The 71,336-nt window shown below is 38.7% G+C and overlaps 2 protein-coding genes across 3 annotated transcripts in view; one reads left to right on the top strand and one right to left on the bottom strand.

Moving 5' to 3' along the window:
- Positions 1-11,378: 11,378 nt before the first annotated feature.
- On the bottom strand, positions 11,379-55,967 carry LOC140243024 (nose resistant to fluoxetine protein 6-like). The gene is made up of 17 exons (XM_072322767.1): positions 55,914-55,967; positions 54,190-54,361; positions 52,780-52,943; positions 51,433-51,520; positions 46,287-46,435; positions 44,807-44,882; positions 44,206-44,293; positions 43,614-43,852; positions 42,382-42,549; positions 39,527-39,620; positions 37,726-38,005; positions 36,883-36,962; positions 36,202-36,315; positions 31,848-31,992; positions 20,744-20,927; positions 12,865-13,007; positions 11,379-11,399 (listed from the first exon to the last, which is right to left on the bottom strand). Exons 1-17 carry the CDS (start codon positions 55,965-55,967, stop codon positions 11,379-11,381), a joined length of 2,259 nt encoding a protein of 752 aa, XP_072178868.1.
- A 13,990-nt stretch (positions 55,968-69,957) lies between these two features.
- The window catches only part of LOC140240579 (uncharacterized), a 12,327-nt gene continuing 10,948 nt past the window's right edge, over positions 69,958-71,336 (top strand). For both annotated transcript variants that reach the window (XM_072320350.1, XM_072320343.1), the window contains exon 1: positions 69,958-70,022. The gene's annotated coding sequence lies outside the window, so the exon portion shown is untranslated. The remainder of the gene's footprint in view (positions 70,023-71,336) is intronic.

Genomic DNA, 71,336 nt, shown 5'->3' with positions numbered 1-71,336 from the left:
ATTCTTGGCAAGGACGTAGTTACAAAGAGGTAAAGAGTGCGATGAGGCATGTACGGGGACTCTTTGTGTGATAGAAATTAACAGTTCACTGAAAGGAGAGTGAGAAAAAGAAACAGTTCCACATTTCCTTTGACGTATGTAATACTATGTATAAATGTTTGTGAATGTATGTGTAAATGTGTATGTTAATATAACGCCCTTAATTAACGTCATGAAGTTCATTATTAGGGCCACGCTACAAAAACACAAAGCGATTGTTTCGTGACAGGGATCTTTGAAGAGCTGCTCATTCGGCGTTGTCATTTCAAAGTTTGATCTCAAAATACTCCCAAACAACTCATTATCCTGGCAAATCGCGTCAGCAAAATATCTTTCAAGCAAACTCCAAAATGCGAAAGATGAATTTAAGCCATTCTAAGTACTGTTATGTTTTATCTTTATGATATTAAGAGATTTTGACATCGATTCAGTGGACCCAATTTATCAGAATCAATAATCACTGAACGTACGCGCCTATCATTAACACGCTCTAACAGACGCCAGCCGATAAGTTCCAATCGATAGAGATATTCAAGTATTTCTTGGGTTTCTCTTTACAGAAATCAAAGTTCACATACTATATTATATTTCATTGGCATGAGTATTGAAGCGAATGCAGACTCCACCTTTCATTTTTCTTTCGAGCCTTCTTTGACAAATGTCTTTCCAAAAAGGATGCGGATAGTGAAGAAACAGGACAGCAATTTCTAGGGAATAGGCCTAAGGATGACTGTGGTGACAGTGGTGTGTTCATGCGTTGAAAGTTGAAAGTTGAAAGTTGAAAGTTTATTTTACTCAACAACCCATACTCGTAGTATCGGAGTCCAATGTAAAAACATATATCACATTATTCTAATGATACAGAGTTGCAAATAACTTTAAAAATACACAAAACAACTAAAACAAAGTAAATAAGAGTGAATTACGACTAATGAAAAGAAAAAATGTACAGAAATGTACAATAAAACACACGATATGTGGTGAACAAAAAGAAACAAAGGGAAGGGAAATATGACGAGAGAGATAGAGAGATGGGGAGAGAAGAGAAATAGAGTTGAAGAGGGAAGAGTGAGAAGAACACAAAAACTGGTGACAAAGTAAACAAATCAAGAATAAAAAATAAGAGTGACATTTAGTTCAGAAACCCCCCCCCCCAAAAAAAAAAAGAAACGGAAAATAAAATAACGCAAAGACGTAAGGAAATAACATCATACGATAAGTGAACAAAGAGTGAAGGAAATATGGAGACGAGAGGCAAGAAGAGGAGAAATGGAGGAGACAGTGAGAAGACAAATAAGTTACAAATTAACGGTAAAGAAGGCACAGCCTGTATAAAGGCTTACTAGTATGTTAATAGTATCTAAGAAAAGGACAAAATACATACTAGTAGGTAAATTTATACATGTGTCATTACATAACTACAAAACTTGGTTTGACAATGGTTTTTTTATTTTCTTATGTCACCCACAGTCAGGGTATTGAAGAAAATTTGAACAAACATCGTAACAGATAAAATCAATTAATACATTATGAATTATATATATATATATATATATATATATATATATATACAGAAAATTGCATGTTATTTACAAAATATACAGAATATACAGAATGGTGCAGGATCCAGGAGAGAGAAAGAGAGGGAGAGAGAGGGAGAGAGATAGAAACAAGACAAACAAAACAGTTTTAAAAAAGCAGGACAACAATAACGCAGATAAAAGCAATTTCAGTAGTATAAAGCAAACATTGTAAATACCTTTTAACATAAAAAAAACAAAAACTAATAAAAATATAGGTAGGCCCTAATAATTATTTCTTGTGGAGCTTCATTATTTCCTTTTAAAAATTTAGCTAAATAATTAACTCACTACGATTTCTGGAATTGAATAATTGGGACATCTTTAAAGTGTTTGGTCTTATTCCATAATATGACTTAATGAATTTATTTCTGGCATAAGTAAATGTATGGCACTCAAATAAATAGTGAAATTCAACTCCGAGTCTATTAGAATTACATAAATTACAAAATCGATCACTATGTTTGATACCCTTATAGTAGACCAGCCAAACATAAAAAAGGCTCTAGAAAAAGATTCGACGGCATTTTTGTTAATGCTCCGTTCTCATACTGAAAGTCCTGCAAAAATACTGAGGAATAGCGTACGGGCGGATGTCAAGCGCATTTTTGCCGAAAATTTTCATTTTTAGCGCAAAATTGAGAAGCATGTCAAAAATTGCAATTTTTATTTTTTGTTTGCATTCAGTTGATATTGGCAAGATCATGAGTTTCAATTGTCCCTTTCAATGAAATTGCAGTCTTAAATGTGTTTTCTTAGCATTTTAAAAAGTCATTTTGTACACCCATTTATGGGACTACAATGTTTGAGTGTTGTTTTCTCGAAATAATATTCACAGATTACTTACTGTTCTGCAAAGTTTGTTTTTCCATGCTAATTAGATCATCTTCCAATAGTAATTTAACGTTTTGTAAAACTACAAATGCTTCTTTAATTGAATGTGCCAATATTATTTCGAGTTTCCTTGAAAAAAATGTTATTTTTAATTAAAATTCTGAAGACGCAGAAACTCAGAAAATGCATTTTCGAGCATTTTCCAGCCACCCCGCGCTGCAGCTTGTGTGCGCGCGAATATGTGTGTGCGTGCCAAAGAGGTTCTATCAAAGAGGTTCTAGAACCTCTTTGGGTTCTATATAGAACCTCTTTGGTGCGTGCGTATAAATCTCTCGAGCTAGCTAGCTAGCTAGCTACAGTAACTGTTTCGGTCGTTGAGTTGGAAGCGTGGTGACGTGAATAAGGATAATTTCCATTATAATGTAAGTAAATCAGTGTATAAGTACATAATTCTTTATTGAACTCCATAGGGGAACTTTAAGGTCTGTTTTGATCTAACAGTTAGATATCCAACTTTGATCTGAGACTTGGTAAATGTCAAGGTTCAAGCGCTAGTAGAATCTAACGTTAGGCCGATGTCTACATGACTGTAACACTAACGTTAGATTTCGCACCGATCCCGTGCCTGACAAAGCCAAGCACCCCGCCGCCCCGACCGTGCCGGCGTTGCTGGTTAGTGGAACACCGATTACTGTATTCCGTATTAAGGCACGTCTGGACACGGTGCGAAAATAGGCCTACATTAGGTCTAACGTAGTCTTCTATTTGTTTGATCTAGGTTTCTAATTTATGGCTTCATTACATGTAGTTAGACTCGATCCTAGTCTAGGTCTAATATATAATCTAATCTATCTGACTGATAGGGGTTACGGTTAGTGTTAGATCTACGGCTACGCCTAACACGCCATAACAATCGGGCTATAACACTAACACAATAACACCTAGCACAAGAGCAGTTGTAGACAAGGCAGTAGGGCCTAACGTTAGGCTTACTCCTACTAACGTTAGAGCTAACAAATAGATCTAAGGCTAGGCCAGTGCCAGGGCAGGGGGCTGTAGTATATAGAAGGAGTAGATGCACTAACGTTTAGAATCTAATCAAATACCGGTAGACAAACTAGACCTAGACTAGAGTTTCTATAACCTATGTCTGAGACTGAGAGTGGTCCTAGACTTTATATTGTAGGCCTAAGACATTATAGGCCCGGTCTGCTACAACCGTGTCTTGATCTCTCTAATGAAATGTATTGTGAGGTTTTACTGTAGTTCAAGATTAATATCTAACGACAAACGTACTTAAGCTAACAAGGTAAAGACATTAAACTGTTAGATCTACTAGAACTTCACGGGTTAGTAAAAAAAAAAAAAAAAAAAAATCCTGTTGACTTCAGACCCTACGACGAGAGGCTAGATCATGAGTTTAGAAATAGAGTCTAGGAGTAGGATTTAGGTGTTTTAGATATAGAGTCTACCACCAAGCGGACTGACTGAATCTTGCCATTCGAATGTGCCCGAAGGAGAGGAGAGAGAGAAAGAGAGAGAGCACTCAGTCTTGACTGCCAACCTCTCCTGATCCGTAAATCCTTTACTCTTTCTAGGTTACAAGTAGATCTAAGTAAAAAAGGAACAATTTAGAAATGTCTTTACTCTTAAGTACCTACTTCTTATGTTAATTAATGTATCAAAAAATACAGTTTCATTTGAAAAAATGTAAACATTGCTTCCTTTTTTTTTTAATTGATTGTTTAGACCGATATAGTGAAACCTGGATATCTTCGGGGTTTTTTTTTTTTTTTTTACTTTTTAAAAAGGGGGAAAAATCACATCTGAATAAAAGAGATGAACTATAGTTCATTTACATGAGGAATAAAGAAAATCATGTCAATGCCAAGATGCCTTTTCAAAAGAATCAAATTTCAAATTCATTTTTTGTTCACTGTTAGGTTATAATGCTCTGCTTCATAGATTGAAAAAACGATTTATTTTAGTTCTGTTGATTTCTGTTTTCAGCTAGATGTGCCACCAAGTGGACAGACTGAGTCTTGCCTTCAAAATTCGCCAGAGAGTGACATATCCTGACTTGCCAAAGTCTAATTGTAAAGGCTGGACTCTTTCTACCTCGCAACGAAGTGCAGAACAACTAGATAGTAGAAGGTAAGGAAGTGTAAATGTCTGAAATAGATTATACATATATAGCGGCCTAATTTGAAATATCTGTTCAATGCTAAGTTACTAAGATAATAAGTGTTTGAGTATCAAATGTATCAGTTAAATGCCCAGTTGAAATAATGCCAAGTCTAAATACATGTACATTGATATTGAATATTTATATTCCACTCGAATATAATTGTAACAAGCATGTTTTCACATTGACAGCTGCATTATAACAATGTACTAGTAATTTGCAAACAAAGAGAGGAGAAGAATCTTATATCTCCATTCGTATACAAAGGGGAAAAAATCTATGATTAAATGTATATTCTTGTTTTCTTGTAAATTCATGGCATGTTTTATTGTACAGGGTCCTATGAAAGAACGGTATTCTATTTACTGAAGAGGAAATAATGTAAAAATCAAACGTAAATCAAATCAAATACGTAATGAAATATTTCTGAACCATGTACAAATGTTTTAGGTGTGCACAGATGAAAATACGTCTGTAGTCTCAAATCAATTTACTCTCCATTAAATAATATGTTGCATTATTTATGATAATCATTGTAAGTGTACTACGCTGTGATGTATTGTTCTTTATTATTTTTTATCAAGGTGCCAGCAACACATGGACATGCTGAGTTTGAGTTCACATCCAACAAGAGTGAGAGGGAGAGAGAAAGATGTCTTGACTGCTATGATCTAATCTGTAAATGCCCTTTCCAGCTCACAAGTGCCAACGCTTTGAAATTTGGAATATTACTTCATGAATACAAATTGATTTATGCCAGGGAATCATATCCTAATCCACATATACAAAGGATAGCATGATACAATCAAATATTTGTTACTGGAATTGCAGGTGTCAAGATGACTTTCATCCTATTTGATTCATTTTCAGGAAGACATGGCTATAGAGCATCAAAGATGATATTAACTAGGAATGTCGCTACAGCGACTGGTTATACCCCCGCCAAACAACATTTCATAAGCTTTGGTCAAAACAACATTTCATAAGCTTTGGTCAAAAAACTGAGGAAGTAGTTAAATCCGCAAGATCTTTCCTTGATCTTCTGCCATTAATATGCCGTTACCATGGCAACGTACTTTCGGGTACTGTCGAAAAATGCGTCTTGCACATCTACAACCAAAGGCACACATCTGTACCAAGTTTCATAGAAATTGGGCAAAAACTGAGGAAGTAGTTTGCAACACAAAATTTTCCATCATTTTGGCTCATAATATGTGAGCGTGTTACCATGGCAACATACTTTTTGTAACTGTCAAGAAATGTGTCATGCTGACCTATATCCTAAGACAAACATTCAATATGAATTCCATGAGAATTGGAAGAACACTGATGAAGCAGTTTTGCCATGAAGCATTTTGCCCTATATTTTACCAATAACATGCCGTTACCATGGCAACGCACTTTTTGCCACTGCGGAAATATGTGTCTTGCACATTAACATATTCAGATGAACATCTGTACCTAATTTCATAAAAATTGATCAAAAACTGTGGGAGGAGTTCGCGACGCAAGATTTGTACCCATTTTTGCCCATAATATGCCGTTACCATGGCAACATACTTTTGGGTACTGTCAAAAAATACGTCTTGCACATCTACAACTCAAGGCACACATCTGTGCCAAGTTTTATGGGAATCGGTTGAAAACTGAGGAAATAGTTCGCGACGCAAGATTTGTACCCATTTTTGCCCATAATATGCCGTTACCATGGCAACGTACTTTTGGGTACGGTCAAAAAATACGTCTTGCACATCTACAACCCAAGGCACACATCTGTGCCAAGTTTTATGGGAATCGGTTGAAAACTGAGGAAGTAGTTCGCGACGCAAGATTTGCAACGGACCGACCGCCCGACCGACCGACCGCCCGACCGCCCGACCGACCGCCCGACCGTCCGCTGATTCCTTTATACCCCCTTCAAACTTCGTTCGGCGGGGGGTATAATAAAGACTTGATTAATGTATTGATAAGAATTAATGTTGACAGTGACATGAAGATCTAAAATCCCGCATTGAGGGATTCATAAAATTGTGATAATTATTCTACTTCATGATGAATGTGTTCACATGAATGAAGGTTGATTATTCTTTTTTTCAGCCCTGTCAAAGATTTTTGCACGAATCATTGTGTTGTTGCAGTCATCCATTCACACTTAAATCTGCCCTATTCTCATCTTGCAATAACATAAAAATTACTCAGCAGATCATCTTCAAATTTGGTTTTATACAGGAGAGATGATTATCTGCGTTTGTAGCATTAAAATTACTGTTGTGATTTTGCTGCTTATTGTAAATTCCATGGAAGCCCTGATTTTTATTGACCGTAGAGCATTTATACCATGGTAGTAACCTTTGGATTACAAAGTTACCATAACCTTCAAGCAATGGGACTTTGATTAGTTTGAGGGTATCGAGGTGAAAGGTCATGGGGGTCACTATATGCACGAAAGTATTGAATGTATCCAGTTGCAGTATCAGGCAAGCACTACCTTGAAATTCTTCTGAATGGAATACAAAGCTAAATGGAAGGAATTGGATATTTTGATCATGAAAGTTCCCTACATTTTATATTTCATTGTGTATTCACGGTTAAATTGCTACCATTCATTATCTACAATAGATATACTATACAGGTTAAAGGAAACACTACATCTGGAGGAAATCAAGTTCTTTGTCTTTATTATTATACATTGTATTTGTCATTCTGTCTTCACTAAAGATTAAAATAACCATGTCACTTTCCTCATGAATTAAAGACAGATACATCTTTTCTTTCTTTTTCCCTCTCTCTATCCAGAAACAACCGTGCTAGGCTATCCGGTCCGCATCCATATTCCGTAAGCAGGACGTCAGTAGAACCTGACCTCACACATGGAATGCATCCATCTAAACTTCTTAAATGTTATCACAATGTGCTTTCAGGACTATCATAGAGGTTTAATATTGATAAACATGTATATATACGTATATATATATATATATAAATAAACGAAAGACGTGTATATATTAGGAATTTCTCCTAATCCATATCATTTTTTTTTTGTTCTTATCTGTTCTTTTTTTCTTTAGGGATGAAGTAAAACAAGGACTGATATCAAACACTACTTGATAAACAGATTTTACAGTAGAATTTGATATAAATCTACTTCCAATTTTGAGGGTAGCATTAAAGGGATGGTATAGTTTTGGTTTAGATGGGGCTGAGATGGAGATTTGGTAAAATAATGAGAACCCTCTTACGAAATATAAAAGAGTAAAAAATACCAAGAGGAATTCAAAATTTATTTGTTAAAAATTGGTTTTGAAATGGCTGAGATGTAAAAATACAAAGAGGTCCTAATAAAAGGTGGGACCACTTTCAATTATGATAATTTTGTATACTTTTTCTTTTCTTTTTTTACCATTTCCCGGCCGTTTCTTCATCTTAATCAAACAAACCTCAAATTACTCATATAATTGGATGTTCTTTCATATTTCAGAAGTGGTTTCCAATTTTCTTGCAAAAAGTTATAGTCTGAATCTCCATCTCAACCAAAACTATACCATGCCTTTGAGAAACCAGAGATACAAGTCGCAAAGTTCATGGAAATCAATCCTGTTATTTCCTTTGAATCCCAAGCGCCAATACTTTGATCCTGTCAGATTGGAATGTATTTTGTTTTTGTTTTTGTTGGGGGTGTCAACAAATGGGAGAGTGACCTTTGCCTTTCTTCATCAGATGGAAGAAACGAATATGACATGTTGGTCAGCAAAAAAGAAAACTGCACGTTGAGGTGCTTAGAAAATAGAAAGAGTTTGGTGAATCTGAAGGGAAATAGCACAGAGCATGCTTTTCTGGTTTTAGATATAAAAGAATAGTATGTATATTAAAGGAACGAACATATGATAAAAGTTCCAATTCAAACACCAAGTACAAGAAGTAGTAAAAAGAGAATGGACTGGTCAAGATGTATGTTTTGCCAGGTTTCTTTCACATGTGCCATAATTGTCATGATGTTGCTAATACTGTAATACGTGTATATGTTAGCTATTCAGGGCCCCAGCAATGTATTCTGGTACTTGGAATTAGGGAAAGTACTGAATATTTGAGAGACGCATCACCCACGCATTTTGGAGAGGTGAGGATTTTTTTTTTTTTTTTTCACTGAGAGACAAACACTCAGTACAGATATTTTCATCACACTGGTCTGCAGAACACAAGAATAATATCAGACTAAAAGTAGATTTTTTAAAATTTGGCAGTCACCTTAATTTAGCTGTACACTTTTGAAAAGTGACGAAAGTTCAGTGCAACAGCGTACAGTCATAATTAGCTAGGATATGTAACCTCAAACTGAAAAAGATAAAGATATTGAAATATTGCTTAAAGAGAAGTTTTTGTTTTTCTAACTGGTGTAACGTTTGTGATGGTGGACACTAAGCATATGTCACATTAAAAAAAAAAAATGAGTTTGTCAATGCGGTTAATGTAGTCAGTGCAATTTGTATTGTTGATTTTCAAAGATGTTCAAAGATGATTTTCAAGATGTATGTCACAGAGATTTGTTCATGATGAAAATTTTCACTGAGGACTAATTCTTTTAAATGCTTTTAATCATTTAAGAAGATTGCTTTCAGATGGAAATTTTCTTGTTTTTAGAAGTCCACAAATCGAGACTGATGTTCTTTACCTTTCAAAACGAAATACTGTTGAAGACAAATTTATATTTTGCAGGATTCAAGCATGTTCTTAATATGATATGTATGGTATTTTTATCAGCATTTTGGTAACCAGCAACATAGATGTCAAGTGCTGCTATTTTAGTAAATGTACGCCAATGACATTCATTGTTTTGAAAAAAAAAAAAAAACATTTCCTCAATTTATTTCATTGTGTGTTGATATAGTCCGTGAACACTATGTGAGACGGTGGTTGCGGGCGTGTGCATGTTGTGTAGTACATTTTGTTGGTTGACTGGGAATTTCAAGCGTTCGTGATAACTGAAATGATTTTTTTTCCCACAAAGATGTGATAATATAGAACAAAAAGAAATCGAAATGAAAGCAAACCATTTGTTACATGTCTGCTCCAAGGACAGAGAACTTGGCCAAGGATAAATATAATCTGCAAGACTCGATGATTTAACCGACTTAATGATAGGAAGGGGAAATGAGGCTGTTATTGCATTGTACGCATTTCACTTCTACTTCCTTTTTTTTTCTTTTCTTTTTTTGAGGTGATATTTGCTTTGCGTTTCCACACAAATCCGGGATACATGTATAGTATTCTTGTGTCATCGAATAAAGTTCATTTACGGTTTTCAAAGTCTTTACACAATCAACCATCATAAAAGAAACATTTATAAGTCTTCTGCGGGAGGATAGGTCGAAATAGAATGCAAATACCTCACCTTACAACATTACAAAAGTAGAAGTGATTTCGTGCCTACCCCTTGCAGGGCTGCGTTTAAGGGCCTGAGAATGCAAACAAGCATACTGGGGGGGGGGGGGGTGATATGCAGGATGGGAGATTTGGTATCGTAATTTTCCCCAGTAAAATGTGATTTGTTATCACGGTTTCCATGACAACCATTTCCGAACATAGTAAACAATTTATATAACTCTTAGGTTTTATTGTCAAACCTAGATTAGTACATTTTCTCACAAAACTGTTTCAATATTTCTGTACCTTTTACAATCATGAATATTTGAAAATTTCTAGGAGTGTCCCAATAATGACCAGTTGCCATGGTAACAGCACTACTTACTACCCCTCTATGTAACTTTTAGGGCAAAGAAGCACATTTCATTCATATCAAGGTGCCACAAAGGGTTTTTGCAGTCAACTCTCCAACCCGTCGATTGACTTCGCAGATTATGTAAGATAAATACCTATACGCACTTAGCATGTACAATATGAAGAGTTTGTTCGCAAAAACCGATAAGTCCATTTTTGAAGATTTTGAAGTACGTTCTCTGTCAATAAGTACAAAATAATACCTTTTAAATGATATATTGGTCACTACATATTTTTGAAGTTATGGTCAAAAGAAGCAAAAATTTTCTTATTATTCTCTTTATTTTTCTTGAACTTTAATCGCAAATATCTCCATTTGGCAAATATGGACTTATCAGTTTTTGTAAAAAAAACTCTTCATATAATTATGAGCCTACGCTATACACTCAATTTTTCATTCAAAATGCGCGTCCGGTAAAAATACATCGTCCCATCTAGGATAACATAAAACGCGTTATCTTTCACCTAATCTCATAATTTCTTTGATGCATGTGACATCAGAACATATATTATATTTCGAATAAATAAACACTTTTAAATAGATTGATTTAGGTAGTTTAAAAAAACTTTGAAATATTGGTAGATTTCACAATGTACAATTTTGAGTAAATCACGGTTTTATCACCTCCTGGTTTTATGTTTCATTGCGCCATATATGTGCGCGTAATATTCTACATTCAAATGTATATTAGTCAGGTTTTAAACTTGAAATGGAAGATAACACATTTGTAGTTTGAAAGGTACTTATCAACCATTACTTATTTCGATAAAAAGTGAAAAATCGTTATTTTTGACATTCTTTCAAATTTTGCGCTAAAAAAGGCATTTTCGGCAAAAACGCGCTTAACATCCGGCCGTACGCTAAACTTCAGTATATATGCAAGACTTTCAGCTGGAAAACTAAGCATTAACAAATTTTGCCATCCAAAGAAAAAAAAATCGTCTTGGCTGGCCTACTATTACATCTACCAGTCACAATTGGCAATCTGTGGTTGGCACAACGAAATTTGGAAAGAGTTTGGCTGAACACGCTTCGAATTTTTAACAGGTATGAATTTAAACAAATTCGTTTTGAAGATCTGTACTGTTTCTTATCTTCGACTGCCAATTCTGTACAAATGTGTCACATAGTGTAAGTCTTATCGAAGACTTAAACCACGAAGAACTTACGTTATCAAAGCTATTCCTAACAAAAGACATTCCTAACTCATTAAGTGCATCATAAACTTTCAACAACCATGGCGATGAATATAATTATGCAAAGTTGATATAATTCCACATACAATTGATGAATATTTGCTCTCTTTACCAGTGATAATCTTTACCCAATGATTAAGCATTCTTTCCTTAACAGCACAGGCTATTTCAAGCCTACCTAATTCTCCCAGAGCCATAATATTCATAGTATTTTTTTTTTATCTCAGTAAATGTTTACAGTATTGAGTATGCAGACTCTCTATAGGTTCTAAATTTTCATATCCCCGAACTTCACTTCCATAAATGAGAATGGGTACAACAAGCCGGTAAAACAAATCTAATTGGATATCTATTGGAAGCCGCAACTTTCGAGACTTAACCATTAGGCTATACATTGCTCGTTTCGCTTGATCAACTTGTTTAGCTTGGGCCTTTTTTAAAATCATTTTTATAATCAAACACAACTCCAAGGTAAGTATACTCATCTATAACCTCTAAAATATTCTCATTAAACTTAAAGGGCTTACATTTTCTAACTTTTCCTCATGAGAAAATCATTACTTTTGTTTTACTGACATTAACCACAATTTGCAGTAATCACCTACAGCATTGAGTGCAGATTGCAGTTCATTCTCACTAGTTGCTAGGATTAAAGTATCATCAGCATACATCAATGAGAAGAGTCTTAGAAATACATCTGTTCCTTTATCATGTAATACGGTCAACAAATTATCAGGCAAAAAATCAACACCATTACATAATCTTGAAAATCATTTATGTACAATGCAAATAGCAAAGGAGATAGATTCTACACTATTCTTGTCTCACTCCAATATCACAATTAAAAAAAAACTCAGAACGCTCTGAATTGTTGAGAACACATGATGACTTCAGATTTTATACATATTTCGAATTACATCGAAAACTTTTCCCTGTATATTTGACATCTAGCAACTTTATTCCATAGCAATGCTCTATCGACAGAGTCAAAAGCTTTCTTGTAATCTATAAACGCACAATAAACTCTCTTTTTTCTGTGATAAATACAAGTCAATAACTGAGTGCAACGCAAATGTGTGATCAACAGTTGAGTAAGTTTCTCTGAATCCTGCCTGTTCTTCCCCGATCGCATGATTATCATCATCATCATAAATTGTGTGTGTGTGCACGCGCGTTTAGTTCCTCGTCACATGTACATGGGCGCAAATAACCCTTTGCAATCTTAACAATAGAAAATGGAAACAGCACACTTACATATGTCAGAGGATCATAGTGTGAAAGAGTCTTCTGATAGTCGACCTGGGAGATGACGATAACAAGATGGATGAGGTAGGCACAATACGTGAGCTTGGCCAGCGGAACCCACAAGCTCATCTCGAGAAGGCTGCCTATTGGACCTGTTGGATGGAGATTATACAAAATATCCTAGAATAGCATAAAACGATAAAAGGCAGTGCTAAATTATATTGGCTATATAGTCAGTATAACAAAATACACCAGAAGAATTAAAGCATACAAGCATATATATAAGAAAATATAAGATACAAAGAGAATGTACCGAAAAGAAGCAAAGGAAAATTAAGACGTCTGGAGTCCGTTTCATGAAAGTCTTATGAGAGATTTTTCGCTCATATTAAGACACACTTATGAGAGACTTAGGCTGCGTTTATCAACTCCTTTTCTCGGCAGAAACAGGTTATCCAAACAGCTTTCAAGGAATTTTTACGAGTTGATAAACGCAAAGCTGTTTTGATAGCCCTTTAGGAAAGCCTTTTACGAAAGGGTGCGTTTATCAACTCTCCTTTCTCGGCAGAAACAGGTTATCCAAACAGCTTTCAAGGAATTTTCACGAGTTGATAAACGCAAAGCTGTTTTGATAGCCCTTTAGGAAAGCCTTTTCGAAAGCCCGAAATTTGTGACGATCCAAACAGGTTTCCTAAACAGGTTATCAGAAACCTGTTTGTAAAAGCCTTTCGAAGTTGATAAACGCAAAGCTGTTTTGAAAGCCCTTTAGGTCGCCCTACTGCGGTTACGCAACCATGCGTTTCCAGTTTCTGAAAAGGCGCGCGCCACGGCGTAAAGTGCACACGAGTACGTGTACACAGGTGTATACATACAGCTGTGTGTAATGCACGCATATGCTTGGAACAAGGAGGTGTTTCTTTCACCAACAAGGTTTGAAAAATAGAGTAACAACAGTCTCATTCCCTTTGATCCCATGTCTCATGCCGCCACTCAGAAATATTTGAAGTATGTGCTAAACTGGAGCTGCCTCACAGATAGGAAGACAATTGATTCATGTGCCATTGTATCATGACTCGTCACTCTCAAAGGAAGATATGTCTTTATGATGGTAATTGCTTTTCGCCGTCCCTTCTTAGAAAACAAGCGGCACATTAATAGTACAGGCAGTCAGGGCTTTGGAAAGGGCTCTCGAAAGGGCTATGGAAAGGGCTATCGAAAGGGCTATCGAAAGTTGATAAACGCAGCCGACGAAAACAAGTGGCACATTAATAGTACAGGGAGTGGACAGGGCTTTCGAAAGGGCTATGGAAAGTGCTTTCGAAAGGGCTATGGAAAGGGCTATCGAAAGGGCTATCGAAAGGGCTTTCGAAAGTCGTTTAAACTGGGGAATGTTGATAAACGCAGCCTTAAAGAAATGGATTCGAAAGTTTATGAGCGACTTTGGCTACTCTGAGATTTTATATAAAGAATGTATTCCATGATAATAATGAGGAATAAAAAGTAAGTTTTTAATGAATATCCCGAAAGGTTCGCTCCAATTTTCAGCTACAATATATGAGAACAAAACATGAAATGAAGAGTAATAGATGCGATGCACATGGGTGCACATCACGAGATCCACACCCACGAGTCATACAGCCCACGAGTCATAGAGCTCACGAGTAATACAGCCCATGAGTTATACAGCTCACGAGTCATACAGCCCATGAGTGCGACACTAAGCTAACAAGGCCCACAAGACCGTGTTTTATCTGTGAACTCGTGGGCTGTTTTACCTAGTGTCAAACACACGGGCTGTATGACTCGTGAGCTGTATGACTCATGGACCTCTTTTTCTATGTTGAACTCGTGGGCTGTATGACTCGTGGGTGTCGGTCTGATAAAACAATGACCAAATTAAAATTGTTTAAAATCAACAATACAGGAACGAACAACGTTTTTTCTTGACCGCCGTGTTTATTTCTTTTAAAGTAAGTTCAAATTTCAATGTATTTCAACCCATAGATATCGCGAAGTTTTCTCGTGTTTCAAGCGAAACCAAAGAGAATTGCCCGTACAACACGTACAAAGCTATTCACAACGTGTCGGTGAGCGTTGAACTATTAAGCCAGTTCGTAGTTCAACTTTGCGCATGAGCAGAAAAAAAAAGGTTATTTGTACCAATAGGCATGCAATCTGGTTGGGTTTTTTTTTTTTTTTAATTCATTGAGATAAGCATATGTGATGCAGTGATTATTCATGCTATCCTTGTAAATGTTACTTGCCAGTACATTCACATGACAGCAAGTCCGGTATTAGGACAAGATTAACAGAAACAGGATAGAAGTTCATTTGGTCATAATACATGTTTGATGAGACTTTCGCCTACTGGATTTGTAGGCTTCTTCAGACCGGCGATAGTCCCATCAAACAGGTAAATTGCAACTGATTGTGACAAGATTAACTTCTTTGCAGTTGGCATTCCTATCAGATGAATCTTTTAAGCGATTAACAGAAACAATAATCACTATCTGTTAATGCAAGCAATGCGATGTTTTCTATAAACAAGACTGTCTCAAAACTCACAAAAAAGAGTTATGAAAACGGACGTGTAAATATTCCTTTCTCACATCATTATTGTTATCATTACTATTTTCCTTTTGCAGTGTTTGTGATTCCTCCAGTTATCTCACATACCAAATTAATTCCTGAATTCTTATAAACTCTCCTATTTCTGTGTTGAGAAAGATTTTAAGAGAGAGAAAAAGTGAGAAACGGACAGAAAAACCGCAAACATGACACGACCAAACAGGGAGTCGGTGCAGGAAAGTTACTGAAATTAGTTAATTGTGTTTCAGCACGTACTGCAAGAAATTCTCGCAGCGTGGTATGACGCATGCCCCCACCGTGTCGTCAGCACGTAATATAGCTGCTATCATCATATTTATTCTTGCTGAGAGGGGTGTAAATCTGAGTGCACTGATCCATCTGGCTCAAGTGGCATAATTGCTACCACGAGAAAATTAGGATATTGGTCCTTTTTGGGTATCCACCTATACTGTGCGGACATCAAAATATATTCATTAGTATCATCGCTGTTCATGTCTATAGAACTTGCTTGAAAAACATTCATACATGTTTGAAATCCCATCGAGTTTGAGTAAAAAAAAAAACTGAACAAACAAGTAATACACATAAGTATGCAAATCGCCGAAAATTCCGTAATGGTGAACTCTTTTAAACAATGAATGGAAATCACTGAAATTTTCGGTTGGAATGGCTATATTTATAGGGATCCCACAAGGGTGAAATCTTAAGATCGAGATATCATCGACATTCATTATCGGTGACTGACATGAAGAAATCAACAAACACGCACAAGTGTGACTTTCCATTGTTTTACATTTACATTCATTACAGTTATAACAACACGTAATCATGCTGTTCGACTGGTTCACATGCACACACACACACACACATACACACATCAAAAGTTTTCAAAAATTTTCAAGATTGAAGGAGGCGCAGATTGAACAAGAAGGAGAAGCAAGAAGTCTAGACTTACTTGTTAAAAAATCACGGAGAGAATAGTTTCGTGACTCGTCCGGGGCCCATTTCATAAAACTTATCATCAGTGACAAGTTGTCATAGATGTGACAAGCTACTGAAATCTTTGCATCTGATTGGCTGAGAGCAAATTTGTCATAGAAATGTGGCAGTTGTCACTGATAACAAGTTTTATGAAACGAGCCCCTCACCTCTTCAGCTCTGACTGACTGACTGACTGGTGAGCGTTCACCCGTGATGGATGAATGGCGATGTTATTGCCTTTATTGTTTGTGCGTTGAGGAATTTTCCGGATCATCGACTTGTATCTTTGGTGAAAGCTGTGTCAGAGTCCCCTCCGCTGTTGAGGGAAGGATTTTCCGTGTTCATGTACACAGCTCCAGGGAGTCCTCATACAAACCTTCTGGTTTCCTTGTCAAGAATGACAATTATTTTCTTTGTCCTCAGAATGATGTCCCGTGTTGTTCAGATGAGTGAACACAGTTGATTCGTTCAAAGCTTGTACATGCAGATCTACGGTGCTTGAAAAGACGTTTTTGGAGAGACTGATTGATCTCACCAACGAAGACCAGTTCGTAATTCCACTTTGCGCATGAACAGAAATGGGAATTTTTTACTAAAAGCCATGTTGGTTTGTAACTTCACTCAAGCCCTGTTTTAACAAACCTTATACCCGACAACGTCAGGACAACGTCCAGAGGAGAAACTTCCTCGCCTCGGGCAATAACACCGCAGGAGATAGCGAGGGGTACCGTTTTAATATTAGGCGTTTTCAGATCAGCCCGATGAAAAAATCCGAACTCGAGATCTTTTCCGCGATCCCAAATTAGCGCACTATTTTATTTCCTATTCATATCAGCCCGAACAGAATTAGCCCGAATTTGTTCGAGCTAATTCGAAAGCTCAGCAGCGTGAGTAAAGCGCGCGCCTTCCAAAAAATAGATAAATAAATAAATAAAAATAAAAAAATACCCGCGATTTGTGTGCAGGTTGCCTCCATCGATCGGGTCACACACATTAGGCATGATATGGGATCAGGGAGGTGGGATAATAATGCAACGCGCTAGTTCGCCGATCATCTCGCTTATTTCGAAATTTCCCGAGTTTTGGTCCAGAAATTTTCTCAAGCATAACTTTTAAATTAGTGCGGTAATTTGAATTCACATTATCAAATAGCGCTCTAGTAATTCGTCAGCGGGTTATGAAAATCCAAGCTCGAGATTATGAAAATCCAAGCTCGAGATTCTGAAAATTGCGCGCTATATTTTAAAACATCTGGCTCATGTGGGAGTGTGTCCACTGATGCGAAATCCCCGCCCATCAACCAGGGCCGCCTATTGTTCTAGATTGTGCACATCTAGGTATGCGATCGTGTATATGATCCATGGTTATTAACCAAAACGTGGTTATACTGTATACGCCATTTATTTCGCGAGTCTAAATTTTCGCGAATCCGGAATCCCCGACGATTTCGCGAGTGGTTAAATTCGCGATCGTGGAGTCCTGCACTGATTGGAGAAGTGTACACGCGTACGTCACATTCACGTCGGGATCAGAGTCAATATTTTCGCGTGTCTTTAATTTCGCGAATAGCACCCGGCTCGCGAAATTCGCGAAAATAAAAACCTCGCGAAATATTCGGCGTATTTAATCACTTGAACTGCATAAGGGCGTGTCTCACCGGGCTTGAAACTAGTTCGTGACTAGTTTGCGACTCTAGACGTCGCGGAGACTAATTATATCCGCGACTGCTGAGATGTCTCAGAGACGTCTCAGAGACGTCGCTGAGACCTGCCGAAGACCAGAAAAACTGGTGAGAGGTCGCAGAGACGTCTGTGCAAAGTCTAAACGTTGACGCTGTTTGACCTACTTTAGAAACCACGTGACCATCTGCGTGCTGACATCCTGCCTAGATCAAGTCAGGTGATCCTGCAGCGGCTCCTTCATATTTGAAATTTTTTGACACCTGCCATAATTCCTCTAAGCGACGTCTCCTTCGTGAGACCGCAAGCCATTTTTATGTTGGAGACGTCTCCGCGACTGCTGCAACTGATAAGTTGGAGACGTCGCGGAGACGTCTCCGTTGGTGAGATACTAGCTTATATAAAGATCAGTGGTTACAACCCATGCACGTGATCGGCCGGCGGTGTGTCAATCCAAGGAGGTGTTACAGAGATGGAGTGGCAACTCTTCGTAATTCATGCAAACACATGTTTGGGTTCAAGGCGTTACAATGGGATGTCTAGCATTCCATTACGCTTTGAAGTCATGCTTGGCACCACTCTAGTTGCAAGACGAAGTTCGGAGACGAAGAACGCATTTCACCTTTCGTTGAATTACAAGCTTTATTTCAGCGCAAAATTTTATATGAAATGCTCGAATTGATTTAGAATAGTTTAGGAAAGAATTCAATATTATTAACATGTATTTCCAGTTTCTTCGTAATTCGCAAATCGAAAGGAAATGAAAATTAGGCCCTCCTAAAAACCTAATTTTTTTCTATAATGCGCACATTTCCGCATGTTAATTTTTTATCTTTTAATAAGGGATATTTTGATCTTTCAAATAAAGTACTCCGTTAAAGCGTGTTCCAGCGTGTTTTTAAACTATTTGCTGTTAAAATTGTGAGTTTTACACTGCATTTTGATTCGCTGCTCCAATTCAAGGTACACAAATTCATTGTTGCCATCACATTGAATGAGAGAGCGAATTGCAGTAGGATCAAATATTTCTAGGTGTGAGAGCGCTAGTCCCGATTATTGATGCTCTCTTTTGTCAAAGCACATGGGTAACACCTGTAGTTGAACGCATAACTTCTCGGCGGTGTCGCGCATGACTTCAACGGAGAGCTTTAGTTGCCTCTCCTTCTCTAGCACCTCCCTGGTCAATCATTCTCTGTCTGCAATGTTGTGCATGCGTGCTGAGTGTATCAAAGGAATGTTGTGGGGGTAATATCTGAGTAATTCCCCTAGTTCGATTTTCACCGATAGTCCTCAGCAGTATGGAAAGTATTCCTTGACGGATCCGGAAATTTCATCGACGTCTAACAAGGGCAATAACATCGCCCATTCATCAATGTGGGGTGAATGCTTGCCAGCCAGTCAGAGATAAAGAAGTAGATACCTAGATGATACCATTATGATGATTTTTCTTTTCTGATAGACGTTTTGCCACATTGAGCCATGTGGACTGGCTCACTGAGATTCAAACGCCTTCTTTAGCTAAAATACTTTCAAAATTAAAACGCGTTCTTAACCGTCGCCATGCAGTTGGCATGAATTCTATGCACTACCATGCTATAATCATTGCGTGCGCAAGTACAATAATTTAAGTTTCTTTTCTTAATTTACAATGATTCGCTTTTCCCTGCAGAACAAACCGGCGATATTTAGAGGGTTTATTATGCTCGTACAATGTTTAAACTGCTGATCAATAGTTTTGCACTGCTAGCAAAGAGTGGAAATCCCCCATCAGGGATTTCTATTCTCCAAATGCAGAGATGAGCAAGATCAGCTTGGAGGTGACCCTCACCTCCCTGACAAGATTTACTGATCTTATAGTTACTACTATACGACTTATCAGTAGTTCATCTCCTCACGAAAAAAATAAATAAATAAAAATCTTTGATCAGTGGTTTTAACTCATAACCAGGAGATATCCGTCATTTCGAAACTCATGACATTCAATATACAAATATTTCTCGAGAGCTCGTCCAAACAGCTTGTATAGTGACCCCTCCCTCTAGCCCCCCCCCCCCCCCAAAAAAAAAATAGAAAATAAAAAATAAAAAAATCTGATGTGCGTTGTGGATGCCCAGGTCGAATTTGCAAGAGTGGAAATAATACTAGTTTAAATTGCACTGAGATTCGGGATATCATTAAGTAGCTATGCCACTTCGAGAGCAGAGAGATTAATAACTACTAATATACGAGTAATGAGAAGGACGTCTGTTGTAAGCATGAGCCAGGATTAAACTCTTATTTTACCCGTTACTATAAGGTTTGCGGGTGCATTTCAGGAGTTGAAACGAGGACTGTTTAAATGTTGCTGTGTAGAATTGCTATTCTGACGAATTTCTTAAGAGAAAAAAAAAATCATTTCTTGATTTTCTGGCACAATGTGGCAGAAGATGGATATAAAATCCCAACATGCAGAAAAAGTAGTGAGTAAATACTAGGGTACTGGGTAGGCACAGGAACTGGAAAGCAGTATTATGACATAACATAGTACGAATACATCGACTGAACATCAACGTTCGTCAAGTGTATTTGAACAATAAAATGCATTCATCGACAAGGCGTTTGGTTCATTAATGAAAGACGAAATGTTTCTCTCTACTGACCTCCATAACCGAAGAGACAAGCAAAGATGATCCAACAGATGGCGAGCCCCCACGCAAAACGACTAAATGACAGGTAGATGACCGACTCCCATTGTTCAATGTAGCGGTCGTGACTGGACCAGATGCCATACACAGCCCCGAACATGGTGCCAAGGGCACACAACCACAGTGCGACCACCACGACCTGCAAGTGCATACAGTAAAACAAGTTGGTGCCCCTTGTTAGATGATACGCTAACAGCGTGTCACCTATTGTGTTCGTCAAAATCTTCCTTTATTGGTTGATTTCATCTGGTTGATTGTGCAGTCCAGATTGAATAACATTTTTTTTTTCTTTTTTTGGGAGGTAATATCATATTCGTATGGCAGGAAACACGAAGAAAATACCAACACAAATGATTAAGAGTGTGAAAATGAATAACGCGCTGTGGGATTAAGTATCATTTCTGATATAATTCACATACATATAATTTTTCTTATTATGTGCCACGCTATTACATTGGCCTACGTACTGTAATACACCGGGTAAAGAATAAATCTAATACACATTAATATGTATATTCATAATCATTTTCATTTCATTTCATTTCAATTTATTTTTCATATTTCTCACATATATCACAATAAAGTATATAAATACGAAAATTATACAAAACAAAATTTAGATGAGACTTCATCGGAATGTACAGAAGTTTGATTTGGTATAAACACGGTCTGTATGCATGCGGATTAAACTGTGGTCATGATGCGAAAAAAAATATGATGGGGCCTGCGTAAAAGCATTAGCTTGTACAGCCGCGGGTCCCGTGAGTAATCAGATTAGGGGAAGTTTAAAATACGGATTATTTTTTAAGACCAACTATAACTGGGAAAACCGATTAAAACAAACAAAACAAAAAATCCAATTAAATATATGTCAATAAATAAAAATACAGAAAGGTCACATGTTGCAGCAGTATAACCTCCTACTTAGTAAGGACATTGGTAGAACAACAACTGCAGAGATTCAATGGGTGTGTTGCAGAGTATAGAAGATGGCGTAACTGTATGACATAAATACATAAGTAGAAGGTGGAATAATGAGATTTGTCGTGAATGTAAACAATACCGAAAGCTCAGGAGTAACATTCCAGCATGGGTCCTAAAACCAAGCATTCCGTGTGACCATAGTAACCGACAGCTGTCACGCGCGAGAATTTCGATAACCGAGTGGAACAATAGGTGCATGAAGAGCGCAACAGGCAGACTGATCAAAAATAGCGTTCATGGTTAGGATCCCGCCGGACTAAGGTGGGATAAACAAGGGGTAACATAAAGAGCAGCAAGAACTATACACTATGCATGCCGTACAATGTAGCTGCTAAGAAGATATTGCTTCAGTTTTCGTTTGAATGAGGTTACAGTGGTACAACTTACAAGTTCCATAGGGAGTTCGTTCCAATATTTGGGCCCAGCGAACATAATTGTTTTTTTCGCGAAAATTGTTCGGGTACGTGGAAGGTGATATGCGTAACGTTGACGAGTTGGATAATCATGAAGTGTATAATTTCTTGTAAACATTTGGGAAAATACGTCTGGTAATTGGCCAGTTGAAAATTGAAACATAAACAGGCCAACGTTGTAATAAAATAACTCGGGAATTTTCAAAATTTTATTACTAACAAAAAGTTCGTTCGTGTGGGATAAATATCCAGTGTGGTTAACAATTCTAACAGCGCGTTTTTGTACAAGAAATAACGAATCGATAAGGTTTTTAGAAGCATTTCCCCACGCCAGAATCCCATAGTTGAGATAGGGAGATATCAAAGTTGAATATATGCTCTGTAGAATATTACATGGAAAATAATAGCTAAGTTTGTTAAGAACCCCGGTATTTCTAGCAATAATTCTGCTTACATAATTAACATGGGTTCTCCAAGATAAATCACTATCGATATGAAGACCCAAACATTTTGTACTGTTGACCTGTGACAGATCAATGTTGTTTATCTTGACAGAGAGAGGTAACACAGGTGGCGAATTACTGAATAACATATACTGAGTTTTATCAATGTTTAAGGATAATTTGTTCGCAAAAATCAAAGATTGAACAGAAACAAGTTCTTTATTTATTATGTTTATAAGCGCATCAGGATTTTGATGAGAGAAGAACAAATTTGTATCATCTGAAAAACAAACGAAGGAAAGAATCTTAGAGGAGTTCTGGATATCGTTAATATATAAAATAAAGAGAAGTGGGCCTAACAAGGAACCCTGTGGAACACCACAAGAAATCAGTTTTGGTTGGGAGTCGTGACCGTGAATACTTACAAATTGTTTTCTATTCGTTAAATAATTAGTGAACCATTCTAGCGCCCTTCCCCGAATTCCGTAATGATTTAACTTATAAAGTAAAATGTCATGGTCTATTGTATCAAACGCCTTGGAGAAGTCAAGGAAAACACCGACAGTGTGAGAAACATCATCTATAGCATGAGTTATCTTATCAATAAACTTGAGTAATGCGTGAGTTGTACTATGTTTTTTTCCGAAATCCAAATTGAGATTCAGTAAATATTTTTGCCTGAAGAAAAAAAATAAGGGTGCGTTTACACACAAGTCTTTCGAGTATCTTTGAAAAGGAAGTTAAAAGAGAAATGGGGCGATAATTATTGACAAGGTCTTTTCGCCCTTTTTTAAAAATGGGAACAACTCTGGCTACTTTCATTTTTGAGGAACTTTACCAGTAGAGAAAGATTGATTGAAAATATAAGTGAGAGGCGAAATTATTTCATGAATCACATTTTTACCATGAAGTTTGTGATTCCATCATATCCTGAACTTTTTTTTTTATTATTATTTAATTTATCAACAATCTTTATTATTTCATCTTCGACAATCGGGACCAAAAATAAAGATTCCATATTCCTACCACCCAGGAAAGAGTGGAATTCTCGCTGCGCTTCAGGAATTTTATCAGCCAGATTTGGCCCAATGTTTACAAAAAAATCATTAAAAACTTCAGCTATATCTATGGGGTCATCAATACGAACATCATCCTCTTGAATGTAACTAGGCGCGTTATTGTCAGTATTACGTTTCAACGCTCGGTTTATCACCCTCCACGTACCCTTCACATCAAATTTACATTTGTCGAATTGATTCATAAAATACATCCGTTTGGCTGACCGTAATGCAGAAGTGAGGATATTACGATACTGAGTATATCTGGACTTATTTGTAACTGTGGGTACTTTGCGATATTTATTTAGGTGATACGCTATCAGCGTATCACCTATTGTGATTGTCAAAATCTTTCTTTATTTTTTTTTATTCTTCTTTCTTTCTGGACAATTTTGTGTCGTCAATATCTCAAGAATGACATTACGAAATAACATGACATTTTCAGTCAACATGTCTCATGACAAAATCTAGCCACAATAAGGTTTTCATGACAGTTACATATCTATGACGTCATCTAGGCGCCATTTTGTGATTTTCGGACCTTGTCACATGATCGATCATAACTTCATAACTAGATGTCATTTCTGTATCATTTTCGGTGGACATGAAGTTCAGGTCACGCTCTATCTTACTTTTTAACGCTAGTTACACAGGTCATCATTACGCGCGCGTAAGCGCGCGTCAAAATTTTAAAAGGCTCAAAACGACTTCCCAATGGGAAATCTCGAAGTTTCAGACAATTTTAAGCGTTTCAAACATTTTCTCGCGTGCGCGTCCGTCCGCGCAATTTCGCGCGCAGAGCCCGTAAGCAACATGAAAATGCAATTTTTTTGACTGATTTGGATTCCTGATACTTTGAGTAATAATATCCATTGATTTCCGATCGATTACGACCTATAACAAAGGAATGCACTGGCGTCAAAGTTGAAATTCCGCGTGCGCGTCTTTCTGCAAATATAGTGAAAAAAACATGTCTTTGTTTATTTCGCCATAGCTCTTTAAATCGTCCGTGGACCCTATATTTCTATTGCATATTACAAAAGTATATGAATTGTAAGTAACATTCCAAGTATCAGTATTGCCAGGAATACGCGATGACGTCATCATATCGTCATTTTAAATCAAAAAAGTGGAATTGATTTTTTTGAGGTACTGTTTCTGACATTCATTTGCTCGTATCTCTGTTGTTTAAGCTCAATATTACCCCAAATTCAGATATGTTGCACTTTGAACATTTGCCTTTCAAGGCCATGTGATGGTTTTGAAATATGATGACGTCATCATACTAGAAATTGTGATTAAAGGTAAAGACTCAAAATCAGACAAGTTTACGTGTTATGTCTATGGGAGGTGATTTTTTTTAAAACCATGCATTGACTTGACAACGTTTAAGCACCATTACCTCATCTGATTTTACTCCATTTCCTCTGAAACATAAATATGTTGTAGCTGAGACAACAAGCTTAGTAATCATGCATTTTATGTTTTCAAATCTCCTCATCAGGTTGACAATTTTGCAATTTAAAACTGAAAATGAGAATGCAATCTGTACGGAACGATTCCCAATTTTTCTTTGCAACTGTATATTGATCGAATCCACGCTGCCACTTGTGGGAAGTTGAATAGCGCCATCACAAGTCAACACTGTCACGATAGTATTTAGATTTAAGTTTCGCACTCGATCTTCAGGACAGCCATGTGGCATAATCGGTTAGCGCGCTGGTTGTTCATAACGCCATACCGGAAGGCGAGAGGTTCGACTCCCGCAGGACTTTTATCCGTTCTTTCTTTTTTTTCTCTTTTTTTTCGGCAGTTCAGCTTTACTCCGATGTCATTTATCGTATTACTTTATCAAGTGTACGTAACCCGTGAACACGGCTGCTCTATTTCCCTTGTTTTGTATTGGAGTTTGGAGATTGGGTTTGCTTCATTAATTTTGTCACACTTAATGTTGTAAATTGCCCCTTGTTACAGTGTCCCGCTTGCCACCTTTCGTTTGCTCTTTCCTTTTCTCTTCATTGGTTATTGTTATACTGTAACAGGATAGGTAGGAACATGTATGTTTAAATAACTTGCAGGAATGGGAGCTGAATTGATTAACTATAGTCCAGGTGTATGGCGTCTTGCTCATCTCTTTGAAATTCCAGGTTGTTATTGTTTGACCCAATAACGAAGTTGTAGACAGGTTATATGTTGTTATAGAGGTATCTTGTGCCACATGAATGGAAAGCATCACTGTTTAGTAGTAGTAATGAACTTTTTCATGTTGTATATGGTATAAATATTTAAGATAAATATATATATATATATATATATATATATATATATAAAGATTAAAGATAAATTTCACATCCAATCTTCGGTACAGCCGTGTGGCTTTATAGTCACTTAGCGCGCTGCATGGTCATTATGCACTACCTTAGGACGAGATGTTCGAGACCCGCAGGACGCTATCATTTTTTTCTCTCTCTTTCTTTGTGTTTCTTTTGGCAGTTCAGCTTTATTCCGATCGATGTCATTTATCGTATATTCTTATCAATTATACTACCCCACGACACACAGTCGCTCAAGTTCCTCTTTTTTTTGTCGGAGGCTCTAGGTTGGATTTGCTTCATTTATCATACGTATTGTTTAAATTGCCCTTGGTACAGTGCCCCGCTTGCCACCTTTCCTTTTCCCTTTCCTTTTCTCTACGTTTGTTCCTGTTATATTGTCACAAGACAGGTCGGAAAATAATTTGCATAACTCAACTGGAGCAGGAATGGCAACTGAATGAATTAACTCTAGGCCAGGTGTATGGCGTCTCGCTCATCTCTTTGAAATTCCAGGATGTTATTGTTTGACGCAATAACGGAGTTGTAGACAGGTTTTATGTTGCTATAGAGGTATCTTGTGCCACATGAGTAGAAGGCATCACTGTTCAGTAGTAGTAATGAACTTTTTCATGTCCCTCTATGTCAATTATAGTGTGGTTTAAAGGGGTTGTGTGTCTATCTGCCAAAGAAAAGGAATAACTTATTTTCGTCATGGCTGTTTCTCTATACGTAGCCGTAGGTAATGAGTGTTGTTGGTATCTGAGCAGTGAAGAACAGAGCATCAGGCTAAAATCCCCCTTAGTTATACGCGCTAAGCGTTCAATTTGATATATCTTTCTTTATGAAGTCAATCCCTGCTAATGGAGTTACAGAATTATGTTACGACACGTTTCACTGAAAGTTTGTAAAGCAAAGTTTATGGACAAGGCAAGCAATTGTACATGAATATACCTACCATTGATTTCAGAGGGAAATTATGGTATGCATAAATGTAAGGGTATCATTGCTTTGGAATTGCTGAGACAATATGCTTGGCACGAGGGCTTCCACTTCTAATAACTGATCCCTTTGAAGATGTGTCGGTCACGGGTGATCGTCATGATTCATCTTTCACGTAGAAGCTTGCGTTCCACACTCTTGGTTCAAGAAGACTTACCATCATACTTCAAATTGTTATTAAAGGTAAAGACTCAAAATCAGACAAGTTTACGTGTTATCTCTATGGGAGGTGATTTTTTTTTATATGCATTAACTTGACAACGTTTAAGCACCTTTATCTCAGATGATTTTGCTCCATTTCCTCTGTAACTTAAGTGTGTGGTAACTGAGACAATAAGCTGCAGTAATCATGCATGTTATTCTTTGAAATCTCCTTATTAGTTTGACAATTTTGCAGTTTAAAACTGAAAATGAGAATGGAATGTGGACAAAACGATTCCTGATTCATCTTTCACATACATAAGTTTACGTTCCTCTTTTTTTTCTCGTCGAGACGTATGGCCGAGTGGTTAAAGGCGACGTCTCAGAGACGTGAGGTTGCACACGTGCGGGTTCGAACCCCACAAGATCACGAAACAAATTACTTAGCTATTTTACTTTTTTTTTCTTCAATTTTGTATTACATATATCGTCCATGTAGAAATCACATTCGTATATAAACGCACCTATACACACACACAGACACACACACACACACCATATCCCTCTTTTTTGTGTTGGAGACCATATTGCTTCGACTGCTGCAAAATTTTGCAGGCTGACTTTGTCAAACTGATCATAATATGTAATGACGACGACGAAGGTGTTGTACTTTGAACAATTGTCTTTCAAGACCACATCATTGTTTTGTACTTTGATGACGTCATCACACTGAAAATTGTGATTAAAGGCAAGGTATCAAAACCAGCCGATTATAGGTTTTATGTTTACGACACGTATTTTTCCCAAGTTGCCAGAAATGGCATAGCGACATCAGTAGTTACAAGGCCGCATTTCCGTCTAGCAATGCAATACATGTTCACGCGGCCACGTTGGTTGAGTGGGCATTGACTTTTCTCCCTGTAATATCTATACATTTCTTTTTTGCCTTACCATTTCCGTGGATGTCCCGTGGCCGAGAGGTTAGGGAAACGGTTTTGCATGCAAACTCAATTATAACTTCAAGGTGTCTATATCACATTCTTTTCTTTGTCGATCACAGATGACCGACATCTGATAACCCCAAGCGTATCACCTAACTCGTCAGTCTGACGAGTTTCATATCTCGTAATAAAGTTTATTTTTCTTATTGATTGATTTTAAAAGTGATTTTGTAACCCACGGCTGCCGGGGTACTTTTTTATGATTTGAATTAGAGAATTTACGACAAGGGATAGCAATATTAAGCTGAGTTATCAAAATATCTATAAAAATATCAAAAGATAGATTTACGTCATTTTGATTATATACAGTCGACCAATCAACGAGTTTCAACCTTTCTCTAAAACTATTGATGTTTGAGTCTGACATAACACGAAAACCGGATTTTTTTTTTTTTGCACACTGTCAGCAAGAGGGTGGATACTACCAATAAGTGGATATACAGGAAAATGATCAGAGATATCCGTAACAATACCAGATGAAATATCAGAAAATGACTTGTTAACAAATATATTATCTATTAAAGTAGAAGAGAGGTCGGTGATTCTTGTAGGTCTTCTTATGAGAGGAATAAAAGACTTAGACAACAGTTGATTAAGAAACTCTTGACAATTATGATTATCATAATTTAAAAGATTTAGATTAAAATCACCCATAAGAATAAATGATTTATTCTTGAAATACTTATTCGACAAAATACCGTGGAGTAATTCACCAAATTCAGTAAAATTAGAGTTTGGTGGCCTATAAATTTCTCCAACAATTACATTTCCTTTATTTGGTGCTTTTATCTCAATGAAAATACTTTCAAAAAATTCTGTCATAAAACTGAACTCTTCTAATAACCGATGGTTTAAATTTTCTGTTACATAAAAACCAACTCCACCTCCTTTCTTGCACAATCTATTGTTTGTAATCAGTTTGAATCTATCAATATGAAACAATGAAGAAGGAGTCACCTCCTGTAACCATGTTTCACTGAGGCCGATGACACCATGTGTGAATCGTAATTCATCAATGAATAAGCGAAATTGATCAAAATGTTGGTTTAAGCTCCTAATATTAAAATGAGAAACAAAGATTTGATTTGGGTCCGAATTGGATAATGAAATGACATCTATTTCTAAGCAGTAACTTGTAGAAAACATGTGAGGTGGAATATCATTAGGATCAAAATCAAGTTTTAATTCATCGGTTTCTGTGGTTGAAAAAAAAAATTTGAAGTCAGAATTATCACCGTTTTCATTATTTGTAATGGTTACAGAACTTTCACCTTCCAATGACTGAACATCTACAAAAGCATTACTCATGTTCATTGTGATAAAACTCAAAGCAATTCATCCTATTTTCGTTGGGAAATGTAACAGAATGTACAGCAATGTTGGACAAGCCATATTGCCGTTGACCTGGACACAAAATGGTAGAAGACACGTAAACATGTTTGTCTTTGAGACATACATGCACCTGGACAGTTGATGCCGACATTGGAAAAACATGTTTATGCAAGGAGGAAAAATACACCAGCGTGAATGCATGGAATTCGGAAATGCGAATAACAAGTGAACAATTAAGAAGTACTGGGGCACTGCAAATGCGAATGGAATGTGACACTAGGTGGGATAATGCATGAAACAATTTTCCATAGGTAAATATGAGAACATAGGGATGCATAGGTTCAACCTGTGCGGATGACACTTCGGTACGTTCAATTAAAAATTGCAAACATGTGACCTTCCTTAAGAGCAAACGTGCACATTTGGCGTTGCTAATGAATACAAGGATGAAGCATTTAAACATCAATGCAGAGACAAACGAAAAAATAAGCATGTACAACACTAGCTCTACCTTAGAGCACATCACTAATGATAATAAAGTAACAAAAAATATCAAACTACACATTTCTTTCGAATCATTAGATATCGACAGCCAACCCACCCTCCTCTCCCTCGTGCGATTTACAATCGCAGAATTAAGTTTTAATCCATGATATAAAATAAATTATTAAAATCTAATTATCACAGTTTATGATAAGGTTCATTATGCAGTACATAGCGGTATAAAAAAGAAATATCACAACCCCCTCCAAAAGAGGGACTCATTACATTATACCTTGTGCATGTCACATGAGTTTAAAACATGGAGGGAATATAATCCGGTAGCCGTGGAAGAAAAATGTACTATACAAATGCATGCCTTGAACATGCATGTTACGGGAGTTTTTCCTTTCTAAGAGGAGCAAAAACAGACAACGAATACATAATGCTAGTAACACGCAGTTATTGAACCTTCAGATAATCGTTGCTTAAATCACCCGAAAGCCTCCTGACCTACACACACAATACACGGAGTCGCAGCTAGACCGCCAAACTCGCAAGCCCCGCAAGCATGCCATGATAGCATCATGCCATGCTATCAGTGCCTATATGGAATATTGGTATAGATCACCTCCATCCTCTATATCCCGACTGAGGCCCACGCATATTGTCTGCTTTGGACGTGAATCAGGAACCTCGGAGCTCATAATTACGTAATACTGAGTAGTGTACGCACAGCATAATCTGATGTACTATGTATGTACTATAGTTGCGTCAAATAAGCTCTTGCCCCTTAACTACGACGCGCGTCCACTAGACGAAGCTTATCCTCAAGGGTAGCTTACCATCGATAAGCTCCTGCCCCCCCCCCCCCGTATACAGTATACGAGCGAGTCCCACTAGATGATAAAACCATAGAACCGGAAGTTCGCGATGACCCTAGTACGAGAGGCACCGTATTTATATTCTGGCTTCTGGAGGTTGACCTGGAAGCTAAAGGGAGTGGGGGTTACGATGAGGTCACGCTTAAGTTCAAGTTGTGTCCGTGGAAAGAGCGTTAACCTGAGAAATCTCGTGGTGCTTATTATCATCGAGTTAACTTCAAGTTAGCTTACCTTTGAGTGCGTCTACACGGTACTTAATTAAAACCTTATCCTCGAAGATGGCTTAATTAATTATCATCGTCTGAACATAACTAGTATATGGGTAAATGGAGTTTATATTTGTTGTTATTCATTTATTCAGTAGGCCAACATATCCTCTACGCTGACGCGGGTGTGGCCAGTGTGTTATTGCGCATGGTTGAAGTAGCTATCCAATGGGAACAAGCAGAATAAAATGGAATTATTGGCCTGTTGCTTGCACGGTATATTACCCAATTTTCTTGCGATCAACAAGAAAATCATCGGGATATCTATACATAGCCCGAGTATACTGTCGGAAATAGCTTTCTACCCTTTTCCACGAAAGAAAACAAAATATGGCCTGAGTGTGAAAAGGGAAGAAAAAAATAACATTTTTTGCTGGTAATTCTCAAACGATAAAAAATACAAACGCATTTGACCTACATCCGATAGCATAATAAAGTATGCTGTACAGTGATTGTCTGCAACTTTATTTCGACTTTAACAGTCAATAGATCAATTATGTGTGACAACTTTTGGAGTATGTGATCGTGTGCAAGCCGTATTTGATTTTTTTTTTAGGCAAACCTAACCGAGTTTTTAAGCGTATTTGAATGTGAACCAGTTAGCGACTTGCCGTTGTATGCAATGATGATAAGGGGAATTTTAACACAAATGCTTTGATTATTTCCCTCTAATTGGGACATTACCTTTACGTGTTCTGTACGGTGATAAATAGTAGCAATGATAAAATGAAGATAAACAATACCCAGTGGATGGTGATTTTCTTGTCCTTCAGGTTGTAGATCACAAAGCCGAGGAACATCCCCAAGATGTATGTGACAATACGAGTGTAGGGTTTACCGTAAATATTGTCAGCCGCTGGATTATTTGCGGTGTTGTTGTTGTATAGTCTGTAACCGAAAGAAAGGGCACTTCAGATGAAGTAGAACAAATCAAGCACGATCGAACAAAAGAGTAAGAATATTGCATCATAAAAGGGAGAGTGTTATGACTTGTGGAGGTTCAGGAGAGCTGTGGTGTAATTATTGTCGTCCATGCACATTCCATAACCAGAGATGACTTCATGATTTCATAGCTTGACAAGGCACGGCTTGCGGATAAGTGTTCACAAAATGTCTGTGCTTATTATTGTATATGATAAAAAGTTAATTTTTTAAAAAGTGTTACAAACTTCTTGGAGTATTTTGAGGCGATGTCATGATCTTCTGATTTAATCTTGAAGTTCTTGAGAGCAATATAACTGCTTCACAGCATGTTTGTGTGTGTGTGTGTGTGTGTGTGTGTGTGTGTTTGATAAACATTACAATGTTACTACCTTTTTATTTCGGTAACATTGTAACAGACGTTACAGTTATAATTCTGTTTGTTTGACTTCCACTTGATTATCAATGAACTCAGTGTGTTATTTTACTTCATTTAAGTCATATGTATGGGAATGTAATTCTTAACCAACAACCTCAATCTCTTGCCCAACAACACTACATTTCAACTCTAGAAATGCAAAAGCTCCCTCGTGTGAAAGGGGGATATAGGCCTAATACTCCGTCCAACATCCTCCTCCCGCTAGCCAGTGGCGTATCTAGGGAAAACGGCGCCCGCGGCAAGCGCGAAAATTGCGCCCCTAATTTCTGAAAAAGTGTTCCACCCCAACCCCATCCCGGTAGGGTATTTAAAAAAAGTCCACATGATATGCTTTTTCAAGCACTTAAAAAGAGTCTTTTGAGGGTGATTTGAATATAATAAATTTTGATAAATTTTGGCGAGCGAGCGTAGCGAGCGAGCCGAAAATTTTTGCATTTCAGCTTACAAAAAAAAATGGAATTCTTGTCATTCTTTGGTTATTAAATCTTACAATTCTAATCAAGATATAGTGACGGCCTTATTGATAACGACTTATACCAACAAGCTGAGGACTTGAAAAAATACTCTAAATTGGTACGAGCAAGTGAGCCGAAATTTGTATATTTCCGCGTCATCATTACGTTTTGTTCTTATCTTGTTTGATTTGGGGGGTTTTTGCGCCCCCCCCCCCCTCCCCCGTACGTTCGAAACCGTTGGCGTCCTCTTTTGATCCATTCGGCGATCGCTTCAGAACGAAAGAAATTGCAGCCGCTGCTCTGCGTAACATTTTGCCAGCTAAATATAAAATGACGGGTGAACACAATAGACATTGTCATTTTGTCCGCGTCATCACCACATTTTGTTCTTATTTTCTTTTTCTTTTATATAAATTTTGCCGAGCGAGCGCAGCGAGCGAGCCGAAAATTTTTGTATTTGAGCCTACAAAACATGGAATTCTTGTCATTTTTTGGTTATTCAATCTTACAATTCTAATCAAGATATAGTGACGGCCTTATAGATAACAGTTAATACCAACAAACTGAGGACTTAAAAAATACTCTAAATTAGTACGCGCGAGTGAGCCCAAATTTGTATATTTCCGCGTCATCATCACGTTTTGTTCTGAACTTTTTTGACAAATTTTGGCGAGCGAGCTCAGCGAGCGAGCCGATTCTTTTTTTTTTTTTTTTTGTATATTTCACCTTACAAAACATGGAATTCTTGTCATTCTTTCAAATCAAGATATACTGAGACGGCCTTATAGATAACGATTTATACCAAAAAAAAACAAAACAAAACAAAAACTGGGGACTTGAAAAAATACTCTAAATTGGTGGATACGAGCGAGTGAGCCGAAATTTGTATATTTCCGCGTCATCATTACATTTTGTTCTTATCTTGTTTGATTTGGTTTCTTTGCGCCCCCCCCCTCCTGCTTCAGAACGAAAGAAATTGCAGTCGCTGCTCCGTGTAACATTTTGCCTGCTAAATATAAAATGACATGTGTGAACACAATAGACATTGTCATTTTGTCCGTGTCATCATCACGTTTTGTTCTGATTTTCTTTTTTTTTTATATATATAGATTTTGGCGAGCGAGCGCATTTCAGCTTACAAAACATGGAATTCTTGTGTAAACACAATAAACATTGTCATTTTGTCCCCCCCCCCCCCCCCCCCGGTCCGGGCGATTTTTTTTTTCCCTTCTTCTTCTTCTTCTTCTTCTTCTTCTTTTTTTTTTCTTCTTCGGTTTTTTCGTCTTTTGCGCCCCCGGGGAGTGGGGCCCGGGGCACGTGCCCCCCTTGCCCCCCCCCCCTTAGATACGCCACTGCCGCTAGGTCCATCTCCATAAACTAAAGTGGGTTTCTCATTTGGCTGGAGACTTTAAGTTGTCAGCCTGGTGGCGACTTGAGTCCCCCGGACCGATGAATGGTCATGCGGAGATGTCTCCGCGACATCTCCGAGATGTCTTCTGGCATGTAGCCGAATCTCCGAGATGTCTTCTGGCATGTAGCCGAATCTTCGAAGAGTCGCGAGAGAATCAAACATGATCATTTTTTTTTTTTGAAACTCTTCCCACTCTACAGCTGGTCGCGGAAACGTCACCTTCTTCTAGTCGTGGCCAAGTTGCGGAGACTAATTTTATTCACGAGGTCTCTAAAACGTCACCGCCACTTTGCAGAGACCTATTGGTGAGACATCGCGGCGTTAATCCATATGTCTCGGTGACGTCTCCGCGATTTTTGAACGAAAAAAACAATATATATATTGTTTCACTTAATTTGGAGACGTATCTGAAGTCACCTTGGAGCCGCCTTCTTGGAGAGAGCGCAAGCCATTTTTTTAGGTCTTTCGAGTCGCAGGAACCGCGACGACTGATCGTGGCGGAAGTCGCGGCAAAAAAGACCCCGTTTACAGTGCGAGGCTCGGCCGCGGCCGAGCCGCGGCTGAGCCCTCCTTCATTTCAGTGTATTCGCGCAAAAGGCCAAATGCGAGGCCAAAATTGGCCGCGCATTTGGCCACGCTCTGGAGGTGGTCTTGCCACTTCTTGGTGTAAACGTAAACTGTGCCAAATGCGCGGCCAATTTTAGTCTGTCTTCCAGACCCTCTGCCCGGACTATTTCGCTATTCACGATCTTAACCCCTCAACGTCGAAAACTAGTATAGTTTAAGGTGGTTTTGTCCTGCAAAGGATTTTTCCTTCGGCAAAGGCCTTTGCCCGAACGGCGACGTCGTCGCCACGGAATCCAGTTGGCAAAGGGTCTGAAGACCAGGCTATACCAAATTGCGTTTGTTTACAAGCAGAGCGCCACTACAACAAAATATTGAAAGGTTTGAATTAAAAGCGCGGCCGAGCCCGGCAGTGTAAACGGACAAATTGCGGGGCTCGGTCCCGCAATTGAGGGTGGGCTCGGCCCAGCCCCGCACTGTAAACGGCCTCAATTTTGTCCGTTACACTGCCGGGCTCGCCGCGCTTTTAATTCAAACCTTTCAATATTTTCTCTGCTTGTAAACAAACGCAATTTGGTATAGCCTGGTTTTCAGACCCTTTGCCAACTGGATTCCGTGGCGACGAATTCGCCGTTCGGGCAAAGGCCTTTGCCGAAGGAAAAATCCTTTGCAGGGCAAAACCACCTTAAACTATACTAGTTTTCGACGTTGAGAGGGTTAATATCGTGAATAGCGAAAGAGTACGGGCAGAGGGTATGGAAGCCAGACTAAAATTGGCCGCGCATTTGGCCCAGTTTGCGTTCACACCAAGAAGAGGCCGGGTTCGGCCGCGGCCGAGACCACCTCCAGAGCGTGGCCAAATGCACGGCCAATTTTGGCCTCGCATTTGGCATTTTGCGCGTTTACACTGAAATGAAGGAGGGCTCGGCCGCGGCCGAGCCGCGGCCGAGCCTCGCACTGTAAACGGGGTCTAAGTCTCCTCCCATTGAGATACGCCCCCTTTAGTATACACAGTGACGACGCACAAGAGGGAAAAAAATGTGTGAAAGATGTCACAATCTAGAAATTGTCTTAGTTATTGCATTTTTCTATTCAGTTGAATATGTTCCAAATATTCCCCGAGTGTTCACCAAATCGTTAAACTTCAGTTCTAAAAAATTGAAAAGCTCCCTAGTGTTGGAGGGGGACGCCCTCCTCCGACACACACCCCAAAATACTCAAAATACTCAAAATACTGCACATAAAATATTTTTGCCCCCTAGAAAAATGTTCCTTCATACGCCATGTACACAATAGTCATTACTCACGGTTGAGTGCCGTATGGATTAAAGTTGTAGCCGTAGTACCAATTTAGTCCCACATTGCAAGCAAGAGACGCCACCAACAATGATGTGAGCAAAGCAAGACCAGTCTTTCCATTCCTAGGAAATTAAGAGCAAGGATAAATCACTACAACTAACATCTTCAAAGGTTTATGTGTATGAACACCAAGACATACGCGTGTTAGCATAATCTTGTCTACCCTCGCTTAACAGTGAAGAGAAACTTGAACAAACACAACTCCTCGTATTTGTTTCAGCAAATGCAGGTTTTAACAATCTGTTTATATGGACTATTTTAAGTGGTCTCCCCTCTCCAGTGTGTTTGTAAATTTTCCTTATCAGACACTGGAGCTACACTCGGCATATAACTGTCTATGAAATATTTGCTCGTATGTATACTGATCGTGTTTACATCTCCTGTACAATTGTTACTTAAAATTTCTTTTGATGTGTTCACACATATAAACAGCGCCGTTTTCGAAAAAGCCATCTGTTGCCAATGGGAAGAGAAAAACCTGTATATATAACAGAAACTGATGAAAGACTTCACACTTTCTGATAACAATGCTCACGGCCTACTTCTCTTTCCTAATTTTCACATTCTTGAGAGCAGAGTATACTTAAAAAACGCTGCGAAAGAAAACCGTAAGAAACACACTGGCCTACCTGTAAAGCATGAGTAATATAAACGGACTGATGATGTAAAACTGCATGTCGTTCGCCAAATACCAAGACCACCCCATGCACTGCAATGTAATCCAGAGAAAATGAAAACTTGAATGATCCCCAGCATCTCCTTGTCTCTACTATGAACATGTTTAATCATCAAAATTGGAACGAAACAAAAATCTTTGCAGAATTAATATTTATCTTCATATAAAGAGTGCTTTGACATGTCTTTATACGTACATTTTCGAAAAAATTGTCATTGGTATAGGAGCAGAACAACAAAACATACTTTTCCAACATGCCAACATGCGAGATGAATTAGGGCACTTTCAATTGAGACCGTGCCCATCTTCAGTTTTGTGGCGGTACAGAGTAAACTGGTTCTCTTTCTGCAATATAAGAATAACTCATTTTTTTTCTTTTTTTTTTTACTACTGAAAGTATATATATATATATATATGTTTTTCTGTATCATTCTCTTCTTTCTTGCCTTGAAGACATAGATTTGGTAAATTTCGTAAATTCTTTTCGACAAACATTGAACGTGTACCAAGCAACTGTGTCATCTTCTTGAGTCCATCATAATTATATTCTTCGATAATTTGGTGTAATGATTGTATTTATGTGGTCTAACAGACAGCAAGTTTGTGCAGTAGTCTTAAATCGCCTCATACCTGTGATCTTAGCATACTCATCGGGTTCTTCATTTTAACCTGGTACGTCGCTTTATACCATCGCGATTACTGTACATTCCGTCAATAATAGTGGGGAAAAAATTATGAAATGCCTACAATAGATCGATCATTGGGAAAACAGCACATTTTCAGAAAGGTGTCGTACAGTATCTATCAGCTCTCCAGGCCATGGATAGAGGTTGTTTATGTAGAGAAAGTGCGCCCACCAGGTTTCCCTGCATGCGGTCCTGACCAGTTCGTGTTGAGCGTCTATGCGGGGACCCTGAGCAAAATGGGGTTTAAGCAGGGCCCAGATTCCCATTGCTGCTGCGTAGGGAGGGGTGAGGCGCCACCACCGGTGAAAATAGAAAATACCCCAACTGTAGACTTTATCCATATTCTTCTTGGCTATTTGCCGCAACGTGAAGAAGGTGACGAGAAAGCCACTAAGAAATCGTGCACAACAAGTGGAAATAAAAGTAAGTGCAAGTATCAATAATATGTGTGCTAATTGCATCAACTAGTTACTGTGGAAAAAAAAAAGTCTTACAAAATGTACTTCATGTACTTTGCCGGGATTCAGCAGAGGATCAATACGGTCCTCTTTCTAATTTGTCACATTTTCAAGTTTGTTTAATAGCTGTATTTTTTTTTTTTAACCATTGCGTCGAGTAGATTGCATTGTCTTGTGTTAATGGTGTGATATATGCATTCAACAGTGTTAGACAAAAACAAGTGAAACAGTATGCATACAATTAACTCATCGACATAATACTATGAAACCAACATCAAAGCGTAACATATTCTATATTAATTTTCCAGGCAACATCGATTTAACGGATTGTGACACATCCGCATGTAAGTCGTATCTCGAAATCTTTAGGAATGTAGTGTTCTACTGCTCTAGTGATAATCATTTTATAAAATCTCTGCATGTGAAATCAAGTTCAGTTCAAAATTGTTGAAAAATCATATCAAAATAATAATCATGAAAAGCATTAACGCGTCTTGTTATCATCATAAGCAGATTTCTGATGCGAAACAAGCCGAGAGCTGAAGATTGCTGTATTTCACTCTTCTCAAACATTTTATCAGTTTGTTACAGTGTGTAAAAGTAGGCGTTGATGGAAGTCAACTGGTGAGGAGACGAATAACTGCAGATGGTAATAATTTTCAAGAATAATGGCTTTCTCGCTGAATCAGCAAGCTGATATACTTGCGCAAAAGCGATAAAACCATGATACCAGATAAGTCTTAAAGACAAAAGACACACTTCGTGCATATAAATTACTATGTTATAAGCACTTAAAGGACAAGTTCACCTTCATAAACATAAGGATTGAGAGAATGCAGCAATATTAGTAGAACACATCAGTGAAAGCTTGAGGAAAATTGGACAATCGATGCAAAAGTTATGAATTTTTAAAATTTTTGTGTTGGAACCGCTGGATGAGGAGACTACTAAGGCCCGTGATGTCATATGAGTACAACAGTATAAAGAAAATGTAAAGAAAATTCAACATATTTTCACTTTTTTCGCATAAAAGAGCACTTGACTTGCCTCTTTCTAAAGGCAATGGGAATAATATTACCCATAACATATGTTAGTAACGAGTCAAGGGAATGTATACTTTTTGATGACGATGAAATTTTGTGAAATTCTCTTTATATTTTCCTTATATTGTTGTACGCATGAGACATCATACACTGCAGTAGTCTTCTCATCCAGCGGTGACTGCACAAAAACTTCAAAAATTCATAACTTTTGAACGGATTGTCCGATTTTCCTCAAACTTTCAATGATGTGTTCTACTAATATTGCTACATTCTCTCAATCCTTATGTTAATGATGGTGAACTTGTCCTTTAATATTCCAAACGACAACCTCCTTGCACAAAACATATCAACTCGGGCAACTACATTAGGTTGCCTGATCAATATCACTCAAGATTACAAATACATTGTACCTCATAACGAAGAATGTATCAACAGAAAAAGATGCATTCACAACCCCCAGGAATCCGAAATTTGAGGTTAGCTCAATAGCTTGCGCATCGTTATCTGCACGGGAAAATGAAATAAGAACAATATTGTTATTGCAGAGCAAAGGAATAGGCTACTCGCCAAGCACCAAATATCACAGATTACGGCTCGTTTTTCCAAAAGTTTGTGAATCTACAAACTATTTCAAAGGTTTGTTAATCCGAAAAAAAAAAATAAGGTTCGCATATGTAACTCTGAAGGTTCGTTAGCACGCACCCCCCCCCCTTTTTTTTTATTTCACATTAATGAACGTTATTTCATTTTCGGATACTTTTGTATACTGAGCTTACAGGAAAATTGAAATGCCGCTCACGTTAGAACCACTGGCTAAATACTCAGTGTGGGACCAACTCATGCAAGGGTAAGATGCAGTTGTATTTCCCAAGGCTAGAACAAAACAATCGTGCAAAGGGGACATCGATATGCTATTTAATTTTGTTTTGTGAGTACATACATGTATCTGTACCAAGTAACTAAAGGAATTATCCAACATGCAAGGAACGCTTTACATACCATCCTATCTGGATAATATAGCCCCTTGTGTCTCTTGAATTCAGCTGTAATAGGCCTTTACAACTGCTTTCTCTCGAAGTACTCTACCCATCACGCACATCGTGATACGTGAGTAAATTGCTTTTTTTTTGGGGGGGGGGGTCTGTCACGATGTGACTGAGAGTGCGAGTGTGGAATGTGTGAGATTCCTTTGTTCAGGCAAGCCATCAGGTGGGAAATGGGGACAGCAGGCGTAAACAGCATAGAAATTTAGAATCGGGCAAGTCAGGTGGAGAGAAGTGGTTAGGGAGAAAGGACAGTGTGGAAGAAAGAGGGAGGCTCAGTGGAGTCAGGGTAGAATGGCTAATGTAGAAAGGGAGAGTTGGTAGGAAAGAATAGGTATTTAGTTAGGGGGAGATAGTTGGGATAGATAGGTTTAAAGTCAAAAGGGGAATTAGTTGGAAAGAAAAGGGATAGGTAATAAAAAGGGGAAAGCTAGTTGGAACCAGTTTAAGCACAGTAGAGGGTGGAGTTATATTAGAGGCGACAAGGAAAGTAAATTTGGAGGGGAAAATCAGTTGGATCTGAACATCTGTCAGAGCAAGACATGCTCTTCTAACTCACTGGTGATAGGAGTAGAGAGGTAGCTGATCGGCCTACAACGCAGCGCTGCATTTCAGGCAGGAGAGTCATGGCACAGCAGCCCCACGCATAAGGGCAGGGCACGCGCAAGATACGCTGCAGGCACTGACAACAGCTGAAGTCTCCTCCTCACCATTACTTCAGGGTCTGAACACCAAATCAGACGTAAGTAGTTTTGTAGCTGTATTAATTTGTTTTTGCAATATTCTGAGTTTGTCAGTATTGTTATTTTTTGTATATAGAGATTTATATTATGTTCGCTGGTTCACTATAATAATATGTGGATTAAGTATGTTTGAGTAAAGATTGTGCTACATAGCAGATTGGATATGTTGTATAAGAGTGCAATAGGATTTGTTGTAATTTGGCACAGGAAGACAGGCCAAGTCAGTAGGTGAATGTTTCAGGTGGAATGGTTAAATTTACAGCGATAGCTGTGGATACAGTATATTTTGGTTTTCTATGGTTGTATCAGGAAAATACAATCCAGGTTTTGTTGTTTATAATTAAAGTGAATGAAGTTAGAAGTATGTTAAGAGAGTTATGAGTATATACATGGCGATGGTTTATTTCTGTAGTATGTATAGGTCTGCTGTCATGGTGGAAGATAGGAGCACTATTGGTTAAGTATAAGGAAGTATTGAACTGTGGTTCATGATTGAAATTACCCTGTGAATATATAATGTTATGAGAGGTGGTTATAATATCCCCATATAGATCGACACCGACGAGCTGGGCTCGACGGAATCATCGTTATCTCGACGGCATAGCAAATACGCTCGACGGAATCATCGTTATCTCGACGGCATAGCAAATACGCTCGGCGGAATCATCGCTAGTAGCTCTCAACGGCATCTCGGTTAGCGTGAGGGCAATTCCCGCTACCCTGACAGAATTCCCGTATCTTGGTAGTCCTCCGGTGCAAGCGGTGGCATCTCGGTCGACACGACGACAATTCCCGCCAGCCGGACGACATCCTCGACATTGCGATTATCCAGGCAACTTCTGCATTACCGCACAGACTAGTTTACACCCCCCCCCCCCCCTTTCCGTTGGACAGTATACATTGAAACCACACGTGCGCACCGTAAAGTATTGAACCACAGGTATTTTATTCAACCCGGGTCTAGGATGTGTTTATAAGATTAGTCGAGGATGTGTTTACATGAGGAAAGGATTTATTAGCATATTATATTATCTTATTGGATTGCTCCTGTACGTTTCTATAATTTCTTTGATGTGAATACGAACGCAGTTGTAATAGGTTTTTTTTTTGTGGGAAATTATTGTAAAAATATATTTTTTTGTTCATGAAGTTTTGTTGGAAAAGTAAATAGCATAAGAGCTGCATTTTTTGTTCAGTAAACTCACGAAGTGTTGAAGTATATTAATTACAGTATATCTCATAGCAGAACCAGACTTATCGTCAGTCGTAGATAAATACAGATCTTAGAGCTGACAGGGTCCATAATTGACTTTGATGAACGTACGGTGGCACCAACATATACATTTTTTTTTATTCTCTGGGGGCAGAGGCAGTGCCGCTAAAAATGTTTTGTTCACGCACTATTGTGACTACAGTTGGACCAAAAGCAACAGCAACAATATCATAGCGAAAGAGTGGCAAAAGTATAGGCGATAGTACCAATGTAAGGGATGTTAAACTGGCAGGTGTGTCCCAAGATGATCCAGAACATGCTGATGACGCGGAGACCGTTCAAAACTGCCATGTTGCCGGCGGCCTTTTTAGCGCTGAGAAGTTTGCGACCGTTCGTCACTGCTGAGAAGGACATCATGGTTCCGTCCAGTATAGCTGATCGTCAAGGTATGTCACGCAGGCATTGAAACAGAAAGTGGTATACAATGTGCATGAAGATTACAAAGCGTAGGGATGAAGGGATTTTGATAGAAAAAGCGAGAGGAAAAGTGAGAATTAAGATTCAATCTTATTTTCAAATGGTACATGCTCTATAGGGTAGGCCTATGTAGCACCTGAGGGCGGTGAGAGGGGATATATATATAGTTGGTGCAAAGTGCAGAAATAAATGATACTTGATATGGACACGACGAGGGAGTAAAGAGAGAAGACAGTGGTTACAACGCATTCATTGTGGGAAATGTCATGTATTGGCGCCGCAACATTGATTATGCAAATCAATAATATCGAGTAAAAAATCAGGCTCTAAATGGCTTTTTAATATAATTATTCTTTTTATTTACACTTCTAGAACTAGCACTATAAAGCCCATTGGTTGAAAAAAAAAATGACGTCGCATTAATGAATTAAATCAGTAGATGTGATAAGGTTAGGAAAGTGAGATCGAAGTTCAAAATATTTTCATACAAACAAAGTACAGCAAACAACTACAAGTATTTTATGACATAAAAACATAACATTTTGTGATTTTACAACGTGAATGTGCATCTATTATTTCAAGTGAGAAGACGAGACCGGGAATTAGACGTTTTAGATTTTAGAAAATAAGCCGTACAAAGTAGTACTGGTGTTTTAACGGATCCCTGATCATCTGTCTTCAGAATCAGCGGCATTTTTTGTTTTGTTTTGTTTTGTTTTTTAATTGATACATATAGTTTGTCTGAACCTGTCCAAATAAACTCGTGTGTTTCTTTCATTGTTAGCATTATTTGTCTGGTAATCAAGTCCGAAAGTCCATTCAGATCAATGGCCGGCAGTTTCGACACTTGCAATGTTCAAACGTCGAGTCAAAGTGGCCTTCTATAGCAATTGTTTCTTGCATCACAAATACCAATACAGTTGTACCACTCATTTGAGGTCAACTAATTGTGACATATTCATTGTATACTCTACGGTTTTACTCTCTCCAACTGAAGGAATCATTGCGTTTCTACCCTTACCCCAACCAAGTCGTATTTGTGGCTTCTCATTCTTCTGCTCCTTCGACTTTGGCGTTTGTGGGTTGGAACTGGGAAGGGCGATCCTGTGTTTTCCGGCTGTGTTCGTAACATCGAGCAACGCCGAACCGTTGCGGCAGTTATCAGTGTCTATGACAATCTTCTTCAGGACAAGCTTGTGCAAGAAAACGTCATAGAAAGATCCTACTACCACCATTAAGGCGAGTAACGACAAGATGGACCTGTTAATGCAAGAAGAACATTCCGTGTTCAAACGTTTACAGTGTCTTCTGTTATTTAGTTACCATGGTATTCTGTCAAGTTGAATTGTGATACACGAGTCATGTAGAGCAGGTATATGATCAAAATGTGAAACTTGAATATGGTATGACACTGGAGGTACACAAGATGATTTTTAACTAAATTTCCTGCAGGTAATTCGGATTTTGTCGAATTATGTTACAAGTTATTGGACGATTTTGAAGAAATGTGTTAATGCATAACTTTGATTCACTTCGTTTGATTCCGTGTACATGCTAGCAGTACGAGAGATCTGACACAATATGTCAGCAATCAATGCTTAAATCAAACTTACAAGAATGCTATGTCCGCTTTCCGCCATGGCTCTGGGCCCATACATTCGTACACTCCAAATGGCTCAGGGGCACCAAGGGCCAGCCAAACTGAGGATAAGAAAACGGTGTGAAGACACATTACCTTAGGTCTATGCTCAAGATTGGAAAAATTGGGTTGAGAGGTGAACAGTTTTTAACATTGAGTCTTTTTTAAGCCGTTTTGTTTGTTTACGGAGATCAAAGAAGTTAATGATGTGGAAAGGCCACAGAATCATAATTTCTCAAACACACATCCCAAAGACAATAATAATTTACTTAAAACGTTGACCTTTGATATGACGCTCCATCACAAAACGGCTCTACGGAAAGGAAGGTTTTGCAATTTGGATGAAAACGGGGATAGTTATTATTTTCATCGCAGCTTTCATTTCCCCTTACATTGTTTATAGTTTATTATCTACAATCAACATGCCACTGCTAACAAACTCAAACAACGTCCAAAAACTCAGTTTATTAGCCTATTTAGGGATTTACCTGTTGCACCATCAAAACCTCTTAACATGACAGGAATATGGTAAATGCGTGTACATATTACTGATAATTAAGTTGTCTTTCACTTACACTCATCAGACACAGCTTTGATTTCAGCCTGGCTGCATGTATTCGGAAAACAGGTTCCCCATGTCATTAGGCCAAGCTGTTGAAAAGTTATATAACACGAGATAGGTTGCACTTCTTGAATTCTTACTGCATGTAGTCTCACAAAATTGTGCAAGATCAAACTGTAAGTGCTCAAAATTTCTAGAGCAGATATATCATAGGTCAAATAGAGGAGAATGAGAATAACAATGGCAAAATGATACGAGTAAATTTCCACAAATATGACATTATACAAGAAGTAACAAGGCGAAGAATTGCATTCATGCTCTTGTATCGTTATTAGAATGTAATCATAAACTATAGGTGGTACGGGATTTTTGAAAAATTAAATTGATGTAAAATGCATCTTCTCTCGCAAAACAAAGAGCCAAAAAACAAAACAAAACAAAAACAAACAAAGTGGATGCAACATGATATTCCCAACACAGTTTTCATTTTGTGCTCCTGATACCTTTATCTCTCATAATTTTTTTCACAAAAATTTCACTAAAATGCTTGCATTAAACAGCATTGTTCTATATAGTTGTCCCACACACATTTGAAAACCGCATATATCTCTAGGCTATCATTAAAGATACGAAGAAGAGTCAAACGCATTTTCAAACCTAGTTTTCATGGTCAAAGAGAATCCAAAATCAAGGGACGACCTCACTTTCTTTTCAGATTAATATGATTGACAGCAGAAAAAAAAAAGGGTCGCCATTTTTTTCTTTTTTTTTTAGTCGGTTGAAGTGATTGCACCTTTAGACATCAATGTATCCGCGCCTTGACATAATTGAGAGCGATGCGTCTGAGACACATTTATTATACATTTGAAATTCAATCGCAATTGACATAAATCATTTATGTTGATTGAAAACATGTAGGACTCTACGCGGAATTTCTTACTGGCAAATAACAAAGAAAAATGATTAATAAGAGATAAATTGATTGAAAACTGTGAATGTTTTCAATTACATGATTGTTCTCATTATTCTGTCTTTAAAGATATCATCCTGCGTAGTGTAGGAAAATTACTCTGCATGTGCCTCATCTCTTCATTAAAAACTCTTTTACTAAGATGTATTCATCCAAGGCACGCGTAGTCTATGCATGGTTTAGACTAAAAAGATCATGATGAAAATTGTAATAACATGTACTTCTATTTTTGCTGTTGACACGTTTCCCTCTGTCATTTATCGCACATCTGATATAACAAGGGAAAAGTTTTTCTTTATAGGTTTTACAATAACGTTCAGGTGAATCCTGTACATTATAGTTATACCCCATCCAGTCACAGAAATCATTCCCGCACCTGGAGTACAGTCACTCTACACCATTAGCAGCAGTCCAGTCAGGCAGTCCCTCTACATTAAGAGGGGATATGCCGGGCCGGGGGGGGGGGGGGGGGTAGGCTATACATCCAACCATTACACATGGCCTATACTCCCTATATGCCTACCCCAGAAGCGGAGAAGAGACAGTACTTCTTCTTGTCATCTACATCGCCCTCACTAAGGCATTTGTCCTGGTAAGTAGAGACGATGTCTACAAGATCCTCCCTACCATTGACAGCCCATCGAAGCTGAGCATGACTGAATCCTTCTAGGCCTGCAGACGATGGCCAAAAAGTGGCTTAAAAAAAGGATCAACTGGCAACTATCATATAACAAGCAAATTTTAACTTTTTAAAAAAGTATACGTCCTCACAATATCCCACATGAAATTTACCCACCTTTTCGAATTGGTCATACAAAAATAATTTACATAAAATCAAATTAGTGGTAAATGCAAGAGTACATTCATAACAACAGTACTCACGTTTTGCAGATGGGGACGCGGGGTTGAGGGGGTAACTTTGGGCGCCTCCCAATGGGTCGCTTTAAATGTACACCCCTTTTTACTACATAAGTATTGTAAAGCAATGTCTCCTGTATTGATTACATTGCATTTCTTGGAAACAAACGTGCCCTTGCTATAAGGCACGACAGCATGTACGTTTGGAACATATATATTCGCGTTATATGATAATATATGTTTTCTATATTGCCAAGAGGATAAAGGGCATTTGGGGGCACACAGCACAGGATCACCCTTCAATAAGCACCCTCTTTATTATGTAGATCTTGAAAGGTAAATCTTCTATCATTTCCATGACTTTTCATTGATGTAAGAGTGTATTTGCTGTATTGCCGGACCTACTTTTAAAACCATTCACGCTAGAACAACTGTGTTTGCGTTGCTAATATCCGTATTTTGTAATAAGGCTGTGAGCGTAGGTGTAAATTTAGACACCTCCCCAAAGATTACCTTTGAATTTTCACCTTTTTGACAATGTAGTTATTGTAGAGCAATGCTTCCTCTAGTAATTGGTTGCATTCTTAGATACAAAAGTGCCTTTGCTATACGGCACGATGGAATTTCGAAAACATGTACGTTTGGAACATATTCCCGTTATATGATATTATATGTTTTCTATATTATTCATTTATCTATTTATTTATTTATTCCGTCATATTTAAACAGGGTAGTCCCCTCAGTTTCACAACTGCTTTCCAGGGGAGCCCTGTGTACATATACATGATAAAAACATTGGATTACAATAGACTTCATTAAAAAAAAAATCATATACAAGTATAACACATATACACAAAACAATACAAGCTTTAAAAGATACTAGACCATGGAGACTGACTTAATATGTATTCTGAATTCGGCATAGACAAAATGTATCATTAAAAAACAAAAAACAAAAAACAAAAAACTAATTGTGTAATAGAAATTACTGTAATGACACACCAAAAATAAAAAAACTGAGTTTAAAATACCATAAAAGGGGTTAATGGAACCAAAGAAGAAAAATCATTAAAAAAAAATAAATATATATACATATATATATATATATATATATATATATATATATATATATTGCCGTGAGGTGAAGTATTTTTGGCACATCCCATAGGGTTGCCGTTTAATGCGCACCCTCTTCACTGTATAGATCTTGTCAAGTTAAGTCTGTTCTATCATTTCTATTACTTGTCATCGATGAAAATTGTATTTGCTGTATTGCCGGGACTACTTTTACAACCATTCACGCTAGAACAACGGTATTTGCGTTGCTGATATCTATGTTTTGTAACAAGAGGGCGTGAGCTTAGGTGTGAATTTGGACACTTCCCAAGGGATTAATTTTGAATGTTCACCCTTTTGACAATATAGTTATTGTAGAGCAATGTCTCCTCTATTGATAAGTTGTATTTCTTGGAAACAAAAGTGCCTTTGCTATACGGCACGATGGCATTTTGAAGACATATACGTTTGGAACATGTATATATTCGCATTATATGATTTTATCTGTTTTATATATTGCCGTGAGGGTGGAATATTGTTGGCACAACCCACAGGGTTGCCATTTAATGTGTACCCTCTTCACTGCATAGATCTTGTAAAGTTAAACCTCTTCTATCATTTCCATGACTTTTCATTGTTCAAAAGTGTATTTGCTATATTGCCGGAACTACTGTTAAAACCATCCACGCTAGAACAACGGTGTTTGCGTTGCTAATATCTGTATTTTGTCTTAAGGGGGCTTGAGCGTAGGTGTACCTTTGGACAATTTCCATGGGGTTGTCTTTTAATGTTCACCCTCTTGACGATATGGATATTGTAGAGCAATGTCTCCTCTATTAACTACAATGTATTTTGAAAACGAAAGTGCCCTTGATGTACGGCACGATCGAAGTTTGAAAACATGTACGTTTGGAACATATAGTATATTCGCGTTAATGATATTCAATGTTTTCTATATTGCCATGAGGGTGGTGTACTTTGGGGCACATCTCACAGGACTGGCATTTAATGTGCATCCTCCCACTAAATAGATATTTCGAAGCAATGCTTCTCCTATCATTTCCACGACAATCATTGATATAAAAGTGTGTAGCTGTATTGCTGGAACTACTTAAAAAACCATGCACGAAAGAACGTCGGTATTTGCGTTCATAGTATCCGTGTGTTGTAATCACGGGGCTTGAGCGGCGGTGTAATTTTGGACACTTCCCAAGGGATTGCTTTTGAATGTTCACCCTTTGACAATATACTTAATGTAGAGCATGTTTTCTTTTGGTAATTGTATTGCATTTCTTACAAACAAAAGGGCAATTGCTGTACAACCGTAACGACAATGTGAAGGCATGGAAAATTGAAACATATTTGTGCTTTATGCTAGTGCATGTTCCCTATATTGCCCTGGGGGTTGGATGATTTTGAACACATCCCACTCGATTGCCTTTGAATGTGCACCCCTTTGACTATAATGAATGATGATTGTAAAGCAGTGTCTCTACCATTTAAAAATCATGAAAAGTAAAGTGTCTTTATTTACCACTCGGCAAAACGACTTTACATGCATGTACAAGTGAGTTTGCTTTGGCATATAATGCATGTTTTGTTAATCTGTTTTGGGACCACGACGGTCAGGGAAGGGGTGATCTGGGCACTTCCCAAGGGCTTGACAAAATAGATATATTGTAAAGCAACGTATCCTATACTTTAATTGCATTTTACGAAAATAAAAGCGTATGTGCTACACAGGCGGAAGAGGCATGTAACCATGGAACATTTTTCGCGGTTGTATACTGCATGTTTTTCATTGCCTTTAGGATGCATGGGGTTACTTTGAGCACCTCCCACAAGGTGGTCTCTGCAAGTGAACCCTTTGGACTGCATAGACATTGCAGATCAATGTTGTTATTTTATCTCTACCCCGGCAATTTTTATAGAAAAAAAAGTGTCTTGATATGGCAGGAATCCAATTCAATGCAATTCAATTCAATTTTTTATTTCATTTTCGACAAGAACAGATAGAAATCACTTTCTTTGTAACAGAAAATGAGGTGCGTAAAACTATGTCGAGTGAAAAGAATGTACAATGATTATAGCACCATACGATAATTATACATAATCACAATACTCAAGTGATAGTCATAAAACTCAAGGAACGACCTTTTTTTGAGACATGCACTTTTGGAACGACTGTAATTGCGTTGGTATTTGCGTTACAAAGGGTCATGTATAGAGGCAATTAATGTGGGCACTTCCCATATACAATGTAGTAGGCTCCCTTCGAATGATAACCACTTTAACTATGTCAGTATAAGTCAAAATTGCAGAGCAATGTATCGTCTGTTGACTCCATTGAATTTCATTAAATAAAAGTTTCTTTGATAGAGGACCAGAAGGACCCTATTTTGACTGGACTAATGTGATCTATGAGATGTATGACAAAATGTGTATCCAGTTTCTGCTAACAGTGCTTCATTTCTTTCAGCAGTACAGTATATGTTGTAGTAGTCCATGGAGTATAATGAGCTTGCTTTGGTATCGTACAGAAGTCCATGCAAGACCCGTTTCACCAACATTGATTTCAGTGAGATCAGTGCCACTTAGTGTTTTCAGTTTCACTTAGCAAGTCCTCGTGACTGAAACATACCAATCAGAAAAGTGAGATATCGAGACTGAAACCAGTGAAGTGAAACTGAAACCAATTATGAAAAGTTTGGTGAAATACCCTACACGACTGCAAGAAAGGAACAGCCATGAACCAACCATTTTTATTTGGAGTGGGGGCGGAGGTGGAGGAGGGTCTCATTTTATGAGAAATTGACTTAATCTATGTTCTATACCTAATTGACTTGAAAGAAATGTCAGCTTGTCTAATGATTGTGCCAAATGCAAAACAAAAAACAACAAAAAAATCCAGCTACTGGGATGGAATATACATAATACACCACTAATAATGAAAATTGTGATTTCTGGACAGCTGAGTTATAATGGCTACAGGGAAGTTTGAGTGTAACCATGGTAGCTATGGTCTCTCACAGGTTAGGTCTCAACTCCAGTCAAATGAATTTACATACTTATATAAATTTAAAAATAATGGTGTTTATCGTTGAGAAGGTGTTGCATTTTTTGTTTGAGAAAAACATTGTTTTCAGCATAAAGTTGCCATAGAAATGACCTAATTTTTTGAAAAAGAGGTCACAAATGGGCCCAATTTGGTAGAAGAAAGGCAGGAAATAAGAAATACATACACTAGCAACTTATCTCATGATTAATGTCAGTTGTATAATGAACACGTGAGATATCCTAAAATTCCCATTCATTTTTTCTGGTTTGGGGGGTGGCCATAATGTTGATGACGTCATTTGGGCATGTTCCTAAGCAGAGCTTCTGGGTAAATTTCACTGGTAAGTTTGTTAAGAAATATGCTTTCAAAAAATTACAAAATTTGTTTGTTATACGATAGTTGCCAGTTGACCCCCAAATTCAGCCTCAATCTGCTGGCCTATTCCACACCAACGTAAAAAAGACCCCGAAGTTTCGTAACCATGCAGTATTGTAAGTGGCGCTAAACAAGAACGTGGACTCGCTCCCCTTCGGTGATTTCTTCGCTCTGCTCCTGAAGCAAGCCTTCTGTGCATCAGATTGTATGCGAGGCTTTTCAACCTCGTTTACCTCAGAGCAAGGTCGATGATATGCAAAACCTTTATCGACACAGCCGCTTTTTCCTGATATGATGCGGCACTTGTGTGATACACCTGTACTTGGGGATCTCCTGATGGGGGTGGGCGTCAGCCTGGGAACGACAAACGTCCTGGAACAATACACAGATACAACGCCGCTCATTCTGCACTGCAACAGTTGGGCACTGTGGCATAGTGGATGAGAATCGTCACTTTCAATCGGAGGTCTCGAGTTCGATTCCCGTTAAGTGCCTACATCCTTGGACAAGACGTACGTATTTACCCTCAATATGACATTCTCGGCCCAGGTGTATACATGGGTACCTGGCAATGCTAGCCGGTAATAGTAAGTAGCAGGGCCGTCTTGTAGAGCAGTAACAACATTGAAGATTTAGGTTTAACCTTGCATAAAGAAAACCGTATGATGATGTTGGCTAAGAGCTTGAAGTCGTTGGCTAGTTCCCTTATCTTGACTCCACTATCATCAGGTCATTGGCGACCTCTCCCTGGACTCGACAGAGGATTGGAAGTCAGCAACAACACTTGCTCTCCTCATCACATCTCGTGCCTGGGCAAATCCCAAACTGACTTTGAAGACCAAAAAGGCAGTATACACAATGTCTGTATGATTATAGTACACTACCATACGACAGAGAAACATATGGACTACATCTCTTCTGTCGTTATTATGGGCTATATTATATAATAACACAAGACAGGAGAAGCGATAAAATACCTTCTATCTGAGAAGCCAAGGTCACATCTTATTAGGAGGCCTATATCAACTGTGGCAAGATTGAGCGCCCAATGCTGATGTCCTTGCCCATCCTGGCCTTCCCAGCAGGACGTAGGGAACAGGCTTGGACACGTCCATCGGATGGAGGATGGTAACATTTTAAATGACATCCTGTAGGAGAGCTATCATCTTAAAGGAGAGCCGTAAGCCAACATCAACTGCGATCAAAGGATGTTATGAATAAAGAGACCAACATTAAGGACCTCTCAGTTGACAGGAAAAAAAATTGAGGAAAACCCTGAACCAGCGTCTCAAATCAGGGGAGGAGAAACTGATGCAAGCGTGTCCGGAAAAAAAAGGAGAGTAAAGTCATTTCAACCGACCAGAGACGGCCACCTAAATAATAATACGACTCACCTGAGAGAAACTCCTGAGAAAGACTGTCACTCACGCGAGACTGTACAGTCACAATAGATGATGTCCAAGCCAAGCTGACAACTAGGATTCTAATCATGGTCGGTCTTTATTGAAGGAATCCTATTCAATTCAACTAAAATCATACAGAAGATGAATGTAGCGTCGTGCATCTAAAATTGTTCATTTTTGTGTAAACTGGTTTTATTGATTGTTCATTCAGTGTATAAATTCTATTGATTTCTTATGATTTCTTATTACAATGCAAACATACTCACAGCACCCAGATAAGTTTGGAATAAACAATACTGAGCGTCGAAAGAAGGCACTCCTGATGTCTCGTTGGCCTTGTTAGATGTGCAGAGCCAGATGTCGCCATAGCTTTGGAAATTGTAGGTGTACAACGACTTCTCGCTGGGAAGATCCCCGTGCGAAGTATACACTATAGGTGATAGACATCATGTTGATTTTGTTGTTAATATGATCATGAGTAGAGTTCTATCTATTACTGCATTCATCAATCATCACCATGATAATCATTGTGGTGATTGATGAATGCAGTAATAGAATATCCTCACTCAATTTCCCCTTTTCTAGCAAGATCACCTTTTTTGAATTTAGATAGCTCTACATAACAGTGAAGTGAAATATTCATGTTCAACGCCCACTCCCTGTAAAAGAAGACAAAAGAGAATTCTTGAGACAAGGTAGTGATTTATCAAAACAGAATATCGTCAATGCAATAATTTTGATGAAATACTTGTATATCAATATAATATGTTTATATTATTTTGGATTAAGTAGATTCCGGTAAACTGTGCGCTCAGAAACATCTGTATTAAGCGGCTATATGTGTCATGTATTATAGGTTTTCCCGAACATTTCACACTTTTGAAATTCAATTTCAAAGATTTTTCATTCAAATTCGTCCCGAGAAACTCACAGAATGCAAATCCTAACTTCAATTTAGTCAATCGTCACTGTAATTCGTTTTTCGTCATCCTTTTTCAAAGACATCGCACTCAAAACCGTAGATTATCATTGAAATTCTATTTTTATTTCTATTTAACATGAACATTGATCACAGCGGATTATTTTATAAAATGGCACACACACAAATAAATCATAAAAAATGATAAATTTTAATGATAATATCTATTACAAATTAGAAATCTAAAGGGTAAGATAAGTACCAACAATAACATTTTTTTTTTTTTTGCTGTCAAATGTTATTGACGATTGCAAAAATTATGCATTTCGATGCAACAATATGGATAAGTAAAATATACCACCCAAAATTTTCATTGTGTGGCCAGAATACTTTTGCTTACTGAAGAATTTTGCTCACTGAAAATCACTTTTGAATAAAAAGTAAAGTCATGCGCATAAACAAGACAAAATTGTGACTGCATTAGTCAATGTTGTATTAAAAGAGGGAAGCAATTTCTTCTGAGAACGTCGAGCACACAAATCAAACAATGAGTATCCTTGATGTCATTACAGGACTAGCGACTTCTGTCATTTTGATCTAACTAAAATTATACCAAAAGGAGTCCAAACGTATATTTTCTACGATTAACTCTCATATATATAAGGATATATAAAACAAAAGAGTCATATTAAATTGAAATTCTTTTCTAGAAGACCACCCCCCCCCCCCCCACCACCACCACCACAATACAACATACTTCTCCGGGCATAGTAAACATCATTGCGTATATCGGTGAGGTACTGCATCAGGTCGGTGTAGCATCTGTCGGAAAGAAGAGCGTCATCCACCAGCACAAATGCACGCTCGCCTGATACCGTCTGACGCACTGGCGCTTTGTTCACGATGTCTGTCAGCTGGTTGCTAGCAGTCTGCACGAATGCACAAAAAAAAAATTTTTAAAAATCTCGCACTTGGAATTTTCGTCATAATTATGTGTGTTTATTTTTTCTTGCTTTCTTTTCATACAGGACACTATGGTTGAGTTTTCTAACTGAATATTCGCGTAAAGATTAAACTGTAAACTTCTTCTGCTCATATCGCGTATTGTAGTCATTGGACTGAGAATGGAGTTTATTTCTCACTACTGTCAACCTGGGAACCCATGCTCCTCGTTGTACCATAGTTGACAGCTGTATGACGAACTCATATTGGTGTTGTAACACTTGGAAAGCATATTATGTGAAAATGTTAATACATTGTTGAAAAAGTCACTTTGAAAACATGTTAGATGATAAGCTTGTAGAATCCAAATTATTCCCCACAACCATTATAGTAGCTGATACTTTTGTTACAAATCCATAACGCACTGGCTACGCTATATGTAATGTCCAAAACGCTTTTGCAGATTCTCTAAAAACCGTGTGGATGAATAATTTTGATATCAGCTTTGCGTTTGGATTTAGAATAAATTTTGACCACACACAGTGTGTTACAAGAACTTTTACATCAAAAACGTTACGGACATTACTCTTTGGAAGAGATGGAAATATAATTATACTTAAAAAATGAAATGCTCATTTTTCCAAAACGAGAACTATGTTATCATATATAGCATAAAATCTAGTGATTACCTGAAAGTCATTGATAGTGAAAATTTGTACTTCAGAGGAATTACATGTAAAAGTTATACTGAATTTTTTTTTTTGTAATGTCTTTGAAAAAACACACACTATGTCAATAGCTAAAATTTTTTTTTTTCAATATTGGACGAAATTTTTTATCCTATCAGTTTGATATGACCCTCCTGAACACTTTCGAGAATAAAAACAAAGCGGTGTCTTTCTTTTTTTTTTTTCACCCTCAGGTAACATATAATATTTTCATGCATGGAATTGCCCATATGCCGCATATGGAGCCTCACGGAATACCATCCCTTCTATACACACATTTCATTCTAGGGACCTTCTTCAAGAGCTTCATGGAAGAATCCGTCCACCTAGACATCACATAATTATATTATACTGTTCACCTCGCGGTGAAAACGGCCTCGTCCAACTACATTAAGAGAGAAAAGACTGAATACCAAGTTAGATATCAGGGCCCTGTTTTATGAAGAGTTATAATAATTGATTATATAGTTGATTTCTATGGTAAGTCTATGTATATGGCAGCCTGTGTGGTATGGAAATTTATAATCGATTATATCGTTTGATAAAACGGGGCCCTGCTGGAATGAATTCTTACTTTGTTCGCAGCCTTGCATTGAACGTATCAACACTTCTCCTTCATTTTCTGTATTCATTATTTGTATTCTTATTCTTTAGATTAAAGCAATACCTATAACCATTTCACCTCAACATCACTGTCTTCATTCTCTTTTCTTCTCAGTAGACACTCCCCCCCCCCCCCCCCTTCCTTGGTGGAGAGAGATCGATATAGACCCGAAATGTACTGTACTTAAGAGCTAACCAACGTCCTTACCTTCAAGAATACGCTGTTGTTTTTGGAGAGAGACGTGATGTGTTCGTAACTCATTCCTTTTCCGGTTAATAGTTTTTCAACACTCCACTGCCACGGTTTAGTCTGACCTGTAACGTAAATCAGTATAAAACATTTTTATATTTAATAAATCACTTCTGCGATAGTATAAAGCTACTCAATGATTTCTGATACATAATAGCAGTCATCATTTGATCAGTCAGAGATTACTGAGATTCCAATTCCGCAGAAGAGTATGCTTGCATGTTACTCATACCGCATATGTATTTTACAACTTATGACAACCTTCCATCTTGTCTTACATATTTTTCCCTTGTTAACGCTTTATAAAGACATTTGCCGTCCAAGAGCAAACGAACAGTACGGGGGCGGTTCCTTACGATTATCACATCACTTCACATAACATCAAAGTCTGGATGAAAAAAAAAAAAAGTACGATTTTGCTGTGTTCAAATACATACACTTGGAAGCTTACTTGTAACCCTTTTGAAGGTGTTAACATCGGGCTACATAAAACTCACCTTTCGAGATATCTCTCCAGATCCTATCTAATTGAGGATTCCATTGGCCAAATATCGACGGTGGATACAAAGTGACAAGGAGTGCTAAGTAATAAAGAGCTAACACCATCTTAGATTTCGCCATGATACCAGTAGCTTCTTGTCCCAGAATGATGGTTGACGTCCGGTGTTTCTGGCCGTTCAGTGATAGAATGTGCAATGTCACACTCCTCTTTAAAACTTTGATAGCAGTATGGAAAGGTACCTACGCGATAGGTCTATCAAAGGTAGATATCAGTAGTCTTGTTTCATGGCTTATCATTGAATGTAATACAGTATATTGTTATGTTTGAGAATGAGATTGTTTTGTATTTTGCCTTCGGCTAATTCTGCCTCTAGATACAAGACATTCTAGTTGTTCCCTGTACCGAATCATTCATAGTGAAACAAAACGGAAAAGAAAAAAAAAATACTGACAAATGGCCTTTAACTGAACCTACTTTGTTACATCATTGGACTGTCAGAGCGAGGATTAATAGTTGATCTACAACTAAGACAGAGATAAGGGATTACGTAGTACTTTAAAACGGAGATCGGTCAACTGCAAACAAGCAAAGGTGTGGTTGATTCATATCTAGTTGCGATTATATAAGACTCCATCCTGGAATTTCCACCAGCTTTTTGCTCCTACACCTTTTTACAGAATTGGTCATCAGCCAAGCAATCTACTGCCGCTTGAACAGTAACTCATGCATTTTTGGCCCGCTCCTGGTCCGATCTAAATTAGCCCGCGCCAAGCAGTAAAAATTGCGTTCAGTAACCATATAGTAGAGCCGCGCTACTTTTACAATGACCCATTCATAAACTCGGTAACGTAAGGGATAACTGCCATGGTAACTGAACACGTCATGGACAGAGCGGAAGTGCATTTTCGCGCGATATTTGATGTGCGTGCCGCGCGCACCGAACTAAAACATAGTGGAATGCGTGTTCACCCAGGAAATACGCAGCCACCAAAACTTGCTACAACCGCCATTTTGTTAGGTCAATTTTTCCTTATATGGAGTGCGGACTGTGTCTCCGAAGCGCAAGACCATTATCATGAACAAACGTGCATTGTTACGTCATAATCACTAGCCACTGGACGGCGTACTCTTGCTTGCGCGCGTACCAGTGGCCCAGTCTGACCGCGCCTAAGCGTGCACTCCATATAAGGAAAATTGACCGAACAAGATGGCGACGCAACACGGTAATTGGCTGCACGGTCTCGTGTATGTTGGGAATAGGGACACGCATTCCACTATGTTTTAGTTCGGTGGCCGCGCGCTTATATGAGCTGAGCAGCGGAAGCCGTGACCTTTGACCGTGAAAGGAATTTTGGCCCGCGCCTGACGCTGCTATCGTTCATAAAGCCCCGGACACACAGCACTCCACGTCTAAATCACGTACAAAAAGTTATGAAAATCTGGTGGACGTGGTCGTAAGTGGTAATCTTTTGGTCAATTTTGGTTTGGCCGTGCTTTGTACGGGGTATGGCCGTTGGCGGCTGTTCCACTGCTGAAACACTGCCTAAGCACGGCTAACCACGGCATGTACGCGGAAAAATACATTTGTCAGTGATAAGCCGCTAAACACACGCTATTTCCGTGATACCAACGCGTAACACGCGTCCGATGACCGTGCTCTGCCCGTGACAGACCACTAAACTTCCGCGTCTTAATTACCAAGTCTCCCCAAGTTTTAATCACTGCCTGAACACGGATTATCACGTGTGTTTCACGTGTTTTGCACGTCTTTACCACGTGTGCCGCCCGTGGTTGTCCGCGGAATAAAATTTTGAGCAGTTCAAATTTTTTTACCGCGTCCGACGCCGTTCCGATTTTCCCCCGCGTCCTGCCACATCTATAAATCGACCGTAGCTCGTCTTATAAACTCGACTCATCAACGCGAACAACATCGTCTGCTTCACGGGAGACCACTTTTTGACGTGTTTTGGCCGTGATTAAGCCGTAAAGCGCTGTGTGACCGGGCTTAAACTCTTCGATCAGCGCCAGGTCCGCGCCTGGTCCGCGCCTGGTGCTAGCTGCAGCAGCGCCAAAATAGTCCGCACCTGGCGCGGGCCACTTTGGCTCCAGTCCCACCCATTCATAAAATAAAAATTTTCGACTTGGTCCGCTCCTGGTCCGCTCCTGGACCGAACCAAGAGGGTTACTGAAAGGGTATAAGGTCCCTGTGTGAGTGATTGTGTGTAGGTGTTCAGTCTGACATGGATTATGAATAAGTGTTACAGTGCTAATATTTGTGATTTCGTGAAATCTGAAACCAAAGCTGCCTCAGCAGTGTCGAGTGTTTGGAATCACATAAATTTCCAAATAATTCCTACACTAGTGTTACTGGCCTCAACGTCCCGCTCAAATGCATACACACATCGGCCTTCATGCAAAGACACGCAAACATGCACACACATGCACACACACACACACACACACTTACAATACCATACAAAAACCCGTCACAGACACTCATATCTTATTCAATGTATCTATACTTTTAAAGAATGGTTTATCAAAATGAAAACTACGCGATCAAGAAATTTTGATAAACCTTGAGAGAAACTGCTTTACTATTAAAGATTTGAATTGAAGAATTCATCCATACAGGAAACAGACAAAAAAAAAATCACAAAAATGATATAAATGGGAATTGAGTGAAAGAAGTAATATTACCAGAATACAGCAGTGAAAGTTTGAGAAAAATATCTGACAGTTATTCAAAGATTATGTATTTTAAAAGTTTTGGCGTCGTCATCACTGGATAAGGAGAAAATTTCATTTTTCATGAAAAGTAGACACATCCCATTGACTTGTTATTCATACATACTTAAGGATGATAATATCATTCCCCCTATTTTTGGCAAGAGGGGAGTGAAGTGTTCTTTCATTATGCTTGAAATTGTAAATGTGTTGAAATTTCTATTTCTATTTTTGTCCATAAAGATGTCATGAATAACTCTTTATCCAGCAATGACGGCTTCAAAATGTTAAAAGTTCATAATTTTTTTAAACGTAAAAGGGGTCTTTTTGAGGGTGATTTAAATGTAATGAATTTTAATAAATTTTGGCGAGCGAGGGCAGCGAGCGAGCCGAAAATTTTTGTATTTCAACTTACAAAACATGTAATTCTTGTCATTTTTTGCTTATCAAATCTTACAATTCTAATCAAGATGTATAAGTGACGGCTTTAAAGATAACGATTTATACCAACAAACTGAGGACTTTCAAAAATACTCTAAATTTATTAGTGCGCGCGAGTGAGCCGAAATTTGTATATTTCCGCGTCATCATCACGTTTTGTTCTTATCTCTTTTTTTTTTTTTTTTTTGGATAAATTTTGGCGAGCGAGCGCAGCGAGCGAGCCGAATTTTTTTTTGTATTTCAGCTTACAAAACATGGCATTCTTGTCATTTTTTGCTTGTTAAATCTTACAATTCTAATCTAGATACAGTGACGACCTTATAGATAACGATTTATACCAACAAACTGAGTACTTGAAGAAATACTAGTTACGTTCAGACGGCAGGCCCTAACCCCGAGGTTAGGAAACCTCGAGGTTTAGCTCTTGCCCCCCAACTACGACGTGTGTCCACACGACGAATCTTAACCTCGAGGTTACGAAACCTCGAGGTTAAGCTTCTGCCCCCCGTAACTACGAGTGGGTCCCACTCGATGTTAAAACCACAAAACCGGAAGTTTCAGCCCACACTGCTAACAAGGCGTCTATTTATTCTTTAGTCCAACCCTGTCGGACTCGCTTACAGGTACTCTTTTTCTCTGTCATGGTATGCAGAGATAGCACTGCACTGATGACTTTATGCCTTTATGAAGATATTCGTCGAAATTTTTTCTTTTCTTTTTAGCGTCGGAGAAAAATATAGAATACAGTAGCGAGTTCGACGTGTTCAGTTTCAGAGATCAAGCGCATGGGAAGAAAAGATGATGTTGTTGTGTCGTGCGTCATAGGTTTTTCACGTGTAGTGTATTTGTGGTGTACGTTTGGGAGGTTGACCCGGAAGCAAAGGGAAATTGTGGGGGCTGGAGTTTACGGCGAGGTCACTCTTAACTTCGAGTTCGTTGTTTTTTGTGTCCACACGGTGCTTAACTACGAGTGGGGACCCCCGCGGCTCGTGGTTAGAGCGCTAACCATTTTATAAGATTTCTCGTGGCTCGAAACATCGAGCAAACCTCGAGGTTTGCTAACTACGAGTGCGTTTTCACGGTCCCTAACTACAAGCTCTACCCTCGAAGTTTCCTAACTTCGAGGTTAAGGGCTCCCGTCTGAACGTAACTAATCTAAATTAGTACGAGCGAGTGAGCCGAAATTTGTATATTTCCGCGTCATCATTACGTTTTATTCTTATCTTTTTTTATTTTTTTTTGCCCCCCCCCCCCCGTATGTTCGAAACCGTTGGCGTCCTCTTTTGATCCAATCGGTGATCGCTTCAGAACGAATGAAATTGCAGTCGCTGCTCCGTGTAACATTTTTCCTGCTAAATATAAAATGACATGTGTGAACACAATACTCCGGACATTGTCATTTTGTCCGCGTCATCGTCACGTTTTGTTTTTACTTTCTTTTTTATATAAATTTTGGCGAGCGAGCGCAGCGAGCGAGCCGAAAATGTTTGTATTTCAGCTTACAGAACATGGAATTCTTGTGTGAACACAATAAACATTGTCATTTTGTCCGCGCCATCTTCATGTTTTGTTTTTATCTTGTTTGATTTGGTTTTCTGCCCCCCCCCCCCCCACCATTCTCCCTCCCCTCCCCCACCCCTCCTTCCGGGCGAGTTTTTTTTTTTCTTCTTCTTCTTCTTCTTCGTTTTTTTTTTCTTTTTTTTTTCTTCTTCCTCGTTTCTTTTTTCGTTTTTTGCGCCCCCAAGGAGTGGCGCCCGGGGCACGTGCCCCCTTGCCCCCCCCCCCCCCCCCAGATACGCCACTGCACCTGGCTCCATAAAAACTCCCCACCATTATTCAACAAATAGAAAACTACGATACCGTTCTAATCGCTGGTGTGGCAACGGGGGTGCACGTCACAAGCTCAATACCCACGAGTCATACAGCCCACGACCTACACAAACGTGAACAAGTCCCATGAGCTCGACATCAAGTACATGTAACCAGCTCGACACTAGATAAATAAGGCTCATGAAATCGACACAAAACAAAAAGAGTCCCACGAGACTGACATAATGACAGGACTTGATATAACATACAGTGTCGGTCTCGTGGGCCTTTTTTCTACCTAGCGTCGGTCTTGTGGGCTTTATTTGCCCAGTGTTGAATGGTAGGCGTCTTTAATTGTACTTTTGTGTTTTTCATTGTACAGATGTATAGTTTCCAGGTAATGGTCATGCCTGATAGGATCAATGAGCGGGCCCTGGACCCCCGCCGCAAGGGACTTCGCGTACATTTCTCAGTATTTTCGCAAGTCACCCCTTTAGAACTTGGTGTGCCCCCCCCCCCGGCCATGAAATCATGGATCTGCCACTGGTACTGCGTCCGCATGACGTTCGGGCCGAGGTTGAGCATAATAATAATGATGATGATAATAATAATAATGATAATAATATGGAATAATAATAATAATAACACAGTAATATCAATAATAATAGTGGTTTCTTGCATAGCGCACAGGTCAACCTTTTAATACTCATGGCGCTTCAGACAGAAAAAAAAAATGAAAAGATAGATATAGGCCCTAAGTGCCTGCTAAAGCTTTGATGACTAAAATTGTATTTTTAACTGTAAAATTAGACTGACAAGTAATACATCCAGAACTCCTCGCACTGTATGTAGAGCTTCGTGAAGCGCATGTTTGAGCAATGTAGATCTTGGGTGCGCATTGCGTAAAATTAGGCAGATGATTGGCTTATAGATACTGCGTCGGGCATGTCCTGTCTTTTGTCATTAATATTCATTATTCATACAGACTGTCCCAGGATAGGCTTAGGACAGGCTTACAGAATACCGATTTTGCCTGTCCGGTAAGCACTATTTGGGCACCCGTCCCGCTTCATCATGAATATTCATCAGGTAGTAAGATAGAGGTCGACTACCAGAAGACTGAACCCGGAAGTGCCTATAGTAATACACGTAAAGTACAGTTTTGAAGATGGGGTTGGGTTGGAAAAATCATTCTAATTTTAAGGAAAATCAATATTTGTCCATATGCCTCCGGATTTTATAAGAGAGATATATTCTCAACACAGTATACGTGTTTTGATGAAAAAAGGACTTGCTCTAATGTGTCAAATATGTGCCTTAAATATGAAGTCAAAATTGCCAAACAGGCATTCATGCATTCATACTACATAATAAAGATTGCAGAAAGGTACAGTGTATGCTCTTTGGTACGGATGGGAGTACTGATTTCACATAATATACGTCACTTAGAAACATCAGACACACATACAACACACACTCCCACACACAATACAACACACATTCCCACACACACCCACACACATACGCACACACATGTACACACCAAACCACATTTTCTTTTTCAAATTCCTACACACACACACACACACACAAAACACACTGTGTGTTGTGTTGTGTTTGTGTGAGTGTGTGTATGTGTGTTGGAATTTGAAAAAAAAATGTGGTTTGGTGTGTACGTGTCTGTGCGTATGTGTGTTTGTTGTGTGTGTGTGTTTGTTGTGGGTGTGTGTGTGTGTGTGGGAGTGTGTGCTGTATGCGTGTGGGAGTGTGTGTTGTATGTGTGTCTGATGTTTCTAAGTGACGTATATTATGTGAAATCAGTACTCCCATACGTATCCGGGCACTTACCCCCTGGGCAACTACCCTCCGGATAACTACCACCCGGATAATTACCCCCCAGGTCTATTCCCCCTTAGGGCAACTACCCCCCGGACAACTACCCTCCTAGGGCAATATTACCCTCCAGGGCCATTACCCCCTAGGACAACTACCACCCGGTCATCTACCCTCCTATAGGGCAACTACCCCCAAGGGCAATTACCTCTAGGACATCTACCCCCCGGATAACTACCTCCTGGGTAACTACCCCCTGGATGACTACCCCCGGATAACTACCCCCCCCCCCCCCCAGACAACTACCACCCGGATAACTACCCCTGGATAACTACCCCCGGATAACTACCCCCTGGATAACTACCCCCCGGAGAACTACCCCCTGGGTAACTACCCCCCCCCCCCCCGGATAACTACCCCCTGGATAACTACCCCCCGGATAACTACCCCCTGGATAACTACCCCCCGGAGAACTACCCCTGGGTAACTACCCCCCCCCCCCCCGATAACTACCCCCCGGATAACTACCCCCAGGATAACTACCCCCAGGATAACTACCACCCGGATTAATACTACCCCCCCCCCCCCATAACCATACCCCGAAACCCCCCCCCCCCACACCCCCTCCTGATACTTACCTACTGGACAACCCTCCCTTCCCGCCCCCCCCCCCCCCCGAAAGTTACCACCCGTTGTAATTTTTCCATAAGTTCATAACACCATATCAGAAGATGCACCTTTCTTTTACACTGTCATCATTTACTCTTTTGGCTTGTCATTTTCTACCGTTATAACACATTAGACGATAAACATAAGAAAAGGAGAGTTGATTTCATTGCAATTCATATTAACTTAACATTAGCGAGGGACCCTTCGATATAAAGCCATAATTTCTGATAGGATCCGGGCACGGTTTTATGAAAGTTATCAGTCCTGACAAGCTGTCAGTTCCACACAATTACCAATCGTTGTAGGTCGATCAAAGCAGGTCCATGGTAACAAGTCAGTGACTCGAGCTTATCAATCAAGCAGAACCCATGGTTTTATTGAAATTATTAGAGACTAACAAGATGTCATAACTGGCAACTTTTATCAAACGGTGCCCTAATCTGTCAGAGTAAAATTACAGCTTATTTTACATTATAAGTAGAATTGTGCTAGTTTACAAATTAAATGTTCTTGACACTTTAAGGGGAAATCCAGTTCAAATATAAGTTAGTCTGATTAGAAAGAGTAAAATATTACGAGTTTAACGGTATTTTTTTTTTTTTTTTTACAAAACACCCCTAGTTGTTAACGAAGTCTTTTGTCCTGCACCCTCTTTTTGAATAGATCTATAGAGAGTTGTAGTTGACAGAATCCTTTTTACATCATAGGGCTGCTCTGTTTTATCCCGGCCATTTCAAGGGTTTTTTTTTTTTTTTTTCTCACAAAAACTTGAATCCTTCTTGGAATAACATGCTCTTTAATGTTTCGTAAGGGGTTTCTAATTATCTCACCCAAAAGATGTTTAAAACCTGAAGTTAGGTCTCGACCAAAACCAGACGATATGAAAAAAAAAAATGTTTTTTTTTTTTCAATAGCAAACGTTGTTCGAAAATAACAATGAGAGACGCAATTTTCTGTATTTATTGTAAAAGGGGTGATTGTTTGGAGCCTAATTTTAATAAGGAGTAATTGTCAAGGGAGTTAATGCTCTGCGGTGATCATACCAAGGAGGTGACAATCTCTTCCCACATCCTTGATATACTAGTTGTTAATGCCCAATAATGCAGTAGGGCAATTCTGAAATGAGCGTTAACGGTATAACAGTAAAAGAGTTACAAAATGATGCAACAATGCAAAGGAAGCAAACTAAGACACAATACACAAATAAAGATACAGCGCACTCCCGTATACAAGGAACACGGTTATAACGAAATTTCGTTATAACGAAGTAAAACTTCTGGTCCCAAAATTATCGCCATTAAAGTCTATGGTACAAAATTCGCTTATAACGAAGACGGTTATAACAAAATTTTCGTCATCACGAAGTCTTTTCTAAGCGCCACTGACAAAGAAAAACAAAAGAAATGTGCTCCGTTATAACGAAATGCGGATCGCATTCGAAAATGCGTAGCGGAACAAGCATTTTTAAAGCGTCTCTGCATGAGCGAACGGATCATTGAATGTTCACTCCATGTATCACGCACAGTTTCCGAGGGGAACTTGCGTTATTGTAATACAATAATCTGAATTCAGATAAGGTTTGTTTCATTGTTCCGAAGTTCTTTAATACAAAACACACAGATTCTGATACAACTAAATGTCCGTTAGTTCGAAAATGAAATAGGGTTTGTTATTAAGCACATTTTGGCGTTATTCCAAAGGTTCGTTAATCCCATAATAAAATATGGTCCTTATTCTTATACGGTTCGTTAGTCCGAAAATGATAGGAATTCAAAACGTTCGTTAATCGGAACATTACAAAAAGTATCGTTAATCCATGGTGGAAAAAGGAGAGTACACTAACAAAACTTTAGAATTGCAATCCTTATAATCGTCTTAAGATATTAAATAAATCTTCGGAAATAACTAACCTTTCTCATTTTTTTTTCATTAACAAAATTTCTTCGGAATAACGAACCTTATTTTATTTTCGGATGAAAAAGCCTTCGGAACAAAGGACTTTCTGAATAGTGAACCTTTCTCATTTTTTGATTTATAAACCATCAGAATGACGAACCTCATTTCATTTTCAGATCAACGAACCTTCGGAAAATGAACAATATATCATTTTGATCTAAAGTATGAACTTTCGGAATAATGATTCTTCGGAAATGCGAACCTTCAGATAAACAAACCATCGGAATCCAGGGAATGGCGAAACTTCGGAATAAGGAGCCTTCGGAGTAACGTACTTTAGTAAGAAAAGAACCTTTGGAATAGCGAACTGTAAACAAATCCTACACCGTCATTTTCTACACATGTGTGACAACACAAACAACTTTATGCTCTTTTTGAAATGTAATATTTAAACGAAATTAAAAAGGTATTCTCCCATTTCACATAGCTTTCCAGCGTATGAGGAGGATTCAACAAACAAAATTTTTTATGCGTGGTTTCCTTCTTTTCGTTATACATTGCATATTATGTTTGTTCGGTTATAACGAAATTTCGTTAAAAAACAAAAACAAAACTGTCGGTCCTGAGCATTTCGTTTTAACGGGAGTGCACTGCACATGAACACACACGAGATAAATCCCTTGTAATGAGAGAAAGAGGAAAGGTGAGTATTGAATGACAGGAATAAACTACCTTCACGGTGGACAGAGAAAAGCGAGAGGGAAGAGGAAGATGATGGGTCAAAACCAGGGTACGTGAGGCATGAGATATAAGCTCCTCAAAATAAAGAAGTGTTACATGGAGTTGTGGTAAACGATAGACGATTGTGGTTAAAAGAATATTGTAAAAAGTATAACTCATTCTGAAGTGTAACATTTCCTCAAAATGCCTTTAGTTCAAAGGTAAAGGCATTCAAACTTAAAACTTCTTTTATACTATACTATCAAGAGAAATCCGAAATTTCGGAACAGTAAAAGAAATACAGATTTGGCGAAAATAGTTTTGGTTAAAGGCATTGACATTTACCGGATTACCGGGTAGGATATGAAGGGACAGCTTCGTTTTTTATGAACATAGAGTCAAAATACAGAGGGAGAAATTAAGCTTGTACATAAATCGTCCTAAATGCAAACGATACAAATCGTAAATCCTTAAGATGTTGTTTTCATAAGATGATGTATCAGTATGGCATCTCCGTGATTCCTGGCAAATAATACAAAGAACTTCGTTTCCTGTAGTAATGATATTCTTTTTATTAAGAGTAAGAGTGGGGGGGGGGGAAGGGGGGGATGGGGGGGGGGGGGGCAATGACCCGGGAGGTAGTTAATCAGGGGGTAATTGACGTGGTGCACTGTCCTGGGGGTAATTTTCCTCTTGATAGTTATAGGGGAGGGGGAGTTGTAGGCCTACTTATCCGGGGAAATCATCCATGGAACGTTATCGGAGGGGGTAGTTATCGGGTGGAAGTTATCTGGGGTCTAATTATCGGAGGAGGGGGTAATTAACCTGGGGATAATTATCCTGGTGGTAATTATCTGGGGGGGGGGGGTAGTTATCCGGAGGGTAATCATCCGGGGTAATTATCCGGGGGTAATTATCCGCGGGGTAATTATCCGGGGGGGGGGGGGTGATTATCCGGGGGGTAATTATCCGGGGGGTAGTTATCCGGGGGGTAGTTACCCAGGGGTAGTTCTCCGGGGGGTAGTTACCCGGGGGTTAGTTCTCCGGGGGGGGGGGGGGGGTAGTTATCCAGGGGGTAGTTCTCCGGGGGGTAGTTATCCAGGGGGTAGTTATCCGGGGTGGTAGTTATCCAGGGGTAGTTATCCGAGGGGTAGTTATCCAGGGGGTAGTTTTCCTAAGGGGGAATTGCCCTGGGGGTGCGGTAGAGTGATTGCCCTGGGAGGGTAGTTGTCCGGGGGGTAGTTGTCCTAGGGGGTAATTACCCTGGAGGGTAATTGCCCTTGGAGGCAGTGGCGTATCTAGGGGGGGGCAAGGGGGGCACGTGCCCCGGGCGCCACTCCTTGGGGGCGCAAAAAAACGAAGAAGAAGAAGAAAAAAAAAAGAAAAAAAACGAAGAAGAAGAAGAAGAAGAAGAAGAAGAAAAAACAACAAAAAAACCTCGCCCGGAAGGGGGAGGGAGAATGGTGGGGAGGGGCAGAAAACCAAATCAAACAAGATAAAAACAAAACATGATGACGCGGACAAAATGACAATGTTTATTGTGTTCACACAAAAATTCCATGTTCTGTGAGCTGAAATACAAAAATTTTCGGCTCGCTCGCTGCGCTCGCTCGCCAAAATTTATACAAAAAAAAGAAGGTAAGAACAAAACGTGATGATGACAAAATGACAGTGTCTATTGTGTTCACACATGTCATTTTATATTTAGCAGGCAAAATGTTTCACGGAGCAGCGGCTGCAATTTCATTCGTTCTGAAGCGATCGCCAATTGGATCAAAAGAAGGCGTCAACGGTTTCGAACATAGGGGGGGGGGCGAAAAAAACAACAACAAATCAAACAAGATAAGAACAAAAGGTAATGATGACGCGGAAATATACAAATTTCGGCTCACTCGCTCGTACTAATTTAGAGTATTTTTTTTTCAAGTCCTCAGTTTGTTGGTATAAATCGTTCTCTATAAGGCCGTCACTATATCTTGATTAGAATTGTAAGATTTAATAAGCAAAAATTGACAAGAGTTTCATGATTATTGTAAGCTGAAATACAAAAATTTTCGGCTCGCTCGCTGCGCTCTCTCGCCAAAATTTGTATAAAAAAAGAGAAGAAGATAAGAACAAAACGTGACGATGACGCGGACAAAATGATAATGTCTATTGTGTTCACTCATGTCATTTTATATTTAGCAGGAAAATGTTACACGGAGCAGCGACTGCAATTTCATTCGTTCTGAAGCGATCGGAGATTGGATCAAAAGAGGACGCCAACGGTCTCGAATATACGGGGGAGGGGGGCGCAAAAAAAAATTAAAAAAGATAAGAAAAAACCGTAATGATGACGCAGAAATATACAAATTTCGGCTCACTCGCTCGTACTAATTTAGAGTATTTTTTCAAGTCCTCAGTTTGTTGGAATAAATCGTTATCTATAAGGTCGTCACTATAATTGTGAGATTTAATAAGCAAAAAAAATGACAAGAATTTAATGTTTTGTAAGCTGAAATACAAAAATTTTAGGCTCGCTCGCTGCGCTCGCTCGCCAAAATTTATATATAAAAAAAGATAAGAACAATACGTGATGATGACGAGGACATTTACAAATTTCGGCTCACTCGCGCGCAATAATTTAGAGTATTTTTTAAAGTCCTCAGTTTTTTGGTATAAATCGATATCTATAAGGCTGTCACTATATCTTGATTAGAATTGTAAGATTTGGTAAGCAAAAAATGACAAAAATTCCATGTTTTGTAAGCTGAAATACAAAAATTTTCGGCTCGCTCGCTGCGCTCGCTCGCCAAAATCTATCAAAATTCATTACATTTAAATCACCCTCAAAAGATCCCTTTTAAGTGCTTGAAAAAGCATCATGTGGACTTTGTTTAAAGTCCCTACCGGGATGGGGTTGGGGTTGAACACTTTTTCAGAAATTAGGGGCGCAATTTTCGTGGGCTTGCCCCGGGCGCCGTTTTCCCTAGATACGCCACTGCTTGGAGGGTAGTTGTCCGGGGGGGTAGTTGCCCTAGGGGGGAATTGTCCTGGGGGGTAATTATCCGGGTGGTAGTTATTCGGAGGGCAGGGTGGTTTTCCAGGGGGTAGTGTTCCTAGACCCAATAAAGACTGCAGAAAGGTACAGTTTTTTATACTCTTTGGTATGGGAGGTGGCAATTTTGGCTTCATGTTAAGGCACATATTTGACACATTAGAGCAAGTCCTTTTTTCATCAAAACACGTATACTGTGTTGAGAATGTATCTCACTTATAAAATCCGGAGGCATATGGACAAATATTGATTTTCCTTAAAATTAGAATGATTTTTCCAACCCAACCCCATCTTCGAAGCTGTACTTTACGTGTATTACTATAGGCACTTCCGGGTTCGGGCTTCTGGAAGTTGACCTCTTTCGTGCGCGCGCCACTGTTCAATTGGCCCCGTTTTCATTTGTATCTCCGTGATGGTGGCTGATCCTCGAAAGGTGGGCGCTAGCTGCGTTAATTTGAAGTAGAATCTAGATCTGATAATATATCAAGAGACGCCAAGTTTATTTATGGGGGTGTCAAGGTATAATTTACCTAGAAATTTGTCATTCTTCAGACAATTCCATCTGTTTTAACGATGTTACATTGTGTAGTCCCATATGTAGTGTCTGCTGTAGGTTACACGGCTTTAAAAAAAAAAAAACATTTTCTAGGACTTTCTAGCGTCTAACGTTAGATCTAACTTAGATTCTAACTTAGACCCTAGCAGGCCAAGATACTAATCTGATTACCTCCACAAAGGAAGGAGGTTATATTTTCTTTGTGTGCAAAATAACTCAAAAAAGTTGTGAACAGCTTTGCCAGTTCATGAGTTTGGCCTTTATGATCATGATGATGAAGACTAACGTTAGATCTATTGTCGTTAGACCTAACGTTAGATGTTAGACTAGAGTTCTAACGATAGGGTTCTAACAGTTAACTGTTGAAACTTTACACAGTTTACAGTAAGAATGACACCAAGTCAAGGAACAGATGATTAAAGTGTGGTAGTGATCCGGAATTTTTTTTTTTTGTGTGTGTGTGTGTGTATTTTGGCAGGTCTGTGAGGTAGAAGACTCACTTATCATTGCTTATGAGCCCAAGCTGCATGTATAGACTCTAGAATGTTATGTCTATGTTAGAGGTTTGCATAATTTATGTGGCCTAAAGTGAATGCTTCGCCTTGGGCGATGTGCTGCACAGCTGGAACTGGACTAGATTCTAGACGTAGAACTATGTTAGATTCTAACCGTTACATGTGGCGTTTAGTGTGGTAGTGGAAGGCACTGATGATATAAACAAAAGGCTCTTAAGTCTAAGCTAAATTTATATTATATTGGGAAAGTGGACAGTTTTCGACAGCCTGCATATGATACGTATGAGTGGAAATCACTGATCTCATTTGGAGAACAAGATCCATGACAATGGTGGAAATGAGCTGCTTGGCCAATTGGCAGAAGTCTGCGCTCTCAGAATGCTTCTCTAGAAGCTAGTTACTGAAATTGAATAATTTTGTAATTTGGCTTAAATACTGTACTATATGATAGATCTAGGTTCCTATTTGATGTCATCAAATTTAAAAAAAAAAAAACACAAAAACACTGACTAGAAAGACAATTGTCCAAAGTACAACATGCTCAAATTTTGGAGAATATCGAGCAAAAGTTACCAAGATACTAGCCCGACCAGACACTGTTACGCTATGCGAAAACAGCGTCTGACACGCACGGCATGCAGCCTCGAAGTGAGGAACCTCAACACAACTACAAAAC

This window comes from Diadema setosum, chromosome 2 (genome assembly GCF_964275005.1).
Source record: "Diadema setosum chromosome 2, eeDiaSeto1, whole genome shotgun sequence".
NCBI classification, from domain to species: domain Eukaryota; kingdom Metazoa; phylum Echinodermata; class Echinoidea; order Diadematoida; family Diadematidae; genus Diadema; species Diadema setosum.
This window is presented reverse-complemented; position numbering and strand designations above follow the sequence as displayed.

Excerpts from the sequence above, each read along its gene's own strand:
- LOC140243024 (XM_072322767.1), bottom strand. The coding sequence starts at position 55,967 with ATGAGTTACGAACACATCACGTCTCTCTCCAAAAACAACAGCGTATTC. Across the intron at positions 54,362-55,913 it reads ACAACAGCGTATTCTTGAAG|ACTGCTAGCAACCAGCTGAC; the intron begins GTAAGGACGTTG and ends GCATTCGTGCAG. Across the intron at positions 36,963-37,725 it reads CTGGAGAGCTGATAGATACT|TGCATGGGGTGGTCTTGGTA; the intron begins GTACGACACCTT and ends ATTACATTGCAG.